Raw genomic sequence first — 72,089 nt, forward strand, 5'->3', positions numbered from 1 at the left:
TGAGCCATTTATGGGCATTATGTTTTCTGGTCTGTGCGTCCGTTAGTCCGTTCGTCCGTCGTACCGTTCGTCCGTCTGTTCGTTCGTCCGTCCGTTCGTTCGTTCGTCTGTCCCGCTTCAGGTTAAAGTTTTTGGTCAAGGTAGTTTTTGATGAAGCTACAGTCCAAACAACTTGATTATATTTCGTTTATGTGTGTGTTAAATTTTAATGTTGTGTTTCTGTTGTGTCGTAGTTCCCTTATTTTTAATTCATTTCCCTCAGTTTTAGTTTGTAACCCGGATTTGTTTTTTTCTCGATCGGTTTATGAATTTCGAACAGCGGTATACTACTGTTGCCTTTATTTAAGATATTTTCCTGTATCGTATGGTCCACTTAACGGTTATTTATTATAACTAATCGTTTATAAATCTATTACTAGAGTTATTTCATTAATTTTATCCAGAATTCATACATTTTGTGTAAAGTCATCAATTGATGAACATCAAAATTCATAATTGAAACGTGTCTTTAACGATCAATTCTATTGCAAAAAATATTTAAATGCATTTTCCAAAAATCATCTGCTTTATCTGTTGTGGATGTTTGTCAAGGTATATTAGACAGCTTAGATTTCGACTGAGCATGTAAGTAATTTCGAACATATAATACAAATAGGTAAGAGGTACGGGGCGCCGAATGGGACTCTTGTGGTTTTGTACTCAAAATTCAATTTTGTACGGACAAAAGTGACTTTTGTTCAACAAAAATGAGTTCAATTTAACAAAATTTGTATCATACTACAAATTTGAAATTTTGTCATACAAAATTATCTATCAGCGGAAAAAAGTCACTTTTGTCATGACAAAATTCATTTTTGTTACACAGACTTGACTTTTGTTACCTAATTTGAAAATTGAGCGACAAAAGTCAATTTTGTATTTAAATTAGTTTAGTTTGGTTTCTGTGAACTAATTTGCATACAAAATCGACTTTTGCTACACAAAATTGACTTTTGTTACACAAAATTGACTTTTGTTACACAAAAATTTCTTTTGTTACACAAAATTGACTTTTGTTACACAAAATTGACTTTTGTTACACAAAATTGACTTTTGTTACACAAAATTGACTTTTGTTACACAAAATTTACTTTTGTGAGACAAAATTGACAAAATTGACTTTTGTCTCAACAAAATTGACAAAATTGAATTTTGTCTCAACAAAATTGACAAAATTGAATTTTGTCTCAACAAAATTAACAAAATTGACTTTTGTTACACAAAATTGACTTTTGTTACACAAAATTGACTTTTGTTACACAAAATTGACTTTTGTTACACAAAATTGACTTTTGTTACACAAAATTGACTTTTGTTACACAAAATTGACTTTTGTTACACAAAAATGACTTTTGTTACACAAAATTTACTTTTGTGAGACAAAATTGACAAAATTGACTTTTGTCTCAACAAAATTGAATTTTGTCTCAACAAAATTGACAAAATTGAATTTTGTCTCAACAAAATTAACAAAATTGAATTTTGTCTGAACAAAATTGAATTTTGTCTGAACAAAATTGAATTTTGTCTCAACAAAATTGAATTTTGTCTCAACAAAATTGACAAAATTGAATTTTGTCTCAACAAAATTAACAAAATTGAATTTTGTCTCAACAAAATTAACAAAATTGAATTTTGTCTCAACAAAATTAACAAAATTGAATTTTGTCTCAACAAAATTGATTTTTGTCTCACGAAAGTCAATTTTGTCTCACGAAAGTCAATTTTGTCTCATAAAAGTCAATTTTGTTGTTACAAAATTGAATTTTGTCATCACAAAAATGAATTTTGTCGTCACAAAATTGACTTTTGTCTCAACAAAATTGACAAAATTGACTTTTGTCTCAACAAAATTAACAAAATTGACTTTTGTCTCAACAAAATTTACAAAATTGACTTTTGTCTCAACAAAATTAACAAAATTGACTTTTGTCTCAACAAAAATGACAAAATTGAATTTTGTCTCAACAAAAATGACAAAATTGAATTTTGTCTCACAAAAGTCAATTTTGTCTCACAAAAGTCACTTTTGTCACACAAAAGTCAATTTTGTCTCACAAAAGTCAATTTTGTCTCACAAAAGTCAATTTTGTCTCACAAAAGATAATTTTGTTTCACAAAAGTAAATTTTGTCTCACAAAATTGAATCTTACCGTACACAATTGACTTTTGTGATTTAATTTCCATATCAGGTAACAAAAGTCAATTTTGTATGCAAATATGTTTATATTTGCATACCTTTAAGACAAAATTGACTTTTGTCATGACAAATATGAATTTTGTCTACAAAAATGAATTTTGTCTACACAAATGAATTTTGTCATCACAAAATTGAAGTTCATAAAACAAGTCTGTAGCACATAGTTTTGTAAGACAAAAATGATTTTGTTATGACAGAATTGAATTTTGTACAAAACCACAAGAGTCCCATTCGGCGCCCCGTAAGAGGACAACAATTGTAGCAAACTAATTTTAAATTGAAGATTGATCAATATTTTTGCACGTTAAATTACAAATACATGTTTATGCAGACAAAAGCATGTCATAACAAACAAAACCCAATACTAATCACATTGAATGATCTAAAATTACGACAATGAGATTTTCCGATTTGGAACAGAATATTACAAATGATTTATTCTATTCATAAAATGAACTCTAAAAAGATCAAATTTTGAAACAGGTAAATAATCATTATATGTCTAAATGTAGAAATGTTAACATGTAACATGTGTCCCACATCAGACATTTTTAGAAAGTCATCTTCACATCCATCTATACCTTATCGATTCGTATGGTGAATGCTATCCACAGGTAATGTTTTAAATTCATTATATGTGCAACGTGAAATATATTTAACTAAAAGTGTCCATAGATATGTTAATAAGAGACAACAAAAGTGTACGGATGATCAATTAATTCACTTAGATGACAAAAACTCGGTACATTGTATTATTGTGCTAAAATAAATTTGTATACTCTTCTCTGATAATCTGATTGCCTGCATATTGGTATTGTAGAATATCAGCTGCTCGACACAAAACGAAGCCTTTATGAAATTGCTCGCTGCGCTCAATCCTCTAAAAGCTTCATATTTAGACTTGCAGCTGATATCTAACGATATCATTATGCAGCAGACAACCTGATAATCGGTACGAATCAACCTCCGGTTCTTGTTATTTAAAATGAATACCATGTGACACGTTATGCACAATATAAACAAAGTCGTGAATCAATTGGAGTATACGGAACAAGTAGTTCCTTGGAAAATATACTACAGTTGATCCCAAGTCGTCTATCTGTGATAAGCTTAACGGTTGCATATATTCAACAATCCGGTTAAGCAATATGTTTGTCTACAATTTCAAGTTTTGAAAACCTACCAACCAGCTACATTGAAAAGTTCACACAAAACAACGAATCGCACATCCAAACTGAAGGTTAACAGTATGTCGTTGTATTTTAAAACGTCAAAGCTAACCGGGTTTCAACATTCTATCCAAAAACTGCACAAACGTTATATAGTTATCATTGGGATTTAATACCGGTAGTTGAAATGTCACCAGAAAAATAATGTTTTGTGTTAATTTCAGCAGCTGTGTTAGACATTACTTATTTTGTTTAAGACATTAAAAAAACAACCAACAAACGGGTGCGATACAAACAAAAACAAACAAAACACGATTGACTTAAATGATCTTCCATATGGTTTATAATGTACTTTTCGAGGCCTTTCCCAAATAGTTATGCTCTCTTCACTTTTGTACCATTTTTTGTTTCATTGTTTAAACAATATATATAAATAAATGTCAGTATATGCATTGGTTCTCAGTTCTCACCTGTAAAATCTGTAAAACTTTCATGAACTCAACCATTTTCTTCGAAAAAAGCTTGTATCAAGTAAGGACAATAACACAAGATTTCAATAGTTTCGTTGATTGATAACATATCGTTTTGTCAGTTTCAAGGACTTCTCCTTTTTTAATTTACCCTTATCTTTTTGTTATACTTTGTTATACTTGCTTTCATTAAAATCCCATAATTAGATAGGTTTCTTGAATAAAAGATATACATGAAAAACTAATTGTAATAACATGATCACTGTTTGCATGCGCCTACTTTTCGATTGCTTTTTTTATATTCAGAAGTATCTTTTTATACGTCTTGAAAAAAGTTCAATAACTGATCAACAACTTGAACAATCTTTCTTCATAAATTCTTTAAATTCTGTCAGGCATGTATAAGTTTAATTCAGATCATTGATATGGTCTCTGCTATATCTAATCCCATTTTCCTAGCTGAAGGGGACATGTCTATTCTTGAAAACCGTACATTGTCGTATGTTGGTTTGTTTTGTGTGTTTGTTTGTGATATCTTAATAACGTACACTCAATACTTATTGTGTTCTCTTTTCACTTCTTATATAAGTATAAAGATAAAAGCTTGTGATATGATTGCCAATGAGACAACTATCCACAAGGGACAAAATGACACAAAAATTATCAATTAAAGGTCACCAATTTCAACAATTAGCAAAACCCATACCGCATAGTCAATTATAAAAGGCCCCGAAATGCCAAATGTTAAACAATTGAAACGAGAAAACATTAAAATGAGAAAACAAACGGCTAAATTAATGTTAGAAAAATAAACGAAACACATATACGATGCACATCAACAAACGACAAACACGGAATTAAAGGTACCTGCCTTTGGACAGGCACGTACAGAAGGTAGCGGAGTTAATCTAGTTTGAAGGCGCCAACCTTCCCCTAACCTGGGATAGTGGTTTTACATTTCAACATAAGAAAAAACTATAAATATTGATTCAAAAAGGCTTAACTTATCAGATGGATACCACTTTAAATACACCTAACGAAAAACACGGTGACCGTGACAGGATACTTTAACATCCTGACAACAAAAAGACACTAAAGTGCAGATCTGAGAATACTCGAAGCTACTGACAGGTTATTCAAAGCCAATGACAACTGATAAAAACATAATACCTCTAAAACTGAAATATAAATCAGTTTACATTAAACATCTCAAAATGAATTAAGCGTTCACGTCATTAACAGTCAGAGAATTAAAACAAATGCTCTTTAAATTTGCCAACTTATACTGTTTAATATCTCAGTGATGCAGTTAACTGTCTTGGATTAAAAAAAATGGAATACACCTACAATTTTACGTCAACCTACCAAATCATCCATAGAAATACTTGCAGGAAAGCTTTAATGGCCCAAATAACGCACACCTATAACTTCAAATGGTATAAGTTGTATTTGTGTAAAAAAAAATATTCATTTGTTTGTTTGTAGCAAATACAGAGCCTTCAGCATTCAAATGTCAAACATATTAAGGAAAGAATTGATAATGTGATTCTTTACTGTACTTTAAATGAATCTTTTGCCAAAATGTATACGTGAATATCCTCATACAAAAATATAAACTACCATTACTAAGTTAAACAAAGTTCCATATTCTTTTTCAAATAATTCAGTTATAGATATAGACTATAAACTGATTAATAAGTTAAATAAAATTTTAGAGGATTGTAACACAATTTCATATAGCAGTCCTAAGTATGAAATCTTTCAAATTATAATGGCATATTGTCATGTTAAACTGTTTCACAAAATTTATCGCCCTGAAGATCATAAAAAACATTTTATTAAAATAGAGTATGTCAATAAAGGTTTTGATTTTGTAAAAATTGCCGGTATTTTTAACGACTATTCTGTTAAGCTGGGGTCACACATTCACGATTTTTACTACCGTCCTCGACAGGACCATTCCCGATTAAAATTTATCAAAAGTCTGATCAAGATCCTGTGAATCGTGGATGGAAATTCAAACTTAAATCAAAATTTGTAAAAAAAATAATTTGATCACGACAACAATAGGATAGTGTTCAGGAAGCGACGATATTCAACCGTTTCTAAGCGAATTAGTCCCGATAATCCCGTTCTGAATCCGCGTCTAACCCGATTTCTATTTTTCGCCAGGTAAAATTCGACCGAGTATGTCACGACTTCGTCCCGACTCTACCGAACGTAATCCGACAGAGATCAGACAGTGACCAGACAGTGAACCGACGCTGACGGAAGATATCCGTTAGAAAACTGTCGGCATATTCGGGATGATCAGGTACTGTCGGAACGTAATCCTATCAAGGTCCGCTCTATCGCAATGCAAACGGCTTTGTCTGGTCTCAGTCGTATTGCATTCTGTAATTGTCGGGACTCTGACGTGGGTATCATTGATTAATTTCGTATAAATAACGGGACTGTTTCGGAACGGTTTTGGCAAAAAACGGTTCGCAATCGACAAGATCTGGATGCAATCTGGACTCAATCGGTAGAAAAACAACTATGAAAAATTACTCCAGATCATTCACGTTCCACAAGACACCGTCCAGAATACACAAGACATTGTTCGGAATTCGATCCGATACAGGAGAATCTGTCACGACATAGCCACGATTGTAATCCGACTAGACAAAATCGGCTGAGTTGTCCCGAATGTTACGGGACGCACACATTGCTGATTATTGCTCCCGTTTGAGATCAGACAGCGATACGACACGAAAAGTGAAAAAGTCGGATTAGTATCCTCAATTATCTGGAATGTCCTATTATTGTCTGAACGCAGTCGTTTTAGTTCGTAACAGATTCCTACTGGTCGGGAAGGGTCCGAATAGTTCGGCAAAGCACCCCGACAGTTAGGTGCGTCCCGTAACATTCGGGGAAACTCAGCCGATTTTGTCTAGTCGGATTACAATCGTGCCTATGTCGTGACAGACTCTGCTGTATCGGATCGAATTCCTAACAATGTTCTGTGTATTCGGGACGGTGTCCTGTGGAACGGGAATGATCTGGAGAAATTTTTCATTGCTGTTTTTCTGCCGATTGAGTCCAGATTGCATCCAGATCTTGTCGATTGCGAACCGTTTTTGCCCAAACCGTTCCGAAACAGTCCCGTAATTAATTCTAAATTCGTCAATGATACCCACGTCAGAGTCCCGACAATTACAGAATACAATACGACTGAGACCAGACAAAGCCGTTTGCAATGCGATAGAGCGGACCGTGATAGGATTACGTTCCAACAGTACCTGATCATCCCGAGTAAGCCGACAGTTTTCAAACGGATAACTTCCGTCAGCGTCGGTTCACTGTCTTGTCACTATCTGATCTCTGTCGGATTACATTCGGTAGAACCGGACGCAGTCGTGACAGACTCGGTCGAATTTTACCTGGCGAAAGAAACAAATCGGATTAGAAGCGGATTTAGAACGGGATTGTCGGGATAAATTCGCTTGGAAACGGTTGAATATCGACGCTTCCTGAACAATATCTGTTTTTGCCGTGATTAATTTTTTTTTTTACAAATTTTAATTAAAGTTTGAATTTCCATCCACGATTCATAGGATCTTGATCAGACTTTTAATAAATTTTAATCAGGAATGGTCCTGTCAAGGACGGCAGTAAACATACTGAATGTGTGACCCCAACTTAAACGACTGTGATCAGACAATGATAGGACATTCAAGATAATTGAGGATAGTTATCCGACTTTTTAACTTTTCGTTTCGTATCGCTGTTTGATCTGAAACGGGAGCAATAATCGGCAATGTGCGAACCCCGCATTAGAGAACAAATTCCTGGATATTTGATATTATTGAGCTCCCTCTTATTTTTTTAAATTACAAGAAATCTACCCGGAAATTTGTGATTAGTTATGGCCACTTGTGTAAAGATGTTAATATCAGTGAAAATATACCTACTTCATTTAATTGCAGTAATTCCGAATACATCTATGGACCCATGTACCATGGTTTAACAGGATATCTTAACATCGTTCAACACCGAAAGTTAAAACATTCCTCAGTAAAGGACCTTAATATCGTTCCCCGTCAATTATCAATTGGAATGAGTGTCGTAATATCATCCACGATTCACTCCGTACTTACTGTTTGAAATGGATAAAACGGGAAAAAGCTGACAAAAAATCTTTGAACTCTTTTTTTTAATTCAGTAATGACTTGTTGATATACGTATTCAACATTTTAAAGAACATTTTACTCTTAACAATGACCACAAAAAATACTATTTCTCGTATCAAACATAAACTAAAAATCTAGCCAAGGAATTTGTTTTTGTCCCGGCCGATAAAGCTGCTAATAATATTATTATTGTTTGAAGTAAACTTTACATTGAGGTTCTACAAAAAGAAATCACCAATTCACCATCATTCCAACTGACTCCATTTTCGAAAAACGGCATCTGTAACAAACATAAACTTTTAGCTACAGCTTTACAAGCAAAACCAAAAACAATGTAAGTCCCAACTATGTATTGGCTTCCGAAGCTACACAAAACACCTTACAAATACGTCTTCAAGCCATTGTTCCACTACTAAATTATCTATTCGTCTTATCAGTTCACTTGGTACAATCAAAAACCTGATAATAAATTCTTCAAATAAGGCCTTCGAAAACAGTGGAATTAATTTCTTTTGGAGTGTCAAGAACTCGTTGGAAGTACTTGATAAATTGCATGCCTATATTGGTGATTTTGAATCTGTTCAAAGTTTTGATTGTTCTATCCTATATACCTCATTGCCTCACATTCTCATTAAGAAAAAAATCATTCATCTAATTAAATGGGCATTTAAAAAGTCAGAATGTGAATATATATGTTCAAACTCTTTAAGGTTATTTTTTAGTAGCAATAGAAAAAAAACTATGTCAATTGGACATGCTTTGATACTATATCTGCCCTTGAATTTTTACTTGATAACAGTTTTGTTCGTTTTGGAGATTCTGTATATCGTCAGGTTATCGGAATTTCTATGGGGACTAACTGTGCACCACTTATTGTGGACTTGTTTTTATATTGCTATGAGTTACAATTTATGACATAAATCAGCAAAGACCCATGGAAACAACATCTGATACACAAATTTAATAATACTTTTAGATATTTGGATGATATTTTTTGGCTCTCAATAATGACTACTTCAGTATGTTTACTAAAGACATTTTTCCTGTTAAACTTACTTTAAATAAAGTTAATACTACCAATGACCACTGCCCTTTCCTCGATCTTGATATCTTTATCATTAACGTAAAGCTTTATACTAACATTTATGATAAAAGAGATGATTTCTCATTTCCTATCCTTAATTATCCATTTTATCCATCTTACGGTGTTTGTATTATATATCTCAACTTGTACGATTGTTTTAGATTTTGACGAGAGAAATTTATGTATTACTGAAAAATATTACACCAGGGTTTTCGATATCACAAACTAGTTCAAAACATTTACTAAATTTTGTATAAGGACATCATTCGTAAATATAGCTCAACATGTAGACTTCTTATACGTTCAGGTATTAAACATCTAATATTTGATGGAAATATTCTTTAAAAAGAACAAAAAAGTCAGTATTCACCTCATATTGATTCACTTACAGGGTCTTTGCATCGGAACACATTTATTTAAAAAACCAGTTGTTGGCATGATACGGGTTATGTTCTTCTCATATATGTTATGATGGTATAATACTAAACCCCAAACGGGAAGGATTGTGCCTGATATTCATATGATGAAGGCATAATCTTTCAATCCGTTTAATTGAAGTCTGGAGCTGGCATGTCAGTTAACTGCGAGTAGTCTGTTGTTATTCATGTACTATTGTCATTTTGTTTATTTTCTTTGGTTACATCTTCTGACATCAGACTCGGACTTCTCTTAAACTGAATTTTAATTTGCGTATTGTTATATGTTTACTATTCTGCATTGGCTTGAGGTATAGGGGGAGGGTTGAGATCTCATAAACATGTTTAACCCCGCCGCATATTTGCGCCTGTCCCAAGTCAGGAGCTTTTGGCCTTTATTAGTCTTGTATTATTTTTAATTTTAGTTTCTTGTGTACAATTTGGAGTTCAGTATGGCGTTCATTATCACTGAACTAGGATATGTATTTGTTTAGGGGCTAGCTGAATGACGCCTCCGGTGCGGGAATTTCTTGCTGCATTAAAGACCTGTTGGTGACCTTCTGCTGTTGTCTGCTCTATGGTCGGGTTGCTGTCTCTTTGACACATTCCCCATTTCCATTCTCAATTTTATATAGATTAACGGTACCAATTATTTTATTTAAGCCTTTAGGCTTGAATCGATCGTTTTGAAATGTTTTTGTCACATTTGTTAAGATATTCTTTACTTATCTGAGTCATAATCCTTTGCGTTTTTCTCCGATTGTATCATCAACACAGTGATTTGTCACCGAATTCTAACTAACCATGTGCAATAATTGTGTGTCAGTAGAAGATCTGAAACTTCCTATCCTATCAGATCAGGGTTTTTTATTTGACTCTACGCGCAGTTAAAAAAAATTGACTTCTCATCAGTAGTCCCTGAAATAAAACATTAAAATGCAAAATGATAAAATTTCAAAGACAAATAGCGACCAAAGAAAGACACGAAAGACATTTTCAAGTTATTCATAAAAAATGGTTTAGGATTCTCGCTATATTCATGTGTATAACACGTATATTTTTCAGATTTTCATTATTTCTTTACTTGTATCAGTAGGTGGTTATTGTTTTTGTGCTTCAGTACAATTTCTCATACGACCAGCATATCCAATGGAAATTACAACAACGACGAATATAATAAGGATGATGGATCAGACAATAACGGCGAGTGTGATGGGACCGGAAAAATAGAACAACCGTCGCTGAAATACAACGAGAAGGAAGGGTAGATATCATTAATCTTTTTATTTTATATGGCCTTCCAAATACCGTTTCGATCCCTAACATCACTGAAGAGACATTTATTGTCGAAATCCGGATCTGGTGTATCAAAAAAATATTGACACCTTATGTATGTGGCATAACATCGTGGCCACCAGTTAATTATTTTCTGTTTAGTATTAAATTTATATTAAGATCCATTTTGTTACATCTTGTGATCAATTTTATATGGCAATCGCCAATGGCAGTCAGCAGGGTTAAAGAACATCAGTTGTTCGACCTGTTAGTCAAATGCGTTTTGTTTAAATATACTTTATCACTTTACTTTATCAACTGAAACAAGAACAAATCATTTGATTGGATCAATTATACTTTTTAAACACGTTAAATGAAATCAAACAGACCTACAAAAAATCACTTGCGCGAGTTCAATATCTATGTGTATGTTTATATCGGGTTATATGACCGTGTGTATAGATATCATGATTATAACACAATGATGACTGTTGTACCCCTATTTTTGACATGTTTACCTATTATATCTGTTTGCATTGTTCCTAATCGTTAACAACTTAATTGAATTTTAGACTGCTAATCAAGTCTGAGGTTTAGCTAGCTATAAAACCAGGTTTAATCCACTATTTTTTTACATATTAAAATGCCTGTACTAATGAAGGAATTTAATAGTTCTTGTCCATTTGTTCGTCCATATTTGTTTGAACTTTTGATTTTGCCACTGACTCCGTTTTGAATTTTTCTCGGAGTTCGTTTTTTTTTGTAATTTTTGTTTTTTGGCATTCTTTGGAGGCGTCTTGACTTAAATACACGCAAGTTGTTGATTCATAGTATCTGGTCTGTACATTGCGACTTATCTTAGACTACTTGATAGAAAGCTTCCATATTTTTAAACAGAAGTTCTGTGACTTTGACTACTTGATTAACTACCGGAAACACCACTTTTGAGTATTGTACTACACTTAAACCCTGCGAAACCTATTTGATAATATCAACAACACAAAAGCTGGAAATTCATTTAGAAATGTAATAATAATTTCTGTTCTACAACTTTATATCCTCCTTCTTTTTTTGGTGGGGAGGCTATTTACACAGCGGTGAGGGATAGTTTACTGAAGCGTAGATATCTTGCTAATTGTTCTTATATTTGTAACAGGAAAAATGAATGGATGTCGCTTCCAGCAAATGAGAAACAATTATATGATTTGTTTCTCAGTGGTAAACGCCACCCTGCAATGAAGATGGCTGATACGGCAATGAAAATGAAGAGATCACCAAATCAAGTGTTTCTATTGCTTGTTGGCTTGAGTGGCTCTGGAAAAAGCTCAACAGTTAATAACCTGTTCGAAACGAATATTGCAAGAACGAGTGGTAGCAAGTCAGAAACGCGCTCGACAACTGAATATATGTTACAGATGAAATCCAATGAATGGAGAATTCCAGACCTAACACTTTCACTAATAGATACTCCGGGTTTTGGTGATACTGGTGGCTTAGAGCAGGATGCCAGGAATATAATGTCTATAAAATATTTTCTAAACTCACATCCAAATTTGACACAAAATAATTATCCAAATTTGGTGATGATAGTACAGAGTATTAATGACAACCGAATAGAAGGAGAAAGCTCCAGTTTTGCTAAAATGTTAAAAGGATTAAGCCAAATTGGCACAATTGACCATTACAATCCAAATGTTGTAATTGTTCTTACGCATGCTACATCTATTGCTCGGAATGCAAAAATTTGGGAAGAAAAAGTAAAAAAGAAAAAAGAAGAAGTTAGAGCAATTGTTCGGCTTTATCTAGGTATCAAACCAGAGATCGTGGTTCAAGAAAATTTCCCAGAGGAGAACGATTTAGAACGTGATGGCGATTGGTATCTTTTACCTAATCGTGACAAGCAGCCAAAAATCCTCTATCAAGCATGTAAAATAATTTTGGATCGAGCTGGCGACAAATTAGGACATGAAGCCGTTGCAGTGGGCTTTAGACATGGTATTAACAAAACTGTTCTTAAGGGGTATAGTATTTTATCATCTAAGGTTACATCGAAAGATGCAGAAAAAATGTATACAATTTTAATTCAATCGATAGTACTAATACCTTCTTCTTCTGAGGTAGGTACCATGCTAGAGAATTACAAGAAAAAGAAAAATATGACCGATCTTGATAATGATATCTTGATTCTTCAGGTAAAATTTCGGGATCTTCATATTTCCAATACTATTGATCTACAAACCATGACAATGAACCAATTAATGTCAAAATTTCATCCACTTAAAATTACATCTGAGATGCAAAAGATCTTAGGAGATGTTTTTGGTTTGCATTATAAACAAGTAAAAGGGATTGACTACCATGTCGGGAAAGGGTATAATATTTTTACTGATACAGTGACACTGAAGTCACCTCTAGTGATGGAAGAACATAGCGACCAGTATGGACTACCCATTAATATAGTTAAATGAATGTTCGGTGTTCAAAATCATATTTGATTCTGTAAAGGATATCAAGGAATATATAAGTGAAAGACTTAGAGAATTACACATAAATGTTGGTGGATTAATAAACTTTAAGGCCTTTAACATAAAACTTCGAAGCGGTTACAGTAAAGAAAGCTCAACAATTAAAACATTTGCAGTTGAACATAGAAATCGGAAAGTAACAGTTACACAGCCGTTTCAAATCAATATAGAATTTAAGGATGCAGTCAGAGCTCTACCTGAAGACAATGACCTAACTAATGAAATAAATGTGATGAAGTGGAAAGCTTTTTTTGACAAGTGGGGAATGTATGTCGTAACCGGTGCATATATAGGAGGCTCCTTAACTGGTCGGATCAAAATTGAAGATGGACAGTCTTTCGAAGATTCTCAAATAGATTTGGAAACAAAATTCTCATTTCTAATGAGAGATTAAGAAACATATTATTCCAATACAGACAAAGACAGTAGTTTTCGCAAAGGTTCATCTGCCGTTCATTCAATGTCATTAGAGTGGAACGGTGGTAACACGAAAACTTACAAGACAGCTTTAGACAAAATAGAACAAAGTGATTGGAAAGCATGGATTGAATCATTAGAATATTCTCCTGTTCCTCTCTGGAATTCTCTTGATTTGTATCCCATCTATCACATTGCATCAGAAATAAGCGAACAGAAAGGTATAATGATGCAAAAGGCTATGAGTATAGCTTTAATTGACGAGTTCAATTATCAGATTCCAAATGCAGAGGAAGATAATAGGGAAAATACGGGTAAATCAAATAAAGCTGGTTACTGTTTTCATGAAGATTCTGTTAAAGTGCTCCATGATGGGAAAGAGAAAAAAATGAAAGATCTTACAGTAGGTGATAGGGTTTTCGTATTAGACGACAAAGGTAATCTTATGCAAGATGAAATGATTGCATGGCTGCATCTTCTAAGAACTGGTATTTTCAAATTTCTTAAAATAACCCACGAATTTGGAGAAATCAAACTAACACCTGATCATGTTATATTTGTTGGAGAAAACAGATCCCCACAGCATGCCTCCACTATCAGTCCAGGAGATAAGCTCAGCGTTTTAATGACTGCTCAAGACCATAAGACAGTTTATATGACTACTGTATTATCAGTACAGACAGTGAATGGAACAGGAGTATATGCTCCCTTGACCTACAATGGACGCTTATTAGTTGACAATGTAGATGTTAGTTGTTACAGTACCCTGGATCATTTACAAGTCATGGGACAGGATGTGATGTCATCACATGCACTTGCACATCTGGCTTTCTTCCCGTTACGAATGGCCTTTACATTTGGTTTGGACATCAATGATAATGAATATGATGACGGTACTGGGATTCATGGCTACGCAAGATGGTTACTGGAGTTGTACTGGACTTAACATATAAAGTGAAGGTAAATGTACATTTACGCAAGACGTTTTGGTTAGATGACTGTTACGTAAAACCTGTGAACTTAAGTGATCTCTGTACAATCTAAAAGTATGTTCGTTATCAATTTTAAAGTGTTTAAATGTTGACAACTTTTTACGATAGTATTAGTTAAGCATTGGTGTTCTATGTAATGTGTAAAAATAATTCATTTGAGTGTCTAATAAAAACATTTAGGTTATTTTTTTTAGATATGCAATGTCTAATTAGTTATCAAAGGTACCAGATTTATAATTAAGTACGCTAGACGCGCGTTTCGTCTACATAAGACTAATCAGTGACGCTCATATCAAAATATTTATAAAGCCAAACAAGTACAAAGTTCAAGAGCATTGAGGATCCAAAATTCCAAAAAGTTGTGCGAAATACGGCTAAGATAATTTATGCCTGGTATAAGAAAATTCTTAGTTTTTCGAAAAATTCAAACTTTTATAAACAGAAAATTTTATTAAAATGACCACATTTTTGATATTCTAAACCTGAACACAAAAAAGAACCATATTGATATACTTGCAATATATCAAAGTATCGCATATGAAGCCAGTTTAACAGATTCACAAAAAAAAAGAGAATAGTTTTTCTCTTTTTCGATGTAATTTGAAGGCAATCAAAACCGTAAGTCGAAATTAAACACGCGGCACCAGACATAGAAGAAAAACAGACGAAACAAGCAAAAGAAATGTCAAAAGCAAATGAGCATCTAGACAACCATAACATTAAGAGAGTGAACTCAAGTGTTCAGGAGAGCAATATCAAAAGCCGATGAATCAGCCACAATTCCATTTTTTTTAACTTTTTTAACATGTAGTACGCTAGTATTTTTTTTATCTGTTTACAACATAACTTTCAGCGATGAGCTTTCTTTACTAGATTGTGTCTTGGATGGAGAAATGTCTCATTTGTCACTAATTCCTCATCTTGCTTTTCTATATACAAAGCACGTTTAAGAAATGCCAATATGACACGAACTATGACCCGGAAGATTTGAATGATTGAAAATATTGCACATAAGTCTATAGAACTTCATCGTAGGACAAATGTTTGCAACATAGTCAACGCTTACCGTCCTTGCTTTTTATAACATAATTTTTATCAGAATAATGAGTATTATGTATGATGTTCTTGCTAATCAGGTCCTGATAGAAAGTTTGCATAAGCAGTACAGCTAGGTATGTGTCTGTCGTTACATCCATATTACACGGACGACCATAACGCCACAACGGCAACATGCATGAAAACTAAGCAGTGTTACAGTGCAATTATTTTGGCATTGAATTATACAGGTTAAAACGAGCTCAAATGTGTATACTGTATAGTGATAATTTCAATTATAATTTGAATGTTTCACGCCGTAAAATTATTGCATAAGTACAATGCACAACATTTAACAGAACCTGTTTAAATACCTTTCGTTAACATTCGTTAAACTAAACATTTATCATGAGATTCCCAGACACTATATTAGTTGACATAGTCCCCACTAACTCCAAGTGTATCTTAGTGGTAGCAAACTAGTAGTAGCTGATTCGATTGGTCAGTTTTTCAAGGCCATGTATGCGTTCTGGTATTAAAATGACTGGTTGAGCGAAAGGTAGCCGTATCTGTTGATAAGAGGAGGCGCATTTAACTGCCCAGGATTCGACATGGTTAAAAAAAAAGACCATTTACATATTCACAATACACATATTTCCATTGTTGCAGTTTTACTTCAGAACTGTTTCAGGTTTGTGATGCAGAAATATTCTTTTTTGGACATTTTATTCAATTTAGTTCATACAAAAATAAGTTGTTAAATGTTATTCAGGTCTCAGACAGGGTATATACTGTAACATTCCCGGTTTAGAGTTTATATCCCCTTTCTGAGACCTGAATTACACATATATTACACGGATTACCCCTGACTTAATGCTATTTTCCAGTGCAGGTATTTGTTGACAACACATATATAAGTTGAAAACCCTGACCTGATATGTTCGGCATACGTGAAGGATTTTCTGATTTGCTGTGAACATAATTTTTTCGTGTATGCAATAATTTATAATAACACTGTTAACATTAAATTTAAGTATTTAAAGTGTTAATTTGGTGATTTTGTATCAAAAATGTATTATTACAAAACCTTTGAATAGACTTATTAAGAAGGGATATAATTACGATACTGTTGTCAAGTCATTAAAGATTGCATATTTTGGCGTTAATATTGAGTCACTGATAAGGTCTTTGCGTCGGAACTAAACACATTTATTTTAAAAACAGTTGTTGGCATGACACGGGTTATGTTCTTCTCATATATGTTATGATGGTATGATACTAAACCCCTAACGGGAAGGATTGTGCCTGATGTTCATATGATGAAATCATAATCTTTCAGTCAGTTTAATTGAAGTCTGGAGCTGGCATGTCAGTTAACTGCTAGTAGTCTGTTGTTATTTATGTATTATTGTCATTTTGTTTATTTTCTTTGGTTACATCTTCTGACAGCAGACTTGAACTTCTCTTGAACTGAATTTTAATGTGCGTATTGTTATGCGTTTACTTTTCTACATTGGTTAGAGGTATAGGGGGATGGTTGAGATCTGACAAACATGTTTAACCCAGCCGCATTTTTGCACCTGTCCCAAGTCAGGAGCCTCTGGCCTTTGTTAGTCTTGTATTATTTAAATTTTAGTTTCTTGTGTACAATTTGGAAATTAGTATGCCGTTTATTATCACTGTACTAGTATATATTTGTTAAGGGGCCAGCTGAAGGACGCCTCCGGGTGCGGGAATTTCTCGCTACATTGAAGACCTGTTGGTGACCTTCTGCTGTTGTTTTTTATTTGGTCGGGTTGTTGTCTCTTTGACACATTTCCCATTTCCATTCTCAATTTTATTTACTGAAGCACGTCAATATTTTCCCTCTGTGAGGCCCTGACAGTCTGATAGCTTTTGACTACGTCACATATTAACCGCTGATGACGTTTTTGACGTTCCAATTGGGGATAAAAACGTCGTATATACCCCGGCAGTTTCCTGAATATATACTGACATCTCTGTGTTGTTATCCAATCACATACCTCGACACATTTTTAATTTGTAATATATATGAATATTTGTTTTAATGTTGCACATATCATTCGTTTCTTTTATCTTCCAGCTGTGAAAACTTCAGTTTAATTGTATTTTATAGCTATGTGTGTTTCTGATTTTCCTTTTAAACAGCATTTCATGGTATTAAACATCTGGTTTGTGTAGCATTTAATTGTTGTGCCAATACATTTGTAGGAATATATAAACAAACTTCGCTTACACTCTTAGACGAGACAATTACGTTGGTTTATATTTTTGATGGGGTTCGTGTTATTCAGTCTTTAGTTTTCAATGTTGTGTTTTGTGAACTTTTGATTGTCTATTGGTGTAAGACTTTTTAAGCTATTGCGTTGTCTGTTTGTTTTTGACCTAGCAGTCATCCATGGGATGGGTAACTGGGGTATACTTTGAAATATGGTCATTTGTTCTTCCTCCGACCGGAGGTAAAAAGCTTACCAAAGTGTGCCGTCCGTTTGATTTTACGGGATGTACCAGCTTGCAGTTTACGCCCAAGTCCTGTTAAAATAGGGACGTTATATGCGATGTCTCGTGTAAAGAGTATGATACGCTCTTTGCACCTTAAGAACCCTTGCAATACATTTTTCAGGGGGTGTAAGTGGCCTGTTGCGAGACAAAATGTCTGACCTTATCCTAGTAACCCTCCTTTTTCTAGTGGTAGATCACATTAACCCGACCATCTATTACAAGACTTACCTATGTTGTTTTTTGTAAACTTGTTCTCGTCCTGAACATGCATAAAATATTTGCCACTTGACTTTTAGCAACTAACAATCAATCAATCAATAGACATATGAGCATGAATGCCCTCTATTATTTCACGCCCCTCTTTTGAATATTAGCCATGATCAATGTTCCATTTTATTACGGGGACGGTGACAGACTTGCGTAGGGTTTATTTCCTTACATAGCGAAATGAATACAAACGAAACGCGACAATACATCGATGTACGTTTATATATACATACATCTGTGTGTTTTTATATGTAAAATTGAGAATGTAAATGGGGAATGTGCCAAAGAGACAACAACCCGACCATAGAGCAGACAACAGCAGAAGGTCACCAACAGGTCTTCAATGCAACGAGAAATTTCCGCACACGGAGGCGTCCTTCAGCTGGCCCCTACAAAAAATATATACTAGTTCAGTGATAATGAACGTCATACTAAACTCCAAATTGTTATGTTTCTTTTAACCTCAAGCGTTTATAACAAAAAGAGAAACAGATTAGAATTGGTTGACACATCAAAAAGTTAAAAATCTTGAATATTTCGACAAAAGGCTCGATTTATTCCTAAACTTAAAATACCAGAGGGAAATTCAAACTAATAACCACGCCACATTCTGCCTGTCTCAAGTCAGGAGCCTGTAATTCAGTGGTTGTCGTTTGTTTATGTGTTACATATTTGTTTTTCGTTATTGTTTTACACATAAATTAGGCCGCTAGTTTTCTCGTCGTTTGAATTGTTTTACATTGTCATTTGGGGCCTTTTATAGCTGATTATGCGGTATGGGCTTCGCTCATTGTGAAGGCCGTACGGTAACATATAATTGTTAATTTCCTTTTTTATGTCTGTCCCTTGTGGAGAGTTGCCTCGTTGGCAATCATACAACATTATCTTTTTAATAATAAATCAAAAATAGACTGAAGACAATGTCATATCTAAAAAAAGAAAAAGACAAAAAGAAAAACAATAGTACACCAACACAAGACAGAAAACCATAGACTAAGCAACAAGAACCCCATCAATAACTGGGGTCAGTATCAGTTGCTCCGGAATTGTAGGCAGATCCTGCTCCAGAAATGATACCCGTTGTGTTGTTCATTTTAGTACAAACCCTGCAACAAGTCTTATTCGGTAGGTTATATTCGTGAAAGGGGACGAGATTGTAGTTATGACATTTGGAACATGTCTGCCACTATCTGTGAAACGGGTATTCCATAACGGTCAACCAACTCATGATGGCGTCCATACAATTTACGAAGGGATGATTTCAACTTCACCACTTGGAACTCTTGGTTTAATCACTTCCTTGTAAACAGCAAATATCTTTCAAGGAAATCATGATAGGAAACGCAAGGCCGGGAATACCGTATTAATTGGGAGATATATATATATATACTCCGTATGCAGGCGCTACATAAATATAGCTATATAGAAATGAAAAGTTCACAATTGGCAAGCTGAAACTTTTGTTATTTGAGCTAAGCAAAGTTTTTTCTGTTCTACAGAAGCGACAATGATAAAAAAAACAAAAACAAACACACGTGTAAGTTGAATTTGTTTTATAAACTTATAACTTTGACATGTTGCAACATCAACCAGGCAGCATGTAAACTGTAAATAGAAAAAAAAGTAAATCAATGTTACTAGCATTTAAAACAACTTTTGACAGTTGCATGGTTGTATACGTTTTATTTGATCTGTCGATGAAATTAAATTCAACATTTTCCTTTATTTTTACAATGAATGCTAAATGAAAATGAGATTACAAAGGTATTTTGGATGACGACGCCATTTAACTGCACAATATGCGTTAGGTAATTACAAATAATATCTTTAGTGATGCTTGAGGCTAAAATATCAAAAAGTTCAAAACCTTATTCAAACGTTTAAGGTATGATTATACGAAAAGGTCTAACAGTAAACGCAAACCTAGATAAAGAACGAGGGTTAACTTAATAAAGCATAAACTAGTTCAGATTTATTGAAGAAGTAAAGTATTCATCTGAAGAGAAGCCTTTTTCAACTGACTTTTATTGTTTGTTAATCATAGTTAGAGACTCAAGTAACTCTGCACGAGGTATTTTGGACTGTAATGGTTGGTTTTTTTTCATTATTTCTTGTAAACAAAAACCCTGGCACATCATGAAAAACAAGTTATCTATGTTTAAATTTTTATAACGAACATCGCTGTAATCAAGTCTATACATTTCTAAAATCATGGTTTTCTTTGCCCCCAAATCCCAGTTTTCTATTAAATGCAACGAACCAATGAAAAAATTTCGTAAAATGCAGGCGTACAGAAAAGGGTCCTTAATCTTGACAAAAAAATTATATCATTTCTGAAAATGAACAAAACTTTATAATTATTTAGCTTTCAACTATATTTCAATCTTTTTTGTTAGAAAAATAAACTAGGAATCTGATGTACAGTAGTTGTCGTTTGTTTATGTAAAATATACGTGTTTCTCGTTTCTCGTTTTGTTTATATAGATTAGACCGTTGGTTTTCCCGTTTGAATGGTTTTACACTAGTAATTTTAGGGCCCTTTATATCTTGTTGTTCGGTGTGAGCCACGGCTCCGTGTTGAAGGCCGTACTTTGTCCTATAATGGTTTAATTTTTAAATTGTTATTTGGATGGAGAGTTGTCTCATTGGCACTCACACCACATCTTCCTATATCTATATAAAATTAAAATGAGTGAATAAACATAGCCAAGACTAGTAACGTTCTAGAGACATAACGGGGAAGAAATTGTTCTGGGATATAACTGTTTTTGAATTGACTGTCAGAAATTATTCAAACTCAGAGCTTGCTAAAATTAAGTTTTAGGTTTTATATGATCATAATATATATCATGCGTACTTGGTAAACCAGGTCATGCTTTGTCGTTCACCACTTACAATCTTCATGTTTACCATTTTTTTTACAAATTCATATACAGTATGACCATACAAGAAATGAAACTACAAATCAGAGAACGCTTCGTTTCGGTACTATTCGTATAAGTATATACCCTATGATGCACTTTCACATGTACTTGTCATAAACAACATGTTGAAGGACGACCCCGGGTGCGGGAATTTCTCGCTACATTGAAGACCTGTTGGTGAACTTCTGCTGCTGTTTTTTGTATGGTCGGGTTGTTGTCTCTTTGACACATTCCCAATTTCCGTTCTCACAATTTTATTTTTACTCAAAACGTATGGTCGGTGAATCCACATATTCTACATATATATTACCATTTCGACAACACACAGCATATTTATCAGTAGGATGAACGTTGCAGTAATATTCCCTTGGGCAGTTCTGACGATTCAGACCACGTCCACAGTTAATGTTAGACAGAGGTTGTCCTACTCTACAGATTGGTACATTATCTAAAAAGGAAAAACATATATCTTTTAGTTAGTAAAAAAATAAATCAAAAAGTATTTTGTGACTAGTGATTACGATTAAGAGCTAGTTTTACATTATAAGAATTATACCGTAAATCAAAACGTATATCTACTAGATTATTAGATAAAGTTATAATCTCTGAACAGAAACGTATAAAGTCAAATCAAAAAAAAGAAACTTGGAGATTAAGCCATATGCTAAAATCTTTTGTGACCTCATATTTTTTCAAAAATGTTTGATTTTCTTTTCACTTGATAATGAAATTTACCAAAGTAATGAATAATTCAATGCATTACTTGTCAAAAGTAATTGCAATGTAAAGCATATTGCCTTGATATTCCATTTCGAATCTGTTTACGTTAAATGTATAAAAGGATCTCTAGAATAATTATGTGTTATATATATTATAATTTACTCCTATAATGTTCAAATGTTAGTAGTTGCACGTAAAAGTAAATACATGTTTTAAAAAAAAATTATCAACTATAAGAATATTTTTTTTTACAGTTGAAAGTCAGTATTCATATTAAATTACAATTTCGGCAACAAACAGCATATTTATCGGTAGAATGAATGTTACAGGAATATCCCTTTGGACAGTTCTGACGATTAAGACCACGCCCACAGTTATTGTTAGATAGAGGTTGTCCTACTCTACATTTTGGATCATTATCTAAAAAGGGAAGAATATACATAACAAACAATCAAAACACAAATCGAAAGAGCTAAATCAAATATTTCTCTACAAGTTAAAACGATTTCGCTATTTTTCATAGTTCGAGAAGGTTATTTATATTTCATCACGTATACTAATTTGGTGATTAGATAAGGAATACATTTATTCTTTCAAATACATTGTATTTTATGAATATTTGGAGATGTTAAGGTTGTAGAGTACTAGTAATTTAAGATAAAGTATTAAAACAGACCTACTTTTACGCCGACAAAAAATATGCATGTTGTAAATAGATCGACCTATTCTATGTTATAAGTCATGCTTACTATTAAGGGAACATGTGGTTTAAAAGTAAAGCGGGTTGGTTTTAAAATGAAATAAAAATACAGTGGCAAAAAGATAGATCGTTGAGCTAAACACTAGGTTTACTTTTTTCAAGACGGTCCAATCATTTTTTCAAAAGTAATTATTATTATTTACCTTGCTCGATGAGCACCCCATAGCTCCTGATTTGAGATGACTAGTGATGCAATTGTAGACGTTTCAAACATCATCTTTATAATTAGATCGAATACTATTGAAGTGAGAACATTATGAAAAGTTTTATAGTTAGGTTTAATCTACTAGCATCAAGAATTCGGATTCATTTTCGTTGTTGAAAGTAGCTAAACGTATTTTCAAAACACCATTTTGCAACAATATCACTGTAGACAATCATGACGATTAGGACCATGTTAGATTAATATTTTCACTTATTCAAAATTTTACATTTATGTTTTTTGCCAAAATATTATGGCTGAATTTATGAAAAATGTGAACATTTATTGAAAATCTTATCCGTAAATAACATTCGCCGAAATCACCAGAGGTTCCAACATTGTATGTCTAACCCAGAGGTTGAGGATGCTTTGATATAAAGATTAATGAACAAATTGCTGTTTAAATTTCTTAGAATAATATGTAAAGCAAAAATTAACTGATTTGAAGGCATTTTTTCATTCCTTGTTATCAACAAAACTATTGACTATCTCTTCTACAAAGAAATCATTTTAATCTTTGTAAGACGAATTCAATTTTGAAAATAATAAATCAGATATATATGATACATCTTTTGAATAGTTTATTTGATATTCATATAGAATGAGTATATACTACTTGATATATTTGTTATTGCATTATGTGTTTTGTTCATTGATTTTATTTAACGAACTAGTATTACTCAACAGAATAATATGCTTTTAATTATATAATCAGTTATCAAAAGTACCAGGATTATAATTTTATACGCCAGACGCGCGTTTCGTCTACATAAGACTCATCAGTGACGTTCAGATTAAAATTGTTAAAAAACCAAATAAATACAAAGTTGAAGAGCATTGAGGACCAAAAATTCCAAAAAGTTGTACCAAATACGGCTATAAACGCGACTCACATTTAAAATCATGAAATTCCTGATTTGTTTGAATTTGATTTTTATTCTGTGTTCAGACCATCAAAAACGTACCAGACAGATGATGCAAAAAGCAAAAAAAATTGCATGACAGATGTATGAAATTATAACATTTGTTAATATTGTACCTTGAGGATTAGCACATTCATTTCCGCAGCCGTTAGAACAACATTTTGCATTTCCTGGACAATCAAAATCTCCATTGCATCTTTGTAGACAAATACCTGCCGTTCCAGGTTTTGGTTTTGGACAGGAACCTGGCTTTGGTTTTCCTTTGAAATCAATTAGTATACGTTAAAGAAACGGTTTGTTGACCTAATTCACTTCTTTTACTTTTGTTATTTGGTATACCCTTTTCCTTATATTTATAACACTCAAATATGAAACGCATATTATGGCTAGAGTGGTTTAGCGACATGAACATATCGTAAGTCGATTAAGAAGCGACGAATCTAGGCACCAAACAGAAAAGCATCATTAAGGGAGTTCGCTTCTAAGTTTCAAAGTAATTAACTGTTCAAAACATTAATTTATATTGATAAGGGATTAATGAAGGAATCCAAAGAGCAAAACAAATATATAGATCACCGTGCTCGTTTTCGATATATTAGCTATTGAAATTGGGGCGGGGAAATGTTCTCTCTTGACTTTTCGTAGCTTTATCATTGACTCACATCTTCGTTTTTTTTTCAAAAGATATAATAAAACAAACGAATTTCTGTTTGTCCTTCCGATGTACCCTCATTAAAATTTGTTCTCCTGGCTTTTAACATTTTAGTATGAGATACTATGAACAGAACTTTAAAATATTTCAAATATTTTGTATTCTTTATTCAGTATTTACAAAAAAACCAACTGGTATATACTTAACTTCACGGATAAATAGACCATAATCAACAATAAATCGTTTCAAACAGAAATTCAAATATCTCGAAAACTCGCCATGAAGAAATAGATTAACAAAATAGATTTTCTAAACAAATCGAAATAGAGTTGCATTAAAACCAGTAATTTTTGTATTAGGTTGCTGTGTCGTATATCAAAACGCAACTATATGAGAATATTGTCACTCAAACATAAAAATAAATAACAATTAAACGAAATGAGAGGAAAATGACTAAAAGTAAACAAACAGAAGGAGAGAAAACATCCAAATTATCAAAAATTCTTAAAGATATAACACAATCAAACAAAACATTTAAATACAAAAACTTCACAACTAAACAAAACATCATCTTAATTAGAAATCAACCAAATTCATCACAAAAACAGAAAAGAAGAAATGAAGTAATTTGATAAGTTTTTTATCCACTAATTTACAACCATCATTTTTTAATTAAATGCTCAATATAAAATTTTGTTTAGCCTGTTAATGAGAAAGAACAGACAAACAGACCAACACACATGCGGTCTAACGAAATTGAATGGTTAACTTTTTAACATTAAATTTATATTAATTGTAAAGTTTATATCGTACTCACCAGGAAGTGTTGGTGGCGGTGGAGGTGATGGTGAAGGTTCTGAAATACATAAGCTTTTATTTCGTTATCAAATTTGTCAGAACTGTCAACTTATTTACACTAAAACTACCGCATCATGGATGCTATTTTCATATCTATGAGGTATATATTGAACACAACTATTACTGAAAAGAAGCCAAGGATGTAACACTAAAACATAAACTCTGTATTATAAAAGAGAGAACAGTCAAACTCATAGATTGAAAATAAACCGACAAAGCCATGGCTAAAATTAAAAAAAAACAAACAGAAAAAATGATAGTACTGAAGGCACAATATAAAAAACTGAAGACTGAGCAACATAAACCACACCAAAAAACTGGGTGATATCATAGTTAAAGTAGAGAACACGTTATAAAACAGAAAAAAATCATTACTATTTACTTAATATTTGTTTTCCATAGAAAATATATTAAAGAGAAGTTATGCCTTGAATGATAATTTATAGGTTTCAAACGAACATACTAGTTAGTGATATAGATCAGATTTGTTCAAATATGCAAAATAGATGAAGCATAAGTTTATCAAACGTACTTGTTGGACAACATGCAAAGAATTCATCAGCAGCACCTGCTGCACAAGAATATCCAGTAGGACATTTGTTAGATCCAATCACCATTCCACAGCTTAACGTTGGATGTGGTACTCCATATGAGCAGGCTATAAAAATAGAGGAAAAATGACATGTTTCACTGAGATTTGTTCTTATTCTCGTAATTGCACATTCCAAAAAATTCAGCCTAATCATTTATTAAAATATCAAAGATAGATTAGATATGTAATTTTTCAAAATAATAGTTTTAATGAAAATTTTTAAAAACAAAGATTGATATGTAAGGATTATTATTAGTTGCTCATAGCATGCATATGTACCGAAACAACGGAATATTTTGAAACAATTTCATAGTTTAATTATATTCATCCCCTATGCATATTCTCCAACTACATTTGCTATGCTAACATTGCCTATGTGAAAAAATTGTTTGTATGTTTATTGAACGACAAATATATGTGACGTATCAAATTTTCTGACGTCAGACACGCAAATCAATGAAGGTGTTTGTTAGATAGATGTTTATGTGTTCTGTTAAATTTTCCCTTTTAAAATTGTTACACGACGATGTCTTCTGTACCCATATTTGTTTTTTATTTGATTTTGCCATGTGATTGTAGACTTTCGGAAATGAGTTCCCTCTGAGCTCAATATTTCTGTGACATTACTTTTTTTTAATTGGGTTTTGAAGTCCAAAGTGTAAGTGTATCACGGTACTTGTCTATCCCAAATTCATGTATTTGATTTTGATGTTATATTTGTTATTCTCGTGGTATTTTGTCTGATACTTGGTCCGTTTTTGTGTGTTTTGCGTTTCGGTGTTGTGTAGTTGTTCTCCTTTTATATTTAATGCGTTTCCCTCGGTTTTAGTTTGTTACCCCGATTTTGTTTTTTGTCCATGGATTTATGAGTTTTGAACAGCGTATACTACTGTTAGCTTCATTTAAGAACACACAGAGTTAAATGGATAACAACAAATAAGAAAATATCATTATCCACGTTGGCATTAATTTTCCATTAAGTCATATATCAATAAGTAATACTAATATCAAATTAATCACAACATTGGTGGAGCCCGCGCGAAGTATGTTCTAACTGTGGCACTGAATAATGTGATAAAATAGTATATATGTTTCTATTCTTGCATTGCATATTTTCCCCCTGTACTTACAGTCTTTTAATTTATAAAAGAATAACACACATAAGAATAACATTAGCGCTAATTGAAATTAATCTCAAAGGATTACAGCGTCAAAAGAATGTTACAAGAACAGCCTTGGTTGTCATTAAACAAAACATTGCAATTACTAAAATCAAACTCTTCAACGGAATTGTTAGTGCAAAGATATTATTATCTTTTAGACTACTTCCATAACTAGTCTACATCTACTGATTTTAAAGAAAATGCACATTAAACGATCAATAAATGGAATTTGCTATTCAAAATCATAGCATAAATACCTTCCAGACACCTGCTTAGCGCTAAACAAATATTTAAAATATTGTCTAGGTACCTGTTTTGACGTGGACCAGAAAAGACGCACTAATTTAGTTTTCGGTTTCATATTTCTAAACAAAAGCCGTGACATCATCAACATTTACCGTTCATAACATGTTGGGGAAGGTCATCTGACTACAACAAAGATGCCTTAAACTCTGCCCAGAAATGTTATTATTACTTGAAATATTATAGATGATGCAAATTCCGCCATTTAATTAAGGTAAAAAACATTCTACCCTTCCCTGGATGATTATCAGTCCTACATCCACTTTGGCCAATAAAAATATGTAACCACATGCTTCCCCATTTTGCGTTTTTGAAATCACATGACTGTCATATGACATGGTTTTACATTAAAGCGGGAAACACAGTAGAACAAATGGTTATCGCTTATATAATTTTCTATGGTTTATCTTTTGTTTTCATTTAATGTATGAGGTATACATTGATAAATGTATTGTTTTCATTGTTGTTTTATGAATGCAATTACTTTTTATTTTCAAATTTATGGAATATATTTATCAGTTTCATAAATGTACAATTTTATAATAAATTGAAAGAAAAAAAAATAATTAAAAATTTTGTTCTACTTTCCCTTTGATCATTAAAGTGTATCAAATTTTCAAAAGTTGTAATTAAAATAGAATTTTTTGAACAGTGTCAACTTTATAGAATCCAGATTGAAGCAATTTTTTTTATAATCAGGTAGGAGCAAAAAGTAAAATCACAAAAATACTGAACTCAGAGGAAAATCAATGCGGAAAGTCCATAATCACATGGCAAAATCAAATAACAAAACGCATCAAAAACGAATAGACAAGAACTGTAATATTCCTGACTTGGTACAGGCATTTTCAAATGTAGAAAATGGTGGATTAATTTTTTTTTACTGTTTTTTTACAGTGCGTCATTACTGGTACCCATCATTTTTTGACAGTCCGTTTGTAATCTTAGCAAACATGATGTTTATTGCTTTAAATGTTTCAAATATCTACTGTTAAATGATTGAAATATATTAACAAGTAATCAATCTTTAATTCCATTCCATTTTACTAACTTAATTTTTTTAAATGGTTGATTTTATGCATAGACAAACACAACGTTAGGTGCGTCATTACTGGTTCCTCTGGAATATATTTGGGATTTTGATTGAACGTTTTCTCATTGAATTCCATCTTTATCCGTTCATTGTTTCAACAAATTACCAGTATGGCGGTTCGTATGTATAACCTGCATTTAGTTGTTATGGGTGGATGGTTACGTGACGATCTTTAAATTGAAAGAAGACTCGAAGAAGAGAGTGATTAAAAAAAAACTATTGGAAACATACGCACATACCGCATTAGACTTATTAATGGGTTTGCATTATCAGGAGCAACACAACGGGTACCACATAGGGAGAAAGATCTGTTTTCCCTTCTATAGCACCTGATTCAACCCCCAGTGTTAAGGTTCTAGCTGCGTAGTCTTACTTTTCTATGTTTTTTTTTGTGTATTGTTGTTTGGCTATTGGTCTTTATTTTCTTAAGCCGTGGTGTTGTCTGTTCATTTTCGACATATAAGTTTAAATGTCCTATTTGTAGATGAATTAACTCACGATTTTGACAGCATACTGCATACTGATCTGTTGGATGAATTTTACAGTAATAACTACGTGGGCATGTTTTACTGGCTGGTCCTAAGCCACAATTGATGTTAGGGAATGGTGTTCCTTTTTCACAAACTACCGAAAAAAAATAAAAAATAAAAACACATGTTTATGATAATCAGAAATGATAACATTAATATTTGCTGCTTTCGAGGATATGTGTTATGAAAAATATTCAAATCGAGTTTTAGTAATCCTTCTCGCTCTACTTGAATGAGTTAAGTACCTTTGAAAAAAGATATCTGGATTGTGAAATATTCTAAGGCAGTATATTATGGTGTTTACAATTTCCTTGTCTAAAGTAACGTTTTTGATATTAATGAAAGTAATCTGTGTATTGCTGGTAAATTTTTAACAATGGGATTAAAGTTATAGTAAATTCACAAATTGTTGCGTCATTTCTCATTGCGATTTCCAATAATAGTTTAATACAGATATATGTATGAAATATTAAAATGCGAAATACCATTATTACAAAACATACCTAGTCGCAATTTTTGCATTAATTAATTCCACGCAATGATTTCTTAATAAACAGTATCATAAATGTCCAAAACATTTACAAAATTCCATATATGTAAAGATTTGGTTTGTAAGTTAAGCTGTAGAAAAGTTAATTAAAAGTGGATGGCTCATCCGTATTTCTAGGGAGCTTTTTGATATTGGGAAACGATCGGAGTTAATCGACCTTTTAACATGTTTGAATAAACATATGGCCAACAGTTACCAATTTAACACTGTTATTCGATCTTAAAGTATTGTTTTATTTAGATAAATATTAATTTCGTTATAAGTAAAATAACGTCTGTCGATACTTTTATTGTGGCAATGCACAGAGTCATATTTTTTTCTTTAACTGCTGTTAAAACCCGCGAGTAACCTCAGATCTATACATAGTGTCGCTTAGTTGTAGGAATGCATACATTATGACGTGATGTCGGTGTTTTTGTTACTATTTTTTCTGCTTTGTTTCGATTTGATAAGTTTTGCGCTTTCAAACTGCTTTTATTGGTTTATTCATTGTTTTCCCGCCACAGCCCCAGGAAAGGATCCCCCTGAGAGGGCTTGACGTCCGCTGTTTCACTCTGCCACATTATGTATGTGTCTGTTCAAAGTTTAGATCCTGTGATTAAGTGGTTGTCGTTTGTTGCTCTATATTATATTTTCAATTCGTTCGTTGTTTTCACACAAATTAGGCTGTTAGTTTTTTCGTATGAATAGTTTTACATTTGTCGAAATAAACAGACGTTTAAATAGCTTTTATAGCTGACTTTACTGTCATTGTTGGACGCTAGCATTTGGTTTCGGGTGACGAATTGTCTCATTGGCAAATACCACAGTGACTTCTTCGTATTCTTATATACATTTTTGGCGACTGAATAACAACATGATAACATCATAGTACCTAGCTGACAGTTATAACATTTCAAAACGGCAAACATATGTTCGAAACCGAAATTTCATTCAAATGTGTCTAGCTTAATTCATTGTTCCTCATTATGAAAAAAATATGAATTGACCAATTCTTTATTAAAAAATCATTTATTATAGAAAATAATAATAAAATTTTAATCACGGTGCTTATATTTTTTGGCATATTTATCCCACTTACCAGATTGAGGTGGAAACGGTGGTGGTGGTGGCGGCGGGGGAGGAGGAGGAGGAGGAGGCGATGGTGATGGTCCTGCAAATACACAAAATCTAGGTTAATGACTTTAAAAATTGTTTTCAAAATCGTGACCAAAAATATTATGACTAGTTTTAGATATAAGAAATTATGCATATCAATCAACAGAATAAAACATATCTAATAGTCCATCAGCTGGTAGGGCAAACATTCAGTTCTGTGTTACACCCCAGGGTACCGCAATTTTTTTGTATAAATTTAAAGAATAATATCTGAAGAATATTTTAAGAGGTGTTAGACTTTTGAAAAAGTGTCCAAAAGGGGTTAAAAGGGGACTTATTTAAGGGTATATCAAAAATTTTGTTTTGCACATATTTACAGAAAAATATAACAATAACCAAGTATTCAGTACTATACTTTTTATTAAATGAAACACATCATATCTTATTAAAACGCAGGCTAATTTTTAATTGATTTCTAAATTGTAGAGGACCAAGAAAAAAAGGGGGAGGGTAATTTCCAAAAGTCATGATTTTGAATGAAAAGAAGCATACGTACTAATTTTCTTGATAAAATGGTTTTTTTTTGCACATTGAAACATATCTAGCATAAAGTATATAAAGGCTGTTGAAACAAAATTAAAGGTAAGAAACAAAAAAAAATAGAATCAACGACAAACACAAACATAAGCAACTAGAAATGCACGATTCTGTCACAAATTTATAAAATCACATTCATGAAATAACTCGCATATTAAAACACACAAACTGTCAGGGTTTCTAGATTTCTATTTTTTAATTAAAAACCAAATCACCACATTTTAAGGTCACTTAGAAGGACAATCCATAAAATCATCATCAGTTTGGTCTCTTGCAACTACCGAATAATCATTATCATCATCTTCGATGTAATCGTTAGCAATATCAACGATTTGAACATGCTTATATCTACAAGCTTTCGAGCATTAACATACACCTATCTGTTCAAGATAAACCTTGTTGAACACATGCACATCTTTTTTGGCACAACCAGCTTTACATGAACAGCACATCAGAATTATCAAAGAATCTAACGCTGGTGGTTGGTCTAGCAAATTGATACTAATCAAAGCACTCTAAACAATACAACCAAAGTTGTTTGGCAACAAATCAGTGTTGTGTTTAAGAGCAGATTCCAAATCTTCGTCTGAAAGTTGTTTAATGTGCTTTAACATTGCATCTTTTGCATTTAAAGACGTTCTGATCTTTATTCATCGATATTTTTAATTTAGTAGCCATATATAGAACACGAAACCTCTAGAGGGTTTTGACAACTCTTCGCCAACCTCTTCAAAGGTTTCCCCAAGATGGAATAGACCTTTTGAAAACTCCACGAAACATGTCAAAAAGCTTTGCTGTTTTTCTTTACCAGACAAAACACTTACTCAATCACAAGCTGTATTGGCATGAAATCCTGACAGTTTTCTACAAACATTCTCACCACATTTCGCACACATTGATTGCACATTTGATAGTTTGCATTTGTAAGAGTTATCTGTCAGACTTACAATGTGAGAATTGATATGCAACTGTTAAAATAGTGCGCCAATACTTCCACATTAGTGTCAGAAGGTTTTTTAACAATGGAGTCGTAACCTTTGTCAGCTGCATGTTTTTGCATTAAGAAACATTTTTGAATCGGCGTTTTCCTGTTTGATTATAAGCTAAAACCATTCTACGCTATTTCATTTTTAACATATATTTTGTGGCACATACTTCCATGTGATACAAATAAATCAATACATTCAAGTGTAAATCTTTAGGATTGTTTACTCTTTTCAAAACCAAAGAATTCAACACAAGCAACTTTGTTTCTCCCAACTCACAAAAAATTCTTCCATTCCCAAAGAACACGATTGTGATGGTTTAGAACTTATCGTAATGATTTGCCCTTCCAAAGACCTGCCGTTCTTATTTCTTTGTGAATATTGTGGGATACTAATCAGTGAAAATTTCAATGCGGGACCACTTTTCGAAACTAAAAGGATGGTTTTTAAAATAATAATTGCCAAATCGAAAAAAAGCGCTTGGTATCCTTGTAATGGTTTGAATAATGTCATCAAATATTCAAATGCATTCCTAAGAAACGAACCTTTTCTAAAAGACCACTCAGGACAGATTTTAATTTTTCATTACATGTGTACCATCAAAGTTTGCAAGAGACATTGGAAGAGGACCTAATTCAAACTAGAGAACCTATCGCATAACCAACTATCTTGTCTGGGCTATGACAAGCAGGCGACATTTTTGTTCATCTGCTTTTAATGTTTTGTTGTTCTTATCAGCCATTAACTGCTTGCCTTTTATTTCCTTTTTTTAAAATGTAAGCAATGATTTTCTTTTGAGTGTTATGAAGATATCGGTTGACTTTTGAATAAGCCGTTCCGTAATGAAAATTTCTGCAGCAAATTTTCCCTTTTCATACGCGTTTAGAAGGTCACACATTAATTCCGAAGAAGCAACAGAATCCGAAAATAAGCCATATCACTGCTCAGATGTTATAATGGAATTGGCCAGCTTTGCAGTGCTGAAACAATTTCAAAACATCAGTTTCGTCTCGCTTCATTCGAGTTTTTCTGAGTTCTTTTTGGGCGGATGTTTCAGGGTTAACCATTCCTACCAAATCTCGATATTTTAAGGATATTGAAGTTCTTTCATGTGCATTTAGCAACCAACGTTTATCAGAATCTTTATTTGAACTGAAACCAACAAAGCCATTTCTTTTGTATCTATAAAAAAAACCTAAGAAAGTAAAAAGTATTGCTAAATCCCACAACTGACTATTTGACGTTCGTTCAAAGCGATGTGTGTCGATTGAATAACTTAACAATCTTAAGTCAATCAAAACATAACTAAAACACAAAATCTTATCAAGCACACCTTTATTGAGTTCATTAGAGTGCACCTTTTCTGAACGCAAAAAAAATCACCTTAATTTGTAATTTTTTCATAAATATTTCATTCAAATTCATTTAATTAAATATTTTGTCTCACAAAAACCTCATAAATCGACAATTAAATGTTTGTTTTCAGTTTCAAATTGAAAATGATTATGTGTGAATACATTGTACATGTTGTATACTGAATCAATGACGGTTATTTAATGATTTCCGGTATTTCACGACTATTTCCACGTACATATATTTTATTAAATAATTTATATTTTAGACGATATATAAATACTGCAAATGATTTAAACATTGCATAATGATTAATTCTCAAGTTTAATCGACTAAAACGGGTAATTGTATAACGAATTTCTTTATGAAAGGAAAAATTATGCATTAATTTGAACCCAAAAAATCGGATTGTTTGTAAAGTAAAAAAAAAATTTTTTAAACCGAAAATCTTCCGAGTTACATTTAATATGATAGTTTTGTATCTGTTTTAGTTGTTTAAACCTATACCTTTTTTTTTTAATCGCTTTATATTAAAACTTTTAATTAAAAATTACTTAGTCGTGATTGATAAATGAGGGACCATTGGAAGGGACGTTTTTAATCCTCTTTTGCACACTTTTTTTAGTCTAACACCTTGTATTTTATCAATAAGATAATGAAGTTGAATTCTATCAAAAAAAATCGCGGTACCCTGGGGTGTAACACAAACTCCTTAACTAGCGCGCTTTTGAGAACTAGTTGATGGACTATAAATCAAAGACTTTTCATCGAATACCGAATAAAATAATCAATATTCTAATTAGCATCAAAACTAAGATCTAATGTCTTTCATTGTTTTCATCATAACAATTTTAAACGAATTTTGTTAGGGGGCTGATATTTATAAACATAATCTCTGTTAAAAGAGTTAGTGAGTTAGTGATTAGAACAAGTAGGAACAAAATTTCAATTGGAGATGACCAAGTGAGTGCACAGCAACAAATACTACAGTATTACTTCGTAAGATTCTTTTAAGATACAAATGACCCTATCCAGATAAAACATTTCTATTGTTATTTGTCCAATCTTTAAAAAAAGCATCTTCTTTGTAATTGATTACATCATCAATCTGTTTTCTTTCGAGAGCCTCCGATGAGTCTTGTGACTTAGACGGGCGTGTGGTGCGCCTGGTATTTTTCCTTAATCTATTAATCAAAATTACAAATACTACATGTATGCATACATTGTTGAAGGCCGTACGGTGACATACAGTTGTTAATTTCTGTGTTATTTGGGTTTCTTGTGGAGAGTTGTCTCATTGACAATCATACCACATCTTCTATTTTTATATACCGTTTCATCACATAGATTTTTTTTTATTTTAAAGACTAATCATTTTGTTCAACCGTCATGAATCGAAACTTGCAAATGAACATGTAATTTAAAGCCTTTGACTGCTTGGTAGTTTCAGATACCTGCAGGATTGGTACACACATGTCCGCATCCGTTAGAACAACATTTCTGATACCCTGGGCAATTAGAATCTCCTCCACATGCTTCTATACAAATACCAGGTCCGTTTGGTATTGGACACATACCAGGCTTTGATTTGCCTTGAAAGATAAACTATCAACGTTGTAATATGTTTTAAAGAATTAACCCAGTTCTCTTTTTTTATCAATTATTTTAAATTCTATAGCAACCCTTATTGAAAGGTTTATGGGTATTTGTTCATTTATTTACCTGTTTACTTCGTTACTCAAAACGTACCTTGACAATTGTTACTAAGGAGAATTATGAAAATAAAAACATGCATTGATCGTGCTTCTATCAGATTCAGATATTTTCTTGTTCTACTGGATTATAAAGACAACAGTAGTATAACGCTTTTCGAAGTACATTAATACACAATTTTTTATCAAACAGCATAATGTGGCTTTTCCAGTCGAATCTTTATTTTCCATATCATCACATTCATTCTATTCATGATGATTTAGATGTATTCCGGAACGGAAATTATCAAATATTATTTTTACTAGATAAGCAGCACATTGAAATTGTATCAGATTTGTTTTCTCGCGTATCCTTTAAATAAAAGCAACAGTCAGAGAACTACGACACAACTAAAACACTATATTAAACACACACATACACGAACTATACTATAACAATTGTCATTTTCCTGACTTGGTACAGGACATTTAAAGACACAAAAAAATGGTGGGTTGCACCTGGTTTTATGGCATGCCAAACCTCCCGCTTTTGTGACAATATTAAACATAACATTAAAATGACATTTCATGACAGGACTTCAATACAAATAATGGAAGAAAATATAGGACAGAGAAACACACGAATAATATCTAACAAAATTGCCCATTCGTATACAGAAACATGCAGTTATTTCTAAAGAGCTATTGCGATCTTTTCTCGACATGACTTGTTTTGAATATTGCTCCTTGTAAATGTCCTTTTTCATATAGGGAACCTCCCTAGAACCATATATACACTAGGCTAGTACCACGGGCTGATATTGATTCTTGGGATAGTACCAGGGCTGATGAAAAGGACATCTTATAATCTTTAATTACAATATTAAAAAATATCTTTTGGCCCACATTTTCAATGTTATTTTTTTTCTACTATAATAAAGGTCAGAATGGAAATTGAGAACGTACACATTCGTATACAGAAACATGCAGTTACTTCTAATGAGCAACTTTGTGATCTTTTTGCGACATGACTTGTTTTGAATATTGCTCCATGTATACATTGTATGTCTTTTTTCATATAGGGAACCTCCCTAGAACCATATGTACACTAGGCTAGTACCACGGGCTATTATTGATTCTAGGGATAGTACCAGGGCTGATGAAAAGGACATCTTATAATCTTTAATTACAATATTAAAAAATATCTTTTGGCCCACATTTTCAATGTTATTTTTTTTTCTACTATAATAAAGGTCAGAATGGAAATTGAGAACGTACACATTCGTATACAGAAACATGCAGTTACTTCTAACGAGCTACTGTGATCTTTTTGCGACATGACTTGTTTTGAATATTGCTCCATGTATACATTGTATGTCTTTTTCATATAGGGAACCTCCCTAGAACCATATGTACACTAGGCTAGTACCACGGGCTATTATTGATTCTAGGGATAGTACCAGGGCTGATGAAAAAGGACATCTTATAATCTATAATTACAATATTAAAAAAAAACATCTTTTGGCTCACATTTTCAATGTTGTTTTTTTTTAAATAAAGGTAAGAATGGAAATTGAGAATGTGCCAAAGAAACAACAACTTGACCAAAGCAAACAACACCTGAAGGACACCATTGGGTCTAAAACATATGGAGATAATCATGCACACGGAAGCGGGGCTTCAAGTGGCCCCAAAACAAAAAAGTGGATATTTGTTTGTCCTTTAGAAAACATTCACCTAGAATTTGTTATCCTCGCTTATGATATTTCAATTTAAAAACCACTAACATAACTAGAATTCATTTCTTTTAAATATCGTCTAAAAATTTACTATATCGTAAATGCTCGGCTTAAATGAATAAGCTGCAATAGTTGCAGTAATTTGCAAATTTAACGAATCAGATGTATATGCCAATGAGACAAATATTAAGCAAAATTCAAATTAAGCTGATGTTAGCAGTTATAGACAACCGTAAGGCCTTCAACAATGAGAAAAACACAAAGCCTTCAACAACTGATGTAAAAGGCCTCGGCCAAATTATAATAAAACAGTTTACATATAAATAAATATTACAAAAATGAACCAAAGACGACCATTGTCCAGATATTCGTAAACTGGCGCATCAAAGGCATCGCTAATTGATGCGTTCAGAGCATAAAACACTACAGTTATCTCTCCTTATTATAAATCCCTACAATGAACGTAAATCTGATTTTATTTAAATTGGCCTCAAGAAAACAAATATGCGTATGTATGTGTCTATCTGTCCCAAGTTAGGACCCTGTTATTAAATTAAGGTCAATGAACAGTAAATGGGCTATGTCGCAGATTTTGCAAAAAATCTGCATACACCTTAGCTTGTTGAACTACAACTCAAAATCGAAAAATTAATACAATTATCTCTGTTATTATCTGAAAAAATGCAGATTGATTTCTTTTAATATGGGTGAATATTTGTATAGAAAGCACATAAAATCGGCGAAAAACCTTCTAAAATTTGTTTTAAAATCGCCAAATCTCTAATTCTACTCAATAGATTTTTCTTAAAAAACTATATATAATTGTTGACACATAAATTTCTGTTTTAATTATATAAAATAATCATAGGGTCACCGACTTCGTTTTTTGTCTAATAATCAATTTGTTACCTTGTTGGTAGTGAAAAATGTCAAAAATCAACGTTTTACGGCCTGCAACGCGATAACGTTACGATAATTTCGACGTTTTGTTGGATTTTTTCACAAGGAACGCAACTTTGAATGCTGTATACCGTAAAAACGAAGTCGGTGACCCTATCCTTATTTTGCATCATTATAACGGAAATTTATGTATTAACAACATATAGTTTTTTAAGAAAAATCTATGGAGTAGAATGAGAGATTTGGCGATTTTAAGACAAATTTTAGAAGGGTTTTCGACGATTTTATGTGCTTTCTATACAAATGTTCACCCATTTTGTAGAATTCAATCAGTAATTTTTCAAATGATAATTGAGATAAATGCATTATTTTTTCGATTTTCAGTTGAAGTTCATCGAGCCAGAGTTGTATGCCAAATTTTACTGTAATCTGTGACATAGCCCATTTACTGTAACTTGACCTTAAGGAGTTGTCGTTTGATGCTGTTTTACAAATTTGTTTTACTATTTTCCATTTTTCTTGTACATTTTACTAGGCCGTTAGTTTATCATTTGAATTATTTTATATTTTTGATTTCTGGGAATTTTATAGCTGAAATCTACTCATTGTTGAAGGCCGTGTGTTGACCTATATCTGTTAAATTTTGCGTTGTTTTGTCACTTACATATGCTATATTGTATGGTACAATCAAAGAAATCATTACTTCAGCAAAACGCAAGAACTATATTAACGAAACAGCAGTTACAATAGAAATTAAAAAAAAAAAAAAAATACCAACGCATCACAATGAAAACAAAATTAAGTTACAATACGGTGTATTTGACTTCGTGGAAAATTGTACAATCAATATTTTGAAGGTAAAAGAGAGACGAAAGATACCTGAGGGACAGTCAAACGCATAAAATAAACGGACAACGCCACGGCTAAAAATTACAAAAGACAAACAGACAAACAATAGTACACTTGACACAACATAGAAAACTAAAGAATAAGCAACACAAACCCCTTCAAAACTAGGGCTGATCTTAGTTGCTCCGAACAGGTAAGCAGATCTCAACATTATGTATTGATAAATATGTACAAACATTTAAAGACCAATAGAAAAATAAACAAATGTACAGAAGCATACATAGATGTAGGAAGATGTGGTGTAAGTGCCAATGAGACAACTCTCCATACAAATAATAATTTATAAAAGTAAACCATTATAGGTTAATGTGCGACCTTCAACACGGAGCCTTGGATCAAACCGAACAACAAACTATGAAGGGCCAAAAAATAAGTAATGTAAAACCATTCAAATTGGAAATCCAACAGTCTAATCTATATAAATAAACGAGAAACAAGAAACAATTATATATTGATAGTAGAGTAATTATCTTACTCACCTGGACCAGTTGGTGGTGGCGGTGGTGGCGATGGTGATGGTGGTGGTGTTGGTTCTAAAATACAAAATAAAATCGAATAAAGTGTTATTTGTTTTTGTTTTGACTCAATCAAAAAGGTGTTATAATTATCAAGGTTAATGAAATACCTCTCAATCAATTAAAACGGAAAAATGCATTTTGTCAACACAGGACATAAACTTTTTGTCATGAACTGCGAAATATCAAATCAATTATTCCAATCATACCGAAGAAGATCAAGCTTTGAATCTTGTGAGCATCGCGCGTATCATCTACAAAAGACTTATCCGTGTCCAACAATTCAAAACAAATCAAAACAGTAAAAAACAAATATAGAACTTGGTTCGAGACCTTTAGCAAAGACTTTAAGCCGTTGTAAAATTGGCTTAATTGCAAGCGCAATAATTCAGTTTAATGATATATGATTTTGGAATATGTACAAAATGACTTTTCATTTATTAATTAAAAGAATAATTGGTTAACTAATACAGAAAAAATGTTCTAATGAGCACGTTGTTATGTAAATTCTCCTTCATAAACGCATGCGCATAACCAAATTCTAAACGCGGTTGACTTCAATGCACTAACTCCGATTTAAGAACGTCAACGGCAGTCTTAATGGGTGATCAAGATATCACTACACAAAATAAAAGCCATTGATGAAATGTCTATACCTGAAAATCAAAATACTGTGATACCATATTCATGGCCCATCTTTACATGTACCTTATCGGTTATATAGCTAAATTTGTGTTCATTGATTTGTTACTGTCCTACCTCTACTTTTAATCGTTGCTAGCGAAGGAAGTTCAAGAATTATGCATTGAAAACACATATGTGACTTTTTTTCTATATTTTAGAAATGAACAAGAAAAATATACCCCCCCCTCCCAAAAAAAACAACAACTTATGAATTATGGCTGATTAGTCGAATCACATACAGATAATCAATTAATTAAGTTTTTTTCTCTCATTTAATCATTTAAATATACATACTGACTCCTTTGCAATTTTTCATGCAACCCCTATAACGATTGAATCTATTTCCGTTTCCTTTACAACCGCCATAAATAAATTTTTCACAGTTCCTTGTTGCTGCGTTGTAGTACCATTTCTTGAATGATCCTTTGCAGGGTCCAGTATCCTTTGGTAATGTACAAACTGGAAAAAGCATAAATTACATCTAATGATAACAATTATAACACTTATAAGGTGCTGTTTGTTTTCCTCTGTCCTGTTAATTTCTTCTCCCTAACTCTACTTAACAGTTTTAAATTTGCTTTTTCGGCAGTCATCATTGAGAAAATCGTCTTATGATTAAAAGATCTCTTAGAGAGTGTATTGGCATCTAAATATACTAGTTTTATTGCAACAATATCGAAAAAATACTTCACAACTTAGAAAGTGTTCATGATTCGAAATCGAGTCTTCTATTTAAAAAGGAATCCATCGTAATCCATTGTAAATTGGTGCATTTGGCAAAACCAGTAGGAATTTAAGGTTCTTAATGCTCTTCAACGTCTTACTTTGTTTTACCTTTATTAGTTTTTTTTTATTTAAGAGTCAGTGCTGATTCTTTTGTGGAAGAAACGCGTGTGTGTCGGAAATTCAAATTTAAATCCTGGTATCTATGATTTGTTTATTTCCTATTGTAAATAAAATTTCTTGTAAATATATATGTCTAAAAAAGTTATCACAAATAAGAAATCGCACTCCCAAATCACTTCACATTTACTACATATCGTGAACATTCAGGGCTTGTAAGCTATCAAAAATGAAAAGCAACATTTTATAAATGTCATGCATCCAAAAGGCTTTTTTTAGATTTATCTCTAACAGAAACGCATACAACCTATAATATATATAAATGTGTGTTTGAACAGCGGTATACTACTGTTGCCTTTATTTATTGAGATACAAATATATGTGTAGGAAACGGAATTATCTTCAATGTAAGCGTTACTTTAGAAAATCATACCTGACTTTTTACATTCCTGATTGCATTCTTTTTTAGTTTTGAAATTATTCGCATTGCCTTGACATCCGCCATAGATAAACTTCCTACACTTGAAAGTTTTGGAATCATAATAGAATCGAGGTATTAATGCTTCACATGGTCCTTTTACTTTTGGGAGCCAGCATTTATCTGGAAAAAAGAAGTTAAATATGAGGTTTATTTTCACATTTGATTTTCAGTATTTAACTTCTTCTTCGATTTATTTGTATTGTAGTCCTGTCATGATGTTTTTTTCATTTTGTGTTGTTTTTAGCATTGTCATAAAAGCGGGAGGTTTGACAGCCAAAAAACTAGATTCAACCCATCATGGTTTTCCGAAAATATCCTGTACATTTTTGCACCAAGTCAGGTAAATTGCAGTTGTTATCTTACAGATCGTTTCTGTTTGTGTTGCGTTGTCGTTTGGTTTTTGTTGCACTTTAGTAATTCTGTTGTTTCGTTATTTTCCTCTAATATTTTATGTGTTTCCCTCAGTTTTAGTTTGTAACCCGGATTTGTTTTCTCTCACTCGATTTATGACTTTCGAACATCAATAAACAACGGATGCCTTTATCTATTTTAAACAATAAGAGACCGTTCCAGAATCCTAACAATAAATGGATAGTTTATTGTCTACACCCCTAAAAGAATTTCTATGGTTTTCCGTTACTGAGAAAATTTAGTATTGGAACTGTTATGTTGAAATTGTTCTTATCATTTGTATTAGATCGCAAAAAAGAGCTAAATCCACATTTGGCCATTTTTGCATGAGGAAATTGGAATTTTATCTTCTAATTATTTCATTGAGAATTAAAACAAAATTTAAAAAATCATATAATGAAATGAGGATACAATACAAAATGAACAATTATCAAACATTCTTAAAACTCATAAGTATGACGTAAAATGGCAGTTGTTATCTTAAAGCTCGTTTCTGTGTTTGTTTCATTGTCATTAGATGTTTGTTCACTTTAATGTTTCTTTGATGTGTTGTTGGTAACCCCGGATTTGTTTTTTGTTTTTTTCTTTAATCGAATTTTGAATATCAAGCAGCGGAATACTACTGTTGCCTGTATTTATTCATCCTAGTTTCAAGTTAGTAAAAATAATGTCAAACACGTAAATGAGACTAGGAAATTGGATTATAATGAGGCATGCATTGTATTATGGTGTCAATCTCTTTATCTTTTCATGATTTTATGCATCTTCTTTTAATTAATGGGTTTGTTTTGGGTTTTTTGCATTTTTTCTGTTCTATCATTCGGATTATGTAAGTTGATGGGTTGATAATCAGCATTCAAGTAGTAAAATACTAACCGTTACATTTTTGAGAGCCTGTCGATAAATACAAACATATAAAGACCTCAAACATTCGACGGCATCAATAGTAAACTGTTGTTAATGAACATTCTAAATTTTATTATATTTATCAAAAGTAAAGTTATATCTCACTCACTTGGCTTAGTTGGTGGTATTGGAGAGGGTCCTGAAATGCCAAAAATATGCCATTTTGCAAAACTTAGTAAGATTATATGACTATGAGATGTAGGGTAAACATAAACTCATAGATGGCATGATTTACATTCTGTACACTACACGTGCGTTCCGTCTACCAAAGGTTTATCATTTATTCATTTTTTACTTTTTAATGAATTACTAAATGATTAGGTTAGAAATTATTACGAACTTTAGCTTTCAATTCTCTGATTCAAAGTTATCTTACACGAATTTGACTTTTCTTTTTATATTTCCAGTCATAAAGCTTTTTTATTAATAAAGTTGTTTTACATCCTTGACTCCGAGGTTTTAGATTTCGGCGTTCCTGGTTATTTAAAGTTAATCAAGATAACCTTCTTAACTTCTGTGATGTCTTCCAGAAAACACCTTCGGGTACTCATTGAAATTGTTTGAACTAAGACTAGTTTAAAACAGATCACCACTATAAAAAAAAAAGATGTATATAAAGACACAAAACAACCAAACTCATTTAGAAATCAACGATAACAATTTTATTAATAGAAAATGGTTAGAAACATGTCTTGATTAGTGGTACGTAATTCAGCGGTTCTCACTTGTTTCTGTATATCTCATTTGTTTTTCGTTTCGAACGAGTTAAGCCATTTCAATTGATAGGTTATGGTGTGTGCTTTTATGTTTCAATGTGACACTTCTGTCATAGTTAAGGGCGAAAGTTGGCGCCTATAAAAGCCTGATGTTTAATGGTTGTCCTTTGTTGGCGTCGTTCATATGTTGTTCTCGTTTCTTATTTTGATATAGTATATTAGACCGTTTAGATAGTTTTACAATAGTCATTCTGTTGCTATTATTTGCTTGCTGATCGGTATGAGCCAAGTCATATGCCATATTTTGACCTATAATTGTAAAAATCACAAAAATACCGAACCCCGTTGAAAAATCAAATTGAAAAGTGTCCAATTAAAGGCAAAATTAAAAGCTCAAACACATCAAACAAATGGATAACAACTGTCATATTCCTGACTTTGTACAAGCTTTTTCTTATGTAGAACTTTATTTTAATTTTTTATACATTATGAATTGTTTGAATTATATGGAACTTCTTTAAATGTATGGTTTATTCGGTTTTTGTTTCTGTTCCAACCTACATTTTATTTGTTGCACGCCAATTTTCAATTTGAATGAAACAAAGCAAACATATCAATTTACTTTCAGGGAATGAAAATATTTTCTTATTTCTTGCCAACAGACACGAGTATAACTTAATCAGAGGATGCATTATGTTGTTTTCGTATCAAAATTGCTCTTCAACTTTTAATTGTTTGGCTTGATAAATATTTTGATATGAGCGTCACTGATGAGTCTTATGTAGGCGAAACGCGCGTCGTGTGTACTAAATTATAATCCTGGTACCTTTGATAACTATTTGTCAACCTGCTTGATTTCTTAAACTTAGATGCAAATACATACCTTTACAATTCGTTCCGCAATTGTCTCCACAACATAACTGTCCTGCAAAGATAATAAATAAAATGTTTATATGAATTAAAGTATAAAAAGATAAAAGACATTGATAAGAAAGACAACATTAATCATATATGTTTATTTTTTAATTTCGAAATATTATATTATTCGTTGTAATCAGATTTTTAATGCAAATATCATATAGTTGTTTGTTTACTAGTATACGTATTCTACTGTGAGATTGTTTATAATAACCAACGTTTTCCTCGAAGGAAATAGTACAGTTGTGCATATACACACTTATCATAATGAAGACTGTATGTGTTTCTTTTTCTCTGTACATCTGACGTAATGCTGAAAATGTTTTTTCATACTTTTGGACAAATCTTCATCGGAATAAAAGTACAAAGATTTAAACGTTTTAAAACTCTACAAATCTGTTACTGTTTCGCAATATATGACGGAATCATGTTTCAAATAGTAATTTGATTGGTTTTTTTATCTGTTGGTTTGACTAATTTTAATTTTACTTTTGATATTTTTTTCGAACAGTATACATTAGAATTTTCAGTTTCGTGGTAAAGGTGTCGCTGTCAGTTTTTGATGCTATTGGTTTGTAATTGTATGTTAAACAAAATTGCCATGAATTAATAAACCTATCCTGTCTTTTATTTTATTTTACCTGGCTTGCATTCTGAATCCGATTTACATTGTTCATGAAAATGAACACATCTGATTTGTGGATCAATTGGTGGACATCCGGGCTTCTAAAATTAAACACTCGCATATAATTATGGATAATAATTAAAGGCATATGCAACGAGTGACTAGGAAACAATAATGTTAATCCAGTTCTTGGACCAATGTATGCATATATCATAGATAAGTCTTCTGTGCACTATTTAATCATTTTTTGCATTTATGACCGCCTGACACATCTGTCGCATAACTGGGCGAGCGTCTGCTGTGGTTTTTAGCTATTTTTGATACGTCGTCCAAGTTCGTTTCAAAGATGTACAATTGGCGATAATTCTGGGGACATTGCTTGCCATGGCAACATACGAATATGGTTATTTTGCAAAATGTTCATCACAATGTGTGCCATGTGACAGCGGGCACTGTCCTACTGAAAACGTGGTTGAGAAGATGTCTTCGGAAAATGGGAGCCATATTTCGTCCCTATTCCTGTTTGTATTTAGGTTACGAACGATGATTTTCAGCTCGGCGCTCGTGATGTAACGTCGTTTCACGTCGCCTGTCACTACGGGGGCGATCATTTGTCGTGCAAGTATCTCTTAGGCGAGTATTCAGCCTTTCTATAGTAATTCTAGAGAAAATAAAGTTTGCAACCTGCACATGAACTATTCCTGCTGCCAACATCACAATAGCTGGTTTTTTCTCATTTTGAAGTAGACGGGGCATTGACATGCATGTATTTTTTTCATTTTTTTAATGCGAACTTTTGTTAACAATCGTGTATAACACAACTTATGATCAACAGAACAACTCGATTCCATCTATATACAGGTAAAAAAAAATATTTGTTTGAAATCAGAAAACTGCGTTACGTCATTTCCGATAAATAAATCTGAAAGATAAATCATTCAGGGGACTAATTTTCATCCTGAAAATATTGGAAATTAATATACAATGTATGTGATTTTTTTTCAACTTAAAAACCAATATAAAGTTTCTTATTTTTTCTAGTATATACCGGTATTCCGTATCCACTTGTAAATAATACACGACAGTCTTGAAAGATTCTGAGTACTGACATTGATTATCATCTTGATAACGTGTTATTATATTCTTTCTTGTTTTCTTAAATGCATATTACTTTTACTGTTAAATCAGTTTTCGGTGTGTTTTTTATACATTTGACCTGACTCTGTACTTAATGTGAGATAATTTTTTTCATTAATGTATATTAGAATACTAGTAAATATTTGTAAAGATTAGTCAAAGAAACACAAAAGGTACATAGACAAAGCACATAAGCAAAAATTAAAAACAAGAATAAAAAAAATTACAATATCACAATAAATGTGACGGGATGTATAGCTTTCTGTAGATTATACTAGTATTTCTAAATTTAGATTAAAATCATAATGTAGGAGAAAAGTTTAAGCAAGGGAAGGTTGTAAATTGAAGGAGATATATTATATGTATAGTTCAATTTGTGATCATTAAATTTATTTATGCAATTGAATGAATAAATATTCAACATAAGGTCAATGCAGAAAAATATAAAGTTTTTTTAATGAGGCTGAGAAACAGCCGAACCCTCCCCAGTTTTGTGCCGAATACAAAAAAATATATATTTTTATGACAATGGCTTCATATTGTTTTATGCTGCAACTTTAATTAATTCGTTGAGGGCTTTTTAAATCGTCAAACTTATTTGCATGCCTTAATGAACCCCTGGTTGTGGGGACAAAGTGTTCCTTGATGAAATTGACATTACACAAATTATAGCTGTGTTTCTAAATACAACTAGAGAGCGATGAAGTTATTAAAAATGCATTGATGATTATTATTTTGACCACCTTTCAATAATTGTATACTGCTGTTGTTTTTTTGTGTTTTTTTTATACCCATGAATATTTCTTAAAAATTAAGCGAAAAACACATCACATAGATGACAAATTGCAACCTTCCAAAAGCAGTAAAAAAAAAGATTTAACTATAAAAATAAATACTTGATTCAAATAACATCGACATTTTCCTAGAAAAAAACGCATATAATATGCGTTAACAATCGTGTATAACACAACTTATGATCAACAGAACAACTCGATTCCATCTATATACAGGTAAAAAAAAATATTTGTTTTGAAATCAGAAACTGCGTTACGTCATTTCCGATAAATAAATCTGAAAGATAAATCATTCAGGGGACTAATTTTCATAAGCGAAAAACACATCACATAGATGACAAATTGCAACCTTCCAAAAGCAGTAAAAAAACTATAAAAATAAATACTTGATTCAAATAACATCGACATTTTCCTAGAAAAAAACGCATATAATATGTCACGTGATAACACTGACAAGATTGCTGACTCATTCACATGGACATGTGGTGTGTTTAATCTAGTTTTAACAAGTTTTTTAGAATTATATTGTTAGTTCTTTTAGCTCTTTTCTAGATTATAGAGGGGTTGAAATGTATATAAAAAATTACCATTAAAATTGTATGGGAGTCTCAAATAAAAATGATATAATTTGTTCACACTTTGCATAAATCTGGTATATATTGATACATGTTCAAAAATATAACAAAAATGATAGGTCACCATGCATTTTCTTAAGCTTTAGGTTGTGACAAAATGAGACATTTTGTATAGATTATACAGGAAAATACACAATTCGGAAACTAAACTAAATGATAGAATTGTAAAAAAAAACCGAAAAGATCACTTTGAGACAAACCTTTGAGAATATCAAAAGAAAATATAGGAACACCGTACGTTTATTCCGGCTAAAATACATAATAGGAAAATTCCATGTAGAATCCTTCAGAAAAGGACCGTTTCAGAAGTATCTTAAATAGCCAATTTTAAAGAAAAAATAAACTAAAATAATATACATTTGCAAAAAATATTAATGTTTATTAAGTTATATTCTTATAAATTGATATAGATATAGGAAGATGTGGTGTAAGTGCCAATGAGACAACTCTCCATCCAAGTAACTATTTAAAATTGAATGAAAATTCAAATTATTTATCTGAATTCCTGTATCAAATTCTACTAAATTGATTGAAAATATGGACCTTAAAATCTCTGTTTTTTTACAATCCAAGATGGCGAAAGACACCCTTACCCCCTTAAAAGACTCGTCAAACGTTGTCTGTTGTCATATCATCTCGTTTTAGTATTTTGTTCTTTTGTTAGTTTCGTTGTTGGGGTTGTTTTTTTTGGGTTTTTTTATTGGTTACTTTTTGTTGGTCATCAACAGTAACTTCAACTTCTTTTAGTGTTAGGGCATTACATATTGCATAAGTAATGTATGTTGCCATTTGAAGTGTTCCTGTTGTTCCTCTGTTTTCCTTTCATAATTGATTTGTTTTCTCTCAATCGATTTATGACTATTGAACACCGGTAAACTACTGTTGTCTTTATAAACATCTGTCTATTGGGGATTTCAACATCTATCTACTAAAATGACTAATACCCCTTGCAGCAAAGCTCGGTCGTGTTGCATATTCTTAGTGGTCACATTTCAAAAAGATCTGCTTTTCAACCGAGTCCCGTGAATAAGAACTCAACTTTATTTCTGAAAAGTTTTTTTTAATCAAACGCATTCAAATTTTAATATTTCGTCATTTCATCATTTTTTTAAAGTTTTTTTATTTAGTTTATAAAGTGAACAATTTTGTAAGGATACATAAATTAGTATGGCGTTCATTATCACTGAACTAGTATATATGTGTTTAGGGGCCAGCTGAAGGACTCCTTCGTGTGCGGGAATTTCTCGCTACATTGAAGACCTTCTGCTGTTGTTATTTCTATGGTTGGGTTGTTTTAAATTTTCAAAGAGAACATAATTACATTTGAATATTACTTATACAGTGAAATTCATGTCAATATTTTTACATGTTTATTTAATCAATAGGAAAACATATGGTGACCTATTGCAATTATAAACATATTAGTATGTTTGCATTAAATTTTCAGTAAACATTGATAAATGACTCGTGTAATAGTAAAGCAATATACTTTCGTATGATTAACACTTAGTAGACAAAAATTACTTACTACGTCGTAAAATTGAGAAATTAACCTAAGATGCAAAATACTTTAAGCGAGCTATGATGTAGAGGTCACGGGTGGAGAATCAGTCCAAACAGAAAACAGCAAACGGACGAACAGAGGATAACAATAATACTATCCTCAATGTATCTTTTTAAATATAATCTTATTCGCTATAAAACAAACAACTGTTTCAACAAAGAAACACAAACAAATAAGCAAAAATGAAAGACAACAAATCATAATTGACAAAATAACATGACAGCGGATGTATAAGTACTGATTCACGTTTTAAGTAAACTATCAAAAAAGGATAAAGATTAAAATATATGGTAGAAAAAATAAAGAACATTTTTTTTTTTTAAATAAAAAAAAACCTGATTTTGACAATCTATGCCTCTTCGATTATGTTCAAGGTCACATAAAATAACTAGCTGGTATACCTAAAATAGGTAAAGCCAAACTCGGCCAATAAATGAAATTAGAAATAAAAGTCAACAATATTCGTTAATATATTCGGAGGTATTTTATATTTGGAATTGAAGGTCAACAGAACCAAGAATCTAGATATTTAGTGAATTACATGTGTTTTTTAAGCATATTGCAGAAATCTCGAACAGAACGAAGTCATCTATAAATGAATGACAATATTTTCATTAATCAACGTTTGTGTGTATCTAAGTAAATGAATGAATTTACCATTATATATCAGGTTTGATATCTATCGTGAATTGTGTGATTGAAAAACCTCATTAGAGAATCAGTCTTATATTTTTACGCCAGACGCACTTTTGTTTACAAAGTACACACCAAAAACGCTCGAATAAGAAAAGGTAAAAGCTTATAAACATCGAAATTAACGGTTACTGCCTAAAAATTCAGAATGGTATTGCAAAATGCTACTAAGGACTCTCTTTCTACAGTAGAAAATACTTGGTATATAAATAAACTCATCATTGATACCAGGATTGCAGTTTTACATTTACGCCAGACGCGCGTTTCGTCTACAAAAGACTCACAAATGACGCTCGTATTAAAAATGTTAAAGGTTGAATAAAGTACGAAGTTGTCGAGCATTAGTAATTTAAAGTTTCATGAGAAGTTTATTTATTTGTATGAAAATATCTTTGATGTTTAATATCAACACACCATTGCTGACTACTGAGCTGTAAATACCACCAGGATGGAAACCTCCTTAAATAGTTAATATGGAATCTGTCTATACCAAATTTGAGTAAGAGGAATGATTAACCAGATAAGGTATAAAATATTAAAGGAGCATAGTAGTTTAATTTAAACATATTTCATTTGCTTAAGTATGCAAAGGGGATGTAAAGCCATCAAATTATGGTATCAAAAGTGAAATAAGTGAAATAAATCAAGTAAATGGACAAGTTTCAATCCAGAATTTTAAAAAATAAATACGTATTTAAAAATTAAAGGAAAAACAATAACAAAAAGAAAAAAAACGATAAAAAGATAAACATAATCTTACTGTCGTAACTGTCGTACTGCCTTCACTGAAGGTGATTGTTGCCAAAATAAATAAAACAAAGGCGTACTTCATGTCTTCTTTTTGTCAACTTTAAAAACAATAACGCAAATCAGAAATGTAGCACATTCTAGTTCAATATAAAGTGGCTTAACTTATGTTACACGTGTTTATATTTTTATATCCGTTGCGAATTTTTTTTATCTGGTATTGTCAATGTACTTTAACGACATTATAATGTACTTGAAATATGGAAAATACAGCTTAACATACAAAATAGTATTTTATGTGATGTGTGTAAAAGGATTAAGTGTATAAACATAAATAAGGATAATAAGAATGATAATTTCGTTTCCTTTTTTCGGTAAACTACTGTTTTACAATTCTGATATATTTGATTGAGTTTACAACAGCTGGGTCTACAATGTATCCCATTGCTGATGATTTTTTTTCCCGAATTAATCATATGCCCAGTAGTTTTGACATGCTCTAGCTTTAATATGATCTTTAACTGTAAATTACTTTTGATTGAATTGAAACACTTCTATAGTTGAGTTTGTATATGCTCTTCATCTTCGTATTTGAATTGCAATCACAACCGTTCTATTTTGAGCTTTTAAAAGTTTTATAAAGACGAAACGGTCGAACGGCGCTTGGTCTCTTTGATGAATTTTTACCGAATGTGAAGAAATGCTTATGGACAGTTGTTCAAGTGTGGATTGGAAATAGAGAGACAATGAATATTAAAAAGGCAATGCAACTCCTTATATTAACTTATATATTTCTTCTTATTCTTCAAAAAAAAATTTAAATGATATTTCTGTTCATGACTCGACGTACATTTTGTCTGTTTTGAAAATTTGTAAATAAGACATCAAGCACATGGGCAATAAAAGTGTAAAAAGTAAAAGCTACAAGGTCGCCGTATGTTATACCTTTTTTAGAATTAATAAATTGAAACAATTCATACCATCTCTTTTGTAAGTTGTGAGTGATGGTACTAAGAAAGGTAGGGAAAGTGCACAAGAGACTTAAGATTCGAATTGCTTCACAAAATTCGACTTGCATCATTTTCTCATGGTGCCGTCATTTTGAAAAGAGGATAATGGAAAGGGTGCGACAACACATGTTCTATGATAACGTGATCTCTGCATTTTGCCGAAATCAGTGTACGTCTAATCACAAGTTAGACATTTATTGTACCTGAAAGTATTTCCCCCGATTTATATTTAAGGTTTGTGATTGAATTTGATATTGGACTATACAAACTCCTTGTGATCTTTAGAAAAAGCACTAGTGATAAAATGTTTCGACATGTTCAAGCCTTCCTCGACAACTATGAGCAACGAACCTCGAATATGTCTTGCAGCATGTAGTTAAGAAGAGATACTGATAGGACATTGAGGGTGGGATTCCACACCAAAGGGATCAGTCATGGACCATTTAGATGGTTCACAATGGCAATAACATGTTTTTCGTCTCTTTTGGCTTTGTTTCTTCTTGTGAATTTGCATAATCTTCAGCAATTACATCCCTTCTCAGCATTACATGACTAATGGATTCTATGAAATGTCTAGTAAGGGTCCATCTAACAAGGGCAGACTTTTGATTTGTTATGCCTTCAGTGCTACCTAATCCCCCTAAGGCTTTTATAACGATTTTTCTGTTGCCATGTCGTTGTACTGTTTACATGTCCAGGAATCTGTCTAAAAAACAAAGTAGCCATCGATAAAAGGTGATCGAATGTTCTCAGAAAATTGAAGCATATTGAGTATCCACCTTCTTGCGGTACGGTTGGTTACAAATATATAATGTTACATTTTAGAAGACGATCTAAAAGTAGAGACTAAATTCCCTCTCGTTCTGCTTTAACATTTGACAGCTAAATGTCTTCTGCTTCAAGGAACATTTCCCAGTATGAAAATGTAAGTAATACATCAAATCCCAATTGCGTATATGTATCTTTAAGAGGCTCTATATGAGCTTCGAATAGCTCCGCCAAATGAGCGTTATGAATTTTGTCGCTTGAATTGCTAAAATAGTGCTTCTGAGACAAATGAATTTGATATTATTGATTAATAAAGGTACAAATGTATGAAATATCGTATAAATGTTAAATATTATACATTTTGCGTTAAAACAATTATGAAATTAGATTGGAACGTACTCTATCAAATCCAAAGTATTCGTAGTGTTAAACTTTTACAAAAACTCTTTAATAACGAATTAATTTTGCTAAACTTTATTGGAAATCGTTAAAACAACATGAATAAGGTGTAACAACAATGTAAATAATAAAAGAAATTATATCACGGATGTTATTTTACAATGTTTTTTTTCGATCAAGTAAACTAACGTACTTCAAAGTCCATTTTACGAAAATTGCACCGTACGATTATTTGACGACAAGTTAAAATGTTCAGTTTAACCTTTTAACTATCAATACTGTGATTTATAACCGTATAGTCCGAATGACAATAAAACTCCTTAAATAAGCGACTTTTCCTTACTCGGTCACCGTACTAATGTAAACCAATAAAAAAGAAAGAAAATATTATGACCAAATTTTGTTAAACTATAATAAAACATCAATTACACGATTCATTTATACATACGGGTGTGTGTAATGTAATGAGATAAGCCTTGTTCGACGCAACAACCATTTGACAATTCGTCTAAACATGTATCTTGAATAATCCACGTATGCATATCTTTCATTTGACTTCATTTTTATTAAAATAAGAAGTGCCAAATTTAATATATCTATCTTATCTCATATAAAATGTCGTAAGCTCCCCCCCCCCCCCCCACCCCCATCCACCCCCACCCCAACCAACAAACTTATCATAGATACAAGGTTTATAGTCGTATTTGCCAAATGCACGTTTCGTCCGCCAAAAAAGATACAGTACCAACATTATTTATCTAGGATCAATTCTGCCGAGGAGGATATGGAACCCTATATTCTTTATAAAAAGCATGATAAAAGTCTTGTAATTACTGAAGCACATACGACCCATGAGCTTTGAAAGAATATATTTAAGATGTTTTTAAATGCAGAAACACTTTTTAAACACATGTCTATCAGACAAAAAGAACGAAAGTGACTGATTAAATAAGTATTGAGTACCATAAACCCCGGCAAAACTGGGCACGACATCAAGTGTTTTGTACAGGCAAGCTGATCCTGTTTCACAAGTGAGCAATTTCTGTCATTTAAGATATATAGTAAAAACAAAAAAGATTCCTTTCGATCATATCAACGCAATAGCATTTCATATTCTATAAGTTGTATTTTAACTTAAATAAGGTCTTCGCCGCTTTACTTCCTTTCTAAAATTTAATTGATAAACGTATGGACTTTGGTGATACTATTGATTAAGTATAGCGATAATTTTTGAAAAGTCGGAGTTATTGATTTTTAGAAAACAAAAAGTAGGATGACGTTAAAAGAGGGACGAAAGATACCAAAGGGACAGTCAAACTCATAAATCTAAAACGACAAAGACAAACAGAAAAACAATAGAACACATGACACAACATAGAAAACTAAAGGATAAACAACAAGAACCCCATTGTACACTGTAACAGAGAGGCGAAATAGGGGCATATTCAAACTCAACTTTCTAAGTATAGTACTTGAACGAATAACACAAAAAAGTCTTTTAAATTGAATTGTTCGATTTGCATTTGTGGTATATATCTATTTTCTAAATGTAGTTCCCCTCATGTTTCATCGACAATAGTATAAATTGTTTTGACCCTTTAACAGATAGCTAGATGTTACAAGGTTTACCTATCGTTGAAATAAAATTGAGAATGGAAATGGGGAATGTGTCAAAGAGACAACAACCAGACCATAGATCAAACAACAGCAGAAGTCACCAATAGGTCTTCAATGCAGCGAGAAATTCTGAAAGCATGTACTTGATTAAGTCATTGGCTTTGAAAAATAACTTTGGAGAATAGTTTTTTCATTGATATGATAACCACATCCCAATATTTCTACTTTTACATTTATGTGTATTTGTATAACAATACAAAGTGAGCGTCTAATAAAACAATTACATAATATAAAAAAATGTTATCTCATGTATTTGTATGATGTCAATTACTAGTGATGCAATTTTTAAAAATTCAAGGTTACATAGTAAATTTTATTTTTAAAAAGTGCAAAGTATTACAAAGCATGACCATATTTGCACTTATGATACAGATAGATAAAATTAGTTTCATAGATGTGACGAATGTGCATAGTAAAGCAATTGTTTACGCTTGATGGTAAGTCGATAATTTTTTTCTTATTTGCAAAAAAATACATCAGAGGTAATACAAACGCTTCTTAAACACGCTTACATTCAATGTTTTTTTTTTTTTAATGACTTTATAAAAAAAAACAGCCCATTATGAGATTTGATAATATTCTGTCCTTTTAGCAACCTTAATAACCATATCTGTTAAACGTTCAAATATCAGAATTATATATATATTGTACTTTAGGATTAGAAGTAATGTTCAAAATGTCTACAATTCAGTATTTGATGAAAGTTAATTCAATATAAGACATTTAATATATCTAAAATAATAAAAGATAACAATGACTTTATTTAATACTAGTATTTGCTTAATGTCTTTGTATTACTTCGAGTTATTGGTTATTCATTTGCATATCGTATACAATCAATTTCTTTCAGGAAACCCACTATTTTAAGAGGAAAACAAAATCTAGAGATAATATGATTAAAATGATCACTTTGGATAGTGAAAGTGAAAGTAAATTTTACATAAGCACATCAGACTCAAGGAATACAAAAAGTGTTGTGTTCATTAAATAAGCGTGAAACTGAATTATTTAGCCACACTTTGTATCTTTTTATTCTTTAAATATGTTGTTTGACTAGATATTGTCATACATGTAGTAGAGAGTTGATATTATGTGATGGTCACGAAAAGAACACATGACAGAATTTATTATGTCGCATATTTGCATATATGCATATATCTTAGGGGCATTAATTGGCCAATAACATCTCACAAAATGTAGTCATTTTTTTTTACACCTCATGGTTTTGTATTTTAAGTTTAGCTTTTGAGTTTATATCTCAGATCCCAAGTAACTAACTGATATAAAACAAATATTTCAAAAAGGATGTTTTACAGGGTATATGAAGTCATCATAGATATCAGGATTAAAATTTAGTATTTTAGTCTACAAAAGACTCACCAGTAACGCTCGAATCTAAAAAAAAAAAGAAAAAAAAAGCCAAATAAGATACGAAGTCGAGGACCATTGAGGAACAAAAATTCCTAAAAGCTTTGCCAAACACAGCTAAAGTAATATATTCCCGACGTAGAAAAGCCTTCGAATTTCAAAAATTCAAAGTTTTTTAAAAGTTATTCCATAATTAGGATTATATAGCAGTCTCTCTCAATATATTTAGTCATTCTGACAGGTCATCTACGTAAACTTATTGTCATTGTATAATTATTATTTTTTTTCATCTTTTTGCACTTAAATAAATTTTCACTTCGATAATTATTTTGATAAGTGTTCAAGGTTTATCAAGCCTTTCAGAGATAAAGAGATATACATTGACGTATACTAGCGGGAATTTCTCGCTACATTGAAGACCTGTTGGTGACCTTCTGCTGTTGTTTTTTTATTTGGTCGGGTTGTTGTCTCTTTGACACATTCCCTATTTCCATTCTCAATTTTATCTATGTTTCTAAAGGAAATGCTCTGTTGTGTATATTGGATTTTTGAGTTATTGTGTATTCGTATCTTTTTCATTCAAATGGTATTCCCAAGAAAAAGTCAAATGAGTTCTTGCCAAATTGACTGAACCAAAAGACAATGATTTAACTGGCATCTCATGCTATCAACTCCCAAAACAAGGTGAAGATTTCGTTTAAATGCATACAATAATCATCCACGAACAAATTTACCATCCGTCTGATGAAAGATACGTCAGAGACAATATTTACCATTTTCATTTAGGTTATATTTTGAAATAGGCAAAACCCTTACAACGTGTATCAATACAAACATAGTATATAGTTGGGTGCAGACCAAGCATTATATAAAGTAAACGCACATTAACGCCGCGTGCACATATTTTGTTAGTAAACTTCATTTTTCGCGTTTACTAGCAAACGCACGTATACGTGAATTACGATAACGCGGTCAAAATGGTAATGCAAGTGTTTATAAATATCTCAAGAATTATTGATCGTTCTAAATAGTCAAGTTAAAAATGTATTTAAAGCGTATAATTCAAAAAAAACAGGCAACTCTAAAAGTAATAACAATAGTTGACAAACAAACGCTTGATTAAAAAAGGATATGGGATAAGCCAAAATTATGATTTCTCTAGTTATGTTTTACATGAAACATGACATTTTTTCTTAACGAGGTGATACGGTGTGTTCGCCTTCGTTTTTGTGGTTGGATGTTTTGATTCAGAAACACTTTGGATATTAGTCTCACTATATAACAGAAAGTACCTCAAACGAAAGCAAAAATAAACTAATTCATAAAGTGTTATTTTCATAAAATACTCATGCACTTCCTTTACGGATGTGCAAACATTGTTTGATTACACTATTGTTTTATATGATAACCTGGTACTTGTGGTTTTGTTTTCCTAATCGTCTAGTGTTTCAATGTCTTGTGTTTTCCTGTACTTGTATCACTGATTTATTTTCTATTGTACATTTTGTAATTCTTCCAAATTTAAAGGAGTGGAAGATTACTTAATTTAATCGCAACATGCATGTACCTGTCCTAAATCGGTGAATTCGTTAATGGTTGTGGTTTGTTATTTCATTTTCAAAATTTAATTCTTTGTTCATATCATGTTTAGAATTCACTATCAATACAAAATCACACTATTAGTTTACATGTTATCGATCACAGAGTTTTCAAAAATGAAGGACACGATAGCCCCCGCTTAAGTCATATCCTTCTTCTGTAATCAGTAATATCTAGAGTACCTCCGTGGAAGTACAATCATATATTACACCCAAAACAACCCCCAATTATTTCAACTGCAAACATGTGTTGTAGAAATTTAGAATCGACAATGTCCCTTTTTGATTATTTAAGCAAATAAAATATGTTTCAACTAAATTAGATCTTAATCATGTTGAATGTTCAATACCATGAAATGCTGTTATTAAAGGAAATCAGAAACACACATTACTTTAATATACCAAAACACTAAGGTATTCGAAACTGGAAGAAAAAAGAAATGAATGTAAATTGCAACATTTAAAAAAAAAAGTATTTGTTCAAATTAGTTATATATTCAAATATGTTTTTAGCTTCTTTTTGTCTGAACTGAATTGAATAACATGGCTGCTGTTTCTAGCTATGAAATACCATGTTGAAAGAAAGTTTGGCCTCACAAGCCTGAAAAATGTTTCGAAATAAAACTGCAACAATGGAAACATGTTTATTGTGTTGTTGCTGAAACTTTGAAATATTTTGTTTATATAGAAATTACATGATAACTAGGCACTGGATTTTTCCAGATTATGTCTTCTTTTGGCCATTCCAGAGCCATGGCAGTTAAGTGAGTGAAACGAAGTGTACGTCTCTCCTTGTCGACCTCTTCCTATTTTCATATGAGTCGAAGTTGTTCCTTCAGACACATGTCAAATACAAACCATACGATTAAAATTTTGAAATTATGAATTTTCCTTCGCCTAAGCAGCATTATACCAATTTCAATTGATTTAGATTGTCATATCGGGGCCTTTTATAGCTGACTATGCGGTATGGGCTTTGCTCGTTATCGAAGGCCGTACGGTGACCTATAGTTGTAAATGTCTGTGTCATTTTGATCTCTTGTGGACAGTTGTCTCATTGGCAATCATACCACATCTTCTTTTTTATATTCACCTGCATATTGTTTATATATTCCCCAATTCATTCGGCATTCAAGAGCTTGATTTTTCCTTCGGGTTTGGTGTTTTTCTTATTGTGCTTTTCAGTAAAAGATATAAATATTCTTAGCCAGTTACTGATTCTAGTGTAAGAAATAAAACAAAATAATATATTTGATAGGCCAACAATTTCGGAAAAACTCTTAGCTTAGAACAGGCACAAATAAGTTTGAAAACTTATGATTTAACTATTAGTAGAAACGTACACTTGCTTACGATTGAAATGAAGAAGACACTCACACCCAGATACGCTTGTATGCAGAAAAGATCTGAAAAGTATTTCAGATAAATGGTTCACATTTAAAAATCCAGCAATCATACTACACTAGTATATAAATCGCGCTGCATTTTCCTATGCTTTGTTCTTTCCCTAAAAAAAAAAAAAGACTCGTAGTAGAACACTGAATGGTTTAACACCATTATCAATCAGAATTTAGAAACACCAATTGTGTATAGAACTTTCAGGTTGTTATCAGAAACAAAGAATTAGATAGGCTCTTCCGCCTTATTCTTTGGACGGAGTCGTATATCTCATTCATACTAAAACCATTAATTTGAAGAAACATTTAAAAAGATGATTTTTATATTCATGATCATGAATTACAAATTTACAAACAGTTTAATCAATACCATATGTTATTCAAATAAAACCATGTTCGCAATATTTAAGAAAATATAAGTATATAGATTTACATTAAAAGTATATGGCAAATTGTAAATTACAACGAATTAAGTTACAAATATTTGTGAAGCTAAGTCTTTTTTGTATTAAAATTAGTCGCGCTAAATTGATTTCTTGGAAGAGATGTTGCTATTTCTAGAACATATAATGTCAAGTGTACTGTTCGAATGTTAGGCAAATAATTGTAAAACGCAGATATCAAATCAGATAGTACAGATTTTAGCTACTCTAAACTACTTAATGTGAATTTTACAAAACTACAAGTTATGACACGTAATTCAAGAAAACCCTGAATGTCTAAGAAACCCTGCAAAACGCAAATTCCACTTGCATGGAACTTAATGGACTGTTTAACAAGGTTATATCTAACAGATGTTCGTAGATCCCTCTATAACATGACGACTGAATAAGACTCACAAAAATTTGTGACAATCTACCAGTATAAGCCATTTAATTTTTAAGTGAAAGTAGTAACTTAATTTAGTCGATCTTTTTACATGTCGAATTATTCAACGTATTTTCAAACTTTTGAACTTTTGATGAGTAAACGAACTCGAATATCTCTCCTTTTTTATATGAACGGCTTGGGTTAATAGAACCATGTACATAAAGAAAAAAAAACACATACACACAAACAAATAAATACATCAACGTACATTGATGTATTTTCACGTATGTTTTCATTCAGCTACGGAATCTTTTCACCGCCCCCGTAATAAAAGGGAATAATGATAACGGTAAAGCATAATTATCCACTCTAAGGACAAAACAGCAAAAACATAATTCTACTAATCCTATTGTTACATAGGTTATATCTTGGGGGGAAGTATATAAGTTTAATCAACTTTGTGTCTCATCCCTTTTTGATTATTTAAGCAAATAAAATATGTTTAAACTAAATTAAATCTTAAACATTTTGAATGTGCAATACCATGAAATGCTGTTATCAAATAAATCAGAAACACACATTGCTTTAATATACCAAAACACTAAGGTATTCAAAACTGGAAGATAAAAGAAATGAATGTAAATTACACGATGTAAAAAAAAAGTATTTGTTCAAATTAGTTATATATTAGAATATGTTTTCATCTGCTTTCTGTCTGAACTGAATTGAATAACATGGCTGCTGTTCCTAGCTATAGAATACCAGGTTGAACGTTTGGCCTCACAAACCTGAAACATGTTTCGAAATAAAACTGCAACAAAGGAAACATGTTTATTGTGTTGTTGCTGAAACTTTGAAATATTTTGTTTATATGTATAGAAAGTACATGATAACTAGGCACTGGATTTTCCAGATTTCTTCTTTTGGCCATTCCGGAGCCATGGCAGTTAAGTGAGTGAAACAAAATGTGCGCCTCTCCTTGCAGACCTCTCCCTATTTTCATATGAGTCGGAGTTGTTCCTTCAGACACATGTCAAATACAATAAGATCAAAACTGCCAGGTCATTTAATTTTATACTCAGATATATTTATCATGCAATTTCTATTTATAATCCAAACTTTTCTGATTGGGGGTTCCATTTGTTTATTCTACGGAACATAAAATTAAAGAAACAACAAACTCAATCTCATTTTTAGAATTATGCCTCGAACTCGATTTACGCGGTCATCTCAGTACTAGAATGTTCCACAAACCATACGATTAAAATTATGAATTTTCCCTCGCCTAAGCATCATTATACCAATTTCAATTGTTTAACATTGTTATATCGGGGTCTTTTATATCTGACCTATGCGGTATGGGCTTTGCTCATTGTCAAAGGCCGTACGGTGACCTATAGTTGATAATGTCTGTGTCATTTTGGTCTCTTGTGGACAGTTGTCTCATTGGCAATCATACCACATCTTCTTTTTTATATTCACCAGCATATTGTTTATATATTCCCAAATTCATTCGGCATTCATGAGTTTGATTTTTCCGTCGGGTTTGGTGTTTTTCTTATTGTTCTTTTCAGTAATAGATCTATATATTCTTAGCCAGATTCTGATTCTAGTGTAAGCGTTTAAAGCTTACCCCCTGAAACATCCAACCGGAAAGAAAATATCTCTTGCTATATAAAATCTGTCATAATATTGTACTGACCAAGTTTAGTGGAGGGGGTTTGGCGCCAGCGTACGCGTTTAACTCCGTCATATCATGTATGTATGTGCTGTACTAAGTCAGCAAATATTTTTTTTCGTTCATTATTTTGTACATAAATTAAGCCGTTAGTTTTTCTCATTCAAATAATGTTTCATATTTGTCATTTCGGGCCCTTCTTAGCTAACTATTACTTATTCGTCATTCTATAAACCTTAAAGAGACATAATATGCTCCCTGTGGACTTATATAAGGTAACTAACATAACAATATTAATCAAACCAGTTGTGGGGTATACGTCAACGAGATAGAACTCATAAGAAAACAAGCAGAATAGAAACACGATCTTCGACAATAGACGAATTTCATTAAGCTCTTACTTAGACTAATTTGTATCAATTATAAACCATTGCAAAGTAAAAATAAAACGGAATAATATATTTGATTCGCCAACAATTTCGGAAAAACTCTTAGCTTAGAATAGGCACAAATAAAATGGAAAACTTATGATTTAACTATGAGTAGAAACAACACGTTCTCATCTAAAATTAGAAATTCTCATATGCCACTTAACTTATTTTTGTGTGAAAAGGCTACAAAATTTGGGATTATTGATATATTTCGCGTAAAAAACTCACTGTATAGCATTAACAATATTTGTTTGTCATCTTTTGGCAAGATTTGTGATGATCTGTGATCTTTCTTTGTAAATGCGAACCAAAATTTCATTATTTTATCATAAACCTTTTTTATAGGATGCTAGAATGAACTATTTTAACACCAAGGAAATAGTTCAAGTAAATAAACCTTTAAAAGATACTCATTCTGCATTTTTGTTATACTTTTATGTCAGTTTTGAAATATATACATAACATAGCATTTACTCATCTTTATTTCAGATGTTGCAAGGAAAAGAATGCTAAATTAAGTATTTTTTCTCTTACTTGTATTTGTCAGGTCTGTATGCCTGCATACCACCCTGGTGTATGCTAAAACCTCACTGTATGTGTATACTAGAATTTGTCAGGTCTGTATGCCAGCATACCGACCTGGTAAATGCTAAACTCTCATTCTATGCATATATACTTATATTTCAGGTCTGTATGCTAGCATACCGACCTGGTTAATGCTAAACTCTCACTCTATACATATACTAGCATTTTTCAGGTCTGTATGCTAGCATACCGACCTGGTGTATGTTAAACTCTCACTCTATGCATATATGCTAGTATTTGTCAGATCTGTATGTTAGCATACCGACCTGGTGTATGTTAAACTCTCACTCTATGCATATACTAGTATTTGTCAGGTCTGTATGCTAGCATACCGACCTGGTGTATGTTAAACTCTCACTTTCTGCGTATATAACTAAGCATTTGTCAGGTCTGTATCCCTGCATTCAAATCTGGTGTATTTAGAACCTTAATATATTTATTTTGGCATAGTTAAGGTCTGTATGTCTGTACACGAACCTGGGATATGTAAACCGATTTTTTAAATTTATTTATGGGTTTTTTTTCTGCTAGGTACTTGTATGCCTGCATGGATTCTAAAATTTTATTCTGGATTCATGTTTGTATTGGCAAGTCTGTATGCCTGAATGCTCAGTATTTACTGAGTTGTAACATTTCTTATTTAATTATGTTTGCATACCTCCCTTAGAAAATAAGGAGATGTGTAATCTTTCAGTCAGTTTAATTGAAGTATGGAGCTGGCATGTCAGTTAACTGCTAGTAGTCTGTTGTTATTTATGTATTATTGTCATTTTGTTTATTTTCTTTGGTTACATCTTCTGACATCAGAATCGGACTTCTCTTGAACTGAATTTTAATGTGCGTATTGTTATGCGTTTACTTTTTTACATTGGTTAGAGGTATAGGGGAGGGTTGAGATCTCACAAACATGTTTAACCCCACTGCATGTTTGCGCCTGTTCCAAGTCAGGAGCCCCTGGCCTTTGTTAGTCTTGTATTATTTTGATTTTAGTTTCTTGTGTACAATTTGAAAATTAGTATGGCGTTCATTATCACTAAACTAGTATATATTTGTTTAGGGGCCGGCTGAAGGAATTTCTCGCTACATTGAAGACCTGTTGGTGACCTTCTGCTGTTTTTTTTTTTTATTTGGTCGGGTTGTTGTCACTTTGACACATTCCCCATTTCCATTCTCAATTTTATTTTTATGATTATGAAATGAAAAGGTCGAAGTACACGGATGTGAGGAATTACTTATGTATAGCCTTCAAATTCATTTGAATTTGAAAGAAAGCTCTTTTTAAAATTCTTAACTGCAACACTCAGGGGTTTATTCCCGTATACCAACCCGCTTTTCAATAAACTCTTGTTGATTATCGGCATACCAACATATAATCCTATACCCATTGGAACATAAAAGTTTGCATATTTGTTTGCCATTTTCAGTTCACGGTATTCTTGCATATACAACACTGGTTTACGGTGAAAACTTATGTTCTTGCATGGATACATACAAGCTTTAATTGCTTGTATACCAATCTATGTTTTATTGAATTGTAGTTTTACATACATTCTAGTATTGTCAAATCAAACTGGTGTTCAGTAAGTGTATGGTTTGCCCCCAGTCTTAAATGTCTGCATATACAAATTAAAGTACACAAGAAACAGCATAGAAAACAAACAAAGTCTGAGCAACACGAACCCTAACCAAAAACTGAGGATGATCTCAGGTGCTCCAGAAGGGTAAGCAGATACTGCTCCACATGTCCAACAGTGGCACCGTCGGGTTGCTCATGTTTTTACAAACCCGATAACTAGCTTTATACAGTAAGCCAAATCCATGAAAAGGGAAGGGGATTGTAGTTATGACGTGAGAAACATATCAGCAATCATCTGTGAAACGGTTATTCCATAACGGTCAACCAAGTTGAACTATATACTATGGTAAGGCAGCAACCATTTGATTTTCGGGGGGGAGGGGGCTATGGTTTTTTTTTCTGTGCAAACTTTGTTTTTCCCCTTCGGCGAGAAACAAACAATTTTTTTGGGGACAAACCGGAAACATTTTTTTTCGTTCAATTTTAACATTACATATAGTGGCAACTGAGGGTGAAACAAACAATTTTTTTTTCTCAGGGTCCAAAACAAATTATTTTTTTCATCAAAAATTGGAAACAAACTTTTTTTCCCAAAAAAAAACATAGCCCCCCCCCCCCCCCCCCCCCCCCCCCCCGAAAATCAAATGGTTGCTGCCTAACAATTGTGTATACACTGGAGTTGTAAAAACAAATCCTTCATCCAGGAAAGCCAAAGAATTGATGCCTTTTCTAGTGAAGCCATGCATACATTATTAGCAGGAACAGCAAAAAGACTGGTGTTGTTCATTGGTGTCATAGTTTTCTAGGAAGGCATTGGTTTAACCTATCCAGTCACTAAGAAGTGTTACAATTAAATTCATAAGCAACACATAAATAGTTACATGAAAGGTATAGCCAATGTTTGAAAAATGCTGAAACGAGAAATGGAAACTACATATTATATTCATATATATATGCAAGTAAATATTTTACACTTCACAAATTTAACATTGATGTGGCGTGGTCAACTACAACAAAGATTTGATGGTCAGTACCACTTATACTTAATTTGTTGAATGATCTTTTATCATGATTATTAAATATGACAGTTTGTACGGTACATGAGTTGCACAGTAGAATTGTAATAACATTTGGACGTTTATCAAAGCAAGGTTTAATCTAATTTAAGGACAGCGGTTCATAGCACGATTTTGTAAGAAACTTTTTGCATTGATCACGTATGTTGGTGTAGTAGCTTGAAGTAACAATTAAGTTGCGATATAGATTATAATGAAGTAACATGTTGTTTTATAGAGTTGGAACTAAGTAACGTTTTGTATTGGAATTTATAACTGTGAACCTGAGCTGTGAACCTTTTAAATGTATCATATATAATACATGTACTTTAATATGATTAAACATGTGAACATTAAACAGACTTCGTTACTAGTATATAGACGGTAGTGAGCCTATATATAAACGGTGAAATATTTAATAGCTATTTCCTTATGTAAACGGACAAGAAGGATTAGATCCCAGATATATCCAAAATAATGACGGTTAAAAATACACAGAACAAAGACCCATTAAGGGTTACATTTAAATCACAATTACTGATGTAAAAGTTTATATGAACTAAAGGTTCTTTATAATGGTTGAATTGAACTCGTTCCCTTGAAAAACAAATTGTCGCCATGCATGTGATTGATTGAAGATATGTCATTTCCTTAGTAACATTCAATTTTCAAATTTGAACACTCTTGAAATGTGCTGTTCATACATACGTTTTTTGATTGAGTTAAGTCTGCCAATTGATATTTTATCGTATGTTTTTCTATGTTGTGATGTTATGCTATTGTTTCAGGAAAAGGGAGAAGGTTTGGATCCATTAAAACGTTTAATCCCGCTGCAAATGTTTGCACCTGTCCTAAGTCAGGAATCTGATGTAGTTGTCGTTTGTTTATGTAATATATACGTGTTTCTCGTTTCTCGTTTTGTTTATATAGATTAGGTCGTTGGTTTTCCCGTTTGAATGGTTTTACACTATTATTTTTGGGGCCCTTTATAGCTTGTTGTTCGGTGTGAACCAAGGCTCCGTGTTGAAGGCCGTACTTTAACCTATCATGGTTTACTTTTTTAATTGTTATTTGGATGGAGAGTTGTCTCATTGGCACTCACACCACATCTTCCTATATCTATGTTCTAATCCTTTTGCAATAAATTTATGTATAATTTGTTTGAATTACTTCTTTTCAAAAAAAAAAAATAAGAAGCTAAACAAAAAACGGTCGAAGTCGAAGCTACGTCTTCATTTTCATTGTATACATGTATTAAAATTGTAACTAAGGGAGCTACCATTTTATTTTTAGGGGGCGGGCTAGGATGAAATTTATAAAAAAAAAATAGGCAGGACAGGAGTTTTGAGTGAAAAAAGGCAGGGTGAGACACTTGCAAAAAAAAAGTCAGGACGAAAATTTAGGTAAAAAAAAGTCAGGATAAACTAAAAAAAAAAAGGCAGGACTGATCAGAGTGAAAAATAATAAAAAGGCAGGACAGAGATTACAGCTAAAAAAAATGCAGGACAAAATTGTTCATAAAGGGGCTTTATCACAACTATTAGTGAAATAAAGTATCTGAAGTATCTTAAAAAAAGATCTTCGTAAATTACCTTGTTACAGTATTGATTTAAACAGTCTTAGTGGCGGATTAGATATTTTCATAAAGGGGGAGGGGGTTCCTATATAATCAACCAAATGTTTCCCATAAAAGGGGGACAGGTACCTTTTGTATCCGCCTATGGGACCCAACAGCATGAAAAATAAGAAATAATAATGTATAGCAAAACAGTTTACGAAAAAGAAAAACCGGAAAAATATGAACCAATGACAACTTCAACAGTCAGGACCCTGACTTGGGACAGGCATATACAGACTATATAGTGTGGCAGGTTTTAACATTTGAGCGCTCAGCTTCCCCCTTTTTTTTACCTGGAACAGTTGTTTCCCTAAATTGGCTAAAAGTTGTAAGAATAAGACATGAATATCCAGAAGTTTCATAAGGGGGATGAGATAGGGAGGGCACTGCATAACTTCTTTAGAGATGGACGCTTCAGTACTGTTTCCCTCAATAAATCAACTAAAGTTTTCCCCACAAAGCACTGGCATAGCACCCCCTTAGATTGTACCTCTTGCTACATGTGTTCATGTGTACATGTAACTGTTCAAGCCGACCTCCAAAAAAGAGGGTGTTCAATGAAATCGTGAAAAATGTACAAAAACAGCTAGGTTTACTTACCATAAATATATCCGACATTCTGTTTTGCTTCTGGTTTATTCAAATCAAGATTACAGAACGTATTTTTGTCCATTTTCTTCTCCGTGAGGGGAACTCCTTCATTGTTGATCATTGAAATTGTTTACATTTTAAATGACGTCATCTAGATGGAGTGCGTGACTCCGCAGATAAATAGTCCTTTTTTCTTTGACTTTTTAATCATTACCAATACCAAGTATGAACAAAACAGGTTGTTTTGTAATCAATTGCTATTATTTTAATTAAGTGTACTGGTAAAGTAAACTTGTGTAAGTCAATGCTATCCGTCTATATCCCTCCGCCTTACGTCAGAAGGTCCCTGACGTCATATAAATTTTTGTCAACAGAAAAGATCTGAAAAGTATTTCAGATTAATGGTTCACATTTAAAAATCCAGCAATCATACTATACTAGTATATAAGTCGCGCTGCATTTTCTTATGATTTGTTCTTTCCCTAAAAAAGAGGACTCGTAGCAAAAAACTGAATGGTTTAACATAGTTATCAATCAGAATTTACAAACACCAATTGTGTATAGAACTATCAGGTTGTTATCAGAAACAAAGAATTAGATAGACTCTTTCGCCTTATTCTTTGTACGGAGTCGTATATCTCATTCATACTAAAACCATTAATTTGAAGAAACATTTAAAAAGATGTTTTTTATATTCATGATCATGAATTACAAATTTACAAACAGTTTATTCAATACCATATGTTATCCAAATAAAACCATGTTCACAATATTTAAGAAAAGATAAGTATATATATTTACATTAAATGTATATGGCAAATTTTAAATTACAACGAATTAAGTTACAAATATTTGTGAAGCTAAGTCTTTTTTGTATTAAAATTAGTCGCGCTAAATTGATTTCTAGGAAGAGATGTTGCTATTTTTAGAACATATAATGTCAAGTGTACTGTTCGAATGTTAGGCAAATAATTGTAAAACGCGGATATCAAATCAGGTAGTACAGAATTTAGCTACTCTAAACTACTTAATGTGAGATTCACAAAACCACAAATTATGACACGTAATTCAAGATAAGACTGAATGTTTAAAAAAACCTGCAAAACGCAAATTCCACTTGCATGAACTTAATGGACTGTTTAACATAGTTATATCTAGCAGATGTTCGTAGATCCCTCTATAATATGACGACTGAATTAGACTCACAAAGATTTGTGACTATTTACCAGTATAAGCCATTTAAATTAGATAAGGTACTACCGGTGTATCCGGAGATAAAAACCGAGTGGAAGGCAGATCTGTATTTACGTTAAGTAGCAATAGCACTTGAGCTTAGACATTAAGGAGAAACCTGATCCACGATTTGTTGAAGAAGACGTAAAATGTCTTTGATGCAATCAATATCTGACAATCAATTAGTTTTAAAAACACTTGAAAATACGTAATTCATTGCAAAACTTTAAAAAAAAATAAGAGGTAGCTCCATTACGATTTGATTAAAATAACATTTGTCTGGAATGATTTGGATACATGTCTCAAAATGAATAATAAAAACAATGAGATGTAGTATGATTGCCAATTCCGCAACTCTCCACAATAAACCAACTGACATAGAAATATGCACAACTGTATATCACTGTACGGGTCGAACAATGAGCAAAACTTTGCCTTTTGTTGGCCATATAAATCGTTTACGTTGTCTTTAGAATACCACATAAATAACACCAATAGCCGTGTAACAACAAGCAACTAGTGTTTAGTTTGAATGCAAGACAAGCCGACACAAATACTATTACAACATCATATCTTTTAGGGATTATTTCCCTTCGTATATATTATATGTGGCACGGTAAATGCTAAACATCTCAAATGTAATTTTTGTATTCAATATTTGTATTAAGTCAGAAATCAACATTAAACACGAATTTGCAAACCATTTAAGAAGAATCAACGCTCCTATATAGCTCCAAATAAACGTAAATGTTTCTTTGCACCAACAACTGAATAATTAAGAGTAACAATCATGTTATACGTGACTATTTCTAGTAACAGTATTTACTACTTCAGTAGTTGGATTCCCTAAAAAGTTGGGGGAAAAATCCCTTTTCAATTTATAGAAATTATATCCTTCAACTAATTAAGGTCCTCATAAGTATCAATGAATTTGAAATGTTTATTTGTGAATCAAGTTTATCATTTAAACCATAAAAGACAATTTTCAAAGACAGCAAGTTTTAAAATGAGAATATATAGAATGAATCCCAATCAGACAATTCAAATACTTTAGGCACAATGGTTTGGACGTAATTGTAGGATACAATAGTAACATATTGAAAATGAAATGAGAGTTTTGCATGTTACTTTTTGTGATGACGTACATTGCTGATGTTGAAAGTATCGATTTCTTTATCAGAAAACTGATGTGGAAGAATTTTATTTTGTTTCATTATGTAATGGTTCCGATGTTATATATGTCTCTGTTCCGATCTTACTGGTTTAAAGCGAAAGATAATAGATATAGTGTTATGTAACCCTAATTGATGATTAAACTGTGGAAGAAGTCATAATCACCACCCTAACTTGGGAAAGTGGTGTAACTGTTCATCATAAGAACGAACTATAAAAATCAGTTGAAAAAAGCTTTAACTCATCTGTTGGATAATTATAAATACATTTAACAAAAACACATATAGGATGGGATCGGGTACTTATATATCCAAACTTGATGTTTTGATTTTTCCATTTGAAAAAACCTTACTTTTGGAATTTTCCGCGGAGTTAAGAATTTGTGTTGTTTTTCACGAAAGGTTCGTACGAACGTGAAGGGGCAATGTATAACACTCCCGCTATTACACTTGGAGTCTTATGTTTTATTCCCTCAAACGCACTGAATTTTATCTTGATATTATATAAAGATATGAAATATAAAGATAAGCATATCGCCAATAAAACGCGAATTTAAATCCAAAAATAAATAGACATATTGTTTAAAACACATTATTAAAAAAAAAATCACAAAAAGTATGAACTCCGAAGAAAATTTAACACGGACAGTCCCTGATCAAATGGCAAATTCAAATGATAAAACAAATCAAACGAATGGGCAACAAATATTATATTCCTGACTTCGTACATGCATTTTCTTATGTAGAAAATGGTCGATTAAATGTGGATTAAAGCTAGCTAAACCTCTCACTTGTGTAACAGTTGCATCAAATTCTATTATATTGAAAACGATGTGTGACAAAACAAACATTCGTTATAAGTAAAAATTTTCAAAAGTGATACAGCATTCAAAACTGTGTTATAATCTTACTCCCTAACAAAACAACCAAATATGTTACAAAGAAGAACAAAACTTCGTATGGACAACGCATATTAACAAAAATGAAAAAAAAGAATACAAAAATGTACATTAGAACAATAACAGTCTGAAGGGATGTTTAAGCACAAACAAACGTCTTATTAGCAAAAATGAAACACACAAAAACAAAAATTTCCTCGAACAACAACACAATGACAGGACAAATAAGTACAGAGTCCAGGCAAATGAATATCACAAAAAAGACAATACAGTCAAATCGATCCTTCAAATTAACTAATTCTTAAAGATTACCAATTCAGCACTTTAATGATATCATTAAATATTGTTTTTATTGGTATCAATATTGATTTTGTAATCAGTAAATTGAAAGCAGACTAAATATTATTGTTATATACATATACACATTCATATATCTACAGTCTGTCAGTAGCTGTATCTTGGCATTGCACAAGGTAACATTTTATCTGACTATTTGTGACGTCTTTACACTCAACCCATTGGATGTTGGATGTGTACTGATTGATAATTTAGTCTTAGATGTATGACTTTGTATTAGTTGTTAGTGGCTTTGAACTAGCTGTCAGTAACTGCGAGTTCTTTCAGATCACTACTTAGTGTATATTTTTTTGAAGATCTTTTATCAATCTAAAGGTCAAATGAAAACAAAAACGAGCAAACACGTTGAGAATTAAAACATAGATTTTGTAAGGAACAGTTTTGATTTACAGTCTAGCTGTTAGATATATTAAAATGTCAACGATATAACTGTCATCCTAAAAAGTATAATACCACCAAACAGAGCTAAATATAAAAACGTGATGGTGCAATCAGTTGAGTTTTCGGAAGAGGGAAAAGGGGGGGGGGGGATTTTGAGGATTTTTGTTTTTGAAAAGGAATAACTTGGCCTAGTAAAAACTGTGAATAAAAATTATCTTAAACAAAATAGAATGAATTTCAATGTTCTGCAATGTTCTGCAACATGAAATGCAGGATAGTTGAGAAATTGTTTATAATGTATTTGTTATCGTCTAAATTTTAATATATCGAAGTAACTTAAAACACTACTAGACAGTTAGTCTGTCATTATATCTTTATCAAGCAAGTGATTATTTATGATAAAAGTTTTTGATTTATTTAACATATCAAAACTTGTTGTATTAGATGTCATATCACTGCATCTCACGATAGCATTTGCAAATTTTCACATGACCTTCCAAATTATCTGAACAAACAATATCTAGAGTTAAATCAACACATCCAATAACTGATAATAATTTTACAAGATATATAAGTCGTGACGTTATCTTTTAGTAAAGAAATCGTCAAAACAATAAAAGTAACGTTAATGCGTCCTGCCTTAAACAATTAAGAAATTACGAAAAGAATACGATATTGTCCGTGACCCAG

At 32.1% G+C, this 72,089-nt stretch overlaps 3 protein-coding genes across 3 annotated transcripts; 1 reads left to right on the top strand and 2 right to left on the bottom strand.

Moving 5' to 3' along the window:
- Positions 1 to 10,660: 10,660 nt before the first annotated feature.
- On the top strand, positions 10,661 to 14,863 carry LOC134711300 (tiggy-winkle hedgehog protein-like). Its single transcript, XM_063571829.1, has 2 exons — positions 10,661 to 10,814; positions 11,982 to 14,863. Exon 2 carries the CDS (start codon positions 13,811 to 13,813, stop codon positions 14,711 to 14,713), a length of 903 nt encoding a protein of 300 aa, XP_063427899.1. The 5' UTR covers positions 10,661 to 10,814; positions 11,982 to 13,810; the 3' UTR covers positions 14,714 to 14,863.
- Positions 14,864 to 20,123: 5,260 nt separating this feature from the next.
- On the bottom strand, positions 20,124 to 43,711 carry LOC134710708 (papilin-like). The gene is made up of 13 exons (XM_063571099.1): positions 43,693 to 43,711; positions 43,077 to 43,181; positions 41,603 to 41,770; positions 40,621 to 40,785; positions 39,607 to 39,660; positions 35,343 to 35,480; positions 30,936 to 31,007; positions 29,273 to 29,398; positions 26,156 to 26,281; positions 25,583 to 25,621; positions 24,230 to 24,373; positions 21,819 to 21,956; positions 20,124 to 20,189 (listed from the first exon to the last, which is right to left on the bottom strand). Exons 1-13 carry the CDS (start codon positions 43,709 to 43,711, stop codon positions 20,170 to 20,172), a joined length of 1,314 nt encoding a protein of 437 aa, XP_063427169.1. The 3' UTR covers positions 20,124 to 20,169.
- Positions 43,712 to 44,452: 741 nt separating this feature from the next.
- Positions 44,453 to 50,981, bottom strand: LOC134709375 (WAP four-disulfide core domain protein 12-like). Its single transcript, XM_063569544.1, has 3 exons — positions 50,810 to 50,981; positions 45,243 to 45,327; positions 44,453 to 44,608 (listed from the first exon to the last, which is right to left on the bottom strand). The coding sequence occupies exons 1-3, from the start codon at positions 50,879 to 50,881 to the stop codon at positions 44,526 to 44,528; spliced, it is 240 nt and encodes a 79-aa protein (XP_063425614.1). The 5' UTR covers positions 50,882 to 50,981; the 3' UTR covers positions 44,453 to 44,525.
- Positions 50,982 to 72,089: the final 21,108 nt, after the last annotated feature.

The sequence above is a fragment of the Mytilus trossulus genome, chromosome 3 (assembly GCF_036588685.1).
Source record: "Mytilus trossulus isolate FHL-02 chromosome 3, PNRI_Mtr1.1.1.hap1, whole genome shotgun sequence".
In the NCBI taxonomy this organism is placed as follows: Eukaryota; Metazoa; Mollusca; class Bivalvia; order Mytilida; family Mytilidae; genus Mytilus; species Mytilus trossulus.

Coding starts and splice junctions, on each gene's coding strand:
- LOC134711300 (XM_063571829.1), top strand. CDS start 13,811: ATGTCATTAGAGTGGAACGGTGGTAACACGAAAACTTACAAGACAGCT.
- LOC134710708 (XM_063571099.1), bottom strand. Junction 39,661..40,620: donor GAAAAATTGCAAAGGAGTCA/GTATGTATATTT, acceptor TTTGTATTTTAG/AACCAACACCACCACCATCA. Junction 24,374..25,582: donor ACCGCCACCAACACTTCCTG/GTGAGTACGATA, acceptor TTGATTTCAAAG/GAAAACCAAAGCCAGGTTCC.
- LOC134709375 (XM_063569544.1), bottom strand. CDS start 50,881: ATGAAGTACGCCTTTGTTTTATTTATTTTGGCAACAATCACCTTCAGT. Junction 45,328..50,809: donor GCAGTACGACAGTTACGACA/GTAAGATTATGT, acceptor GTTTAATTTTAG/AAGCCCGGATGTCCACCAAT. Junction 44,609..45,242: donor GGATTCAGAATGCAAGCCAG/GTAAAATAAAAT, acceptor TTATCTTTGCAG/GACAGTTATGTTGTGGAGAC.